This window comes from Python bivittatus, unplaced genomic scaffold (assembly GCF_059951505.1).
Source record: "Python bivittatus isolate LINGU-HERP-01145 unplaced genomic scaffold, Pbiv_v1 ctg000340_np1212, whole genome shotgun sequence".
In the NCBI taxonomy this organism is placed as follows: domain Eukaryota; kingdom Metazoa; phylum Chordata; class Lepidosauria; order Squamata; family Pythonidae; genus Python; species Python bivittatus.
This window is the reverse complement of record NW_028277056.1, coordinates 24,545-95,023: the sequence shown is the minus strand read 5'-3', so window position 1 is coordinate 95,023 and position 70,479 is coordinate 24,545. Positions and strand designations below refer to the sequence as shown.

The 70,479-nt window shown below is 53.0% G+C and overlaps 1 protein-coding gene across 2 annotated transcripts; it reads right to left on the bottom strand.

The window, feature by feature from the left end:
- Positions 1-17,193: 17,193 nt before the first annotated feature.
- LCMT2 (leucine carboxyl methyltransferase 2) lies at positions 17,194-41,424 on the bottom strand. Of its 2 annotated transcripts, XM_088140300.1 has the most exons (13): positions 41,182-41,423; positions 41,022-41,103; positions 40,726-40,906; positions 40,442-40,598; positions 38,629-38,818; positions 38,400-38,507; positions 37,895-37,985; positions 35,866-36,123; positions 35,551-35,781; positions 35,025-35,122; positions 32,409-32,596; positions 22,102-22,237; positions 17,194-21,017 (listed from the first exon to the last, which is right to left on the bottom strand). In XM_088140300.1, exons 1-13 carry the CDS (start codon positions 41,373-41,375, stop codon positions 20,847-20,849), a joined length of 2,085 nt encoding a protein of 694 aa, XP_087996426.1. In that variant the 5' UTR covers positions 41,376-41,423; the 3' UTR covers positions 17,194-20,846. The 2 variants fall into 2 exon arrangements, with proteins under 2 accessions (XP_087996426.1, XP_087996427.1); XM_088140301.1 differs by lacking the exon at positions 32,409-32,596 and having other exon boundaries at positions 20,878-21,017; positions 41,182-41,424.
- Between the last annotated feature and the right edge of the window lie 29,055 nt (positions 41,425-70,479).

Here is a 70,479-nt window from a genome sequence, read left to right as displayed (position 1 = left end):
CGGAGCAAATGGACCCTGCCAGATGGAGTCGGCCGGGCAGATACTATGGGACAGAGGCGGTCCCTCGAGTAGCCAGGCCCATGCCATGTAGGGCTTTATAGGTGGCGACCAGCAGCTCGAATCCCACCCAGAAGCAGACGGGCAACCAGTTCACCTTGTGAAGCAGAGGGACATACCAAGGCATCCCCATCACGCCCCAGGCCACTGCATGCTGGACCAGCCCACGTAGAGCGCACAGCAGTGCTTTCTGCTTCTTTCCTTGAGCCAAGACACTCTAAAACAGGTCCACCAAGGGACATGGGTGCACCCAAACCAAACTGATAATGCAAAATTAGTTATTTGCATACTTTTTTGTTTAAACATAGAATATCTAGTTTTTTTGCCAATTACGTATCACTTGCAAACATTCACTTTATTTTCCCTGTCAGACACAACTACCTTGGACTTCAATGCATTCATTTTCAGCTTCATACTCCTCACTGCATTCTACAATCTAAAATTTGCTGCAGATCAGTTGGGTTCTCAGCCAACAATAGAACAGCTTCAGTACTCATATATTCATGTCACCAGCCAATACAATCTTAACACCACAAGCACTCCTTATACATTTATGCATTAACAATCAACATATCCTTGGGGAGCTTCCGGGTAAGGAATGGTGAGCTAAGATGTCTCCGAATGAGTGGAGTTGACAACCGCAACTAAGACTGAAGGACTGGTGAGTAGACTGGTCCCACGGAACCTCTCCAGATAAGAGAGAGATTGCCCATGTGTGCTCTGGATGACTGCTCCTCGCGAGACAGCAGGACAGCAATTTCCTGTGGGTTTGAGCATCAGGAAATGAAGGAAACCATCATGTTCTCAACCATGGTAGAGCCTTTTAAAGGACATGGAGCTCACTAACTCACTTTCTAATCACTTTTGAAAATTACCTACTCAACTACTTTCAGGATATTAGAGATCTTCAAAACGACAAGTTTGAAAAGTCATCTGGTGAGTTTACCTTCATTCTTGAATTTAAAAAAATTAACTATAAGCTTAAGAACTTAAAGAATTAGAAATAAATGGCAAAAAGCTAAGTAAGAATCTGGTTCAAGGAAGTTATACATGAATTAAGGGATCAGACAAACTTGGAATAATGGAATATTAGGACTTTTGCAATAAGATTTTGGAAATAATTATATAAATAAACAGCACCTTTGTGGGAACCAATCTGCTTAGTCTATCCTAAGTCAAAACAGAAATCTGAGAATTATGATTTCAGAAATTGAACACTAGAGGGGACTAAAGATTCCAAGTAGAAACAGAAAAGGGAAAAAAAAGTGAAAAGCCTGTCTCTTGTCTTTGGTCAGCACTGGAACTTGCAAAATGACAGAAAACACTATGATATTTGAAATACTTCAAGAGATTTTTGAAGAATGGGGTAAAAAAATAGCAGCTCCAGTGTTAGCAATGATGCATGGTTCTATGAATAGATTATGTCCAAAAAAGATTAAAGAAGAAATTGCTGATGTGAAAGAGAACATCTTAGAAGATTTACAAGATAAATAAATGAAACAAATTTTGCCTGATGCAGAAATATCAGAACATAAAGAATTTTCAGAATTATTGGAAAATAAAAAATATATATTATGGACTATAAGAGAGAGAAAACAACTAAAGTGGAAATGCAAATGATAAGCTAAGAGATTGTCCTGGATAAGGACTTTTTACTGGCCTTACAAAAGAAGTTGGTTAAAGCCTTGAAGAAATCTTCAAAATGGGAAAAAGAAATTGAAGAGAGATCAAATCTTACGATAGCATCTGAATGAACTAAAGATTAAGATTGTTAGAAGCAAAGGAAGGAGTACAAAGTTGGTTTGTTTGATCAAGGTTAAAATAAGACATCTTTGTATAAATCTGGGATCCCTTTATGGACTTTTTGCTGACACTAGGATTGAAATGTTGATTTATGGATTTGTGTATGGATAAGGGATGGGTTATGGGAAGAAGAGATACTTGCATGTAACATTATGGGGTGATGAATTATTATTTTATTATTTTATTTATTTATTGGATTTTTCCACCGCCCGTCTCCCCCACAATAGGGGACTCTGGGCGGCTTACAAAGACATTAAAACTATAAATATATATAAAATGTATAATATATATAAAATTAAAACAATACTAAAAAAGAACAATCCAAGAAGATGGAACATCAGGCCGGGGACAGCCGGCCACTATGGGGCTAGCCATCTCCCTGCTTGAGATATTCCCTCCCCGCCCCAGGCCAAGTGACAGAGCCAGGCCTTCAAGGTCCTCCGAAGGCCAGGAGTGAGGGGGCCAATCGCACCTCCGGGGGCAGAATGTTCCAAAGAGCGGGGGCTACTGCAGAGAAGGCCTGCCTTCTGGACCCCACTAGATGGAGTTCTTTTACTGAGGGGGTTCGAAGCATGCCCTCTCTGTGTAAACAGGTGGGACGGGTTGAAGTCATAGTGGAGTGGCGGTCCCTTAGGTAGCCTGGCCCCATATCATGTAGGGCTTTAAAGGTAACCAACACCTTGAATTGGACCCGGAAGCAAACTGATACCCAATGCAGCTTGCGGAGCAACGGTGTTACGTGGGCCCTTCTCGGGGCTCCAAAATAGCCCGCACAGCTGCATTCCGGACCAGCTGTAGCTTCCGGATACTCTTCAAGGGTAGCCCCATGTAGAGCGCATTGCAGTAGTCTATCTGGGAGATAACAAGGGCATGAGTGACTGTTCGAAGGGCATCCCGATCCAGGAAAGGGCGTAACTGATGCACAACCCGAAGTTGTGCAAAGGCCCTTATTAAATTTGTTTGTACTTGTGATGAAGATTGGAAGATACTTTCAATATTTCTTTTTTCTTTCTCTTATTCTTTTCTTTTTTTCCTGTACACCTTTTATTCTCTTTTGCTTTCCTTTCCCCTCTTTCTGAGTTATTAAAACTTTCAATAAAAATTATTTTAAAAAAACCAATCAACATATCTTCGTCTTATTCTCTGCTCTGTGTTGAACCATGTCTTAAGGGCTCAGCTTATTCTCAAATTTTTGCAGACTCCAAGGTTTGCACAAAATATTCCATTATTCAAGAATATTTACAGTACTTTATTGTATGCTTTTCTTTTTATTTCTTTTTTACATTTAGAACAAAATTCTGGTCTGCACATCCCCCTGTCCAGCATAGAGTAAACTTCTCAAAATTTGCTCAGCCCTTTTTGATCAGAATTCTGCCAAACATCTCCCCTGACTAATTAACATATTCCCCCCCCCCGCCATGTTATGTCATCTGCAGATTTGCTGAGCATGCCTTCTGTCCCTTTGTCTAAGTCACTTATAAAAATATTGAAGAGCACTTGGCCCAGGGTAGATTGGTGAGGTGCCCCACTGCAGACCCCTCCCCATGTAGATGTAAATCCATGAAGGAACACACGTAGGGTATGGTTGTTCAGCCAGCTGCGAATCCACCTGGCAGTGGGACCACCCATCCCACGTTGTTCCATCTTATGCAGAAGGAGCCTATGGTCTACTTATCCCATCTACATCCGCGGCACTCCCTCGGTCTACTAATCTAGCAGCCAGGATGAAAAATGCTGTTATGCAAGCTTTGGCTGAATGCTAGAAAGAGTTCACCTTTCAGAGACCACCGTTTCCTGAAAGAGATTTCCCTCTGCCTCCATTATTCCTGGACACCTGGATATTCCTGGATTATTCCTGGATATCCCTCATCTCTCTGGGATTCCAGGCAATTAATCTGGAGGCTGCTGCGGAGGTAGAACGAGCTTGGTTCCTAGTGCCTGCCTTTGGTGTGAAAATTCAACCCCTTTTTCTATTGGGCGGAAAGGGAGGGGATGGCGGGTCACCCCCTGCTGAGGAGACCCCAAACTGTGCCTCATGGACTTGGATGTTGATTCAAACTGTGATGAGGCTGGCTGTTGGGGGGGGGGGGAGGCTGCCTGCCCGCCCCTTCAGTACAGTTCAGGATTACTTCTGCTTTTCACAAGTTTTGCTGCCTGAAGAACCGGCAAAATGAATAAAAGCCTTTATTTCCAACAACGCTCCCCAGTAAGAGAAGGGTTAGAGTTGGGTGCTGCCCTGAGAGAGGAAGGGAATCGATCCGGAGGACCAGACAGGGAGGGGGTGGGAGGGGGCTGGCTGGACAGGGAGGGAAGGAGAGCAGCCCGGCTTCTCGGGCACCGCTAGAAGGGCTGATCAGACCAGCACCTTTTCCAAGCAAATGTTCCCCAAATCTCTTGAAGCATTCCCCAAACTTCAGCGGCACTGCGTGCAACTTTTGCACGTGGCGAATGTGTGCACCAAGGGACTTTTTGTGGGGTAAATGTAGCGCTTTTCGAAAACATACTTTTTCAAACCACCTGAGCTATATATAATACATCTCACAAAGAAGAAAGCCCTTTGCATCTGAAAGCAGTGTTTCCCCCTGCCCCCTTCAAACGCTGAGGGGAAAAAAAACTTTCATCCATTCATTCAATTTCTAGGGCTGCCCGCTCGTAAACAATTGGGTGGCCTTTCTTCCCCCACTGATCCAAAGTCCTGGAGTGCAAACATCTGAGCTATTGAAGGCTGTACTCTTGCTGGTAGTTAAGGACAGCTGATACCTTTAAAGCGGCCCTACTAGTGTTAGAAACAGTCTCCTGTAAGTACAGTACTGGTGACTCACGGGCACATCCTGCTTTGCTGTTTCAATCCTTTATAACTCTTATAATGCTGGGAGAGGGGGGCAGTGTTAATTTCTTTATCCCTACAACTTTTTCTTGCTAATGCTTCCTGCAAATTATTTTTCTAAACTGTATTCAAACTGACAGGGCTAGAGAAAGGGAAGAAAGCAAGCAATAAACATTAGTTTTAAAATTACCTTTTTCCTCCTCATTAGGTTTTAAAGTAGAAAGTCCGCTTAGCTGGTGGTGGAGGCGCAAGAGGGAATGCAGAGATGTGATTTGCAGAGAAGAATTGATGGGTAAGTTTTAGCCTGCACTGTTTGCAGGCCCACCTCCCTCCCTCTCTCCTCCTGTTGTCTGATTCTCCTTTGGGAGACTCCCATGATTTCCCCTTCCCTGCATTCACAGTGTCTGAGCAAAGATGGGTTTATGGACAGAGGCCTTTTACCCAAATAACATCTGCTTTTCTGCAGCAGCATGGAGCTTTCAGAAAGAGGAAAAGGGGTGTGCCAGGGTTTCAGAGAAGTTCGTGACATTCATAGCAGCTCTGAAAAGAGTTTTAGTGTGCGTCATGGACTCCAAATGAAAGCAGATGCTGCAAACCTAAAATAGATGACTCTACACAAAACAGATGTCAAGCCAAACCAATATCTCCATTAGCAATCATGACAGAAATATATAGACTTGCAATGAAAAAATAACTGGAGATCTTGCAGCTCAAGGTGAGCTTTATTTAGTTCCAAACTGCCCAACCTTCTGCAGCCCCCAAATGTCAACCACTGACCCTTACATGTCCTTCTGAAAGCATCAACTCCTCTTTGCCAAAGAGCAAGAGCTGGGAGGGAGGCACCAAAGCATCTGGAATGGCCAAGATGCTGAAGGACTTTCTGGGGTATTGCGGGCATTGGTAGCAATGCCATCTCTGCGGCTCAGGAAGATCTTTCACCCACTTATCGCTTGGCTGGACCTGGCAGGATTTAGTGGTTAAGCTTGCTTGCAACACAGTTGGGGAATAAAATATATGGAGACAAATCCCAAACTGATTAATGACCTCACCCAGTGGATTTATGTAGATGTTAAATATGAGGGGAGAAAGAGCATCGAACCCTGAAGTACCCCACAAGTAAGGGGCCATTGGCACAATCTTTCTCCCCCTGTCAACACTGACTGAGACTGACCACAGAGTAAGGAGGTGAAATGCTGCAGCACAGTGACCCACGCTTCCAACCCCATAGCTGGCCCAGAGGAATATCGTGGTCAATGGTATCAAAAGCTGCTGAGAGATCAAGGAGCACAAGGGTGAATGTACCACCCCCACCCCACCTCTGCCAAGGGTCATCAACAAGGGTTACCAATGCTGTCTCCATACTGTAACCCAGTCTGAAAATAACCTAGATAATCTGCTTCCTCCAAGATCTTCTGCAACTGCCGTGCAACCACCTTCTCCACAATCTTCCCCAAAAAGGGAAGACTGGAAACCGGCTGATAGTTATCCAGAATGAAGGGGTCCAGCGATGGCCTCTTAAAGAGTGGGCACATCACTCCCTCCTTCAAGGGTGGTAGTACCACTGCCTCCCTCAAAGAGGCTGATACTACCACATGGATCCATCCCCTGGTCACTTCCCAGGCCGCCTTAACAACCCAAGAGGGACTGGGATCCAACAGGCAGGTGGCCAGATTGACAGATTGGAGGACTTTGTCCACATCCTCGGGAGTCACTATATGGGCAGCTCTCTTGGAACTGCATTGCATCATTGAACGTGTGCAACTGTTCCCTCCAGAGGGAACAAACCTCCCAAAGTAGCCCACCCACAGGTCCTCTGAGTGCTTCCAAGGTCTCAGGCAGAGATTTTCTAAAGCAGGTACATCGGCCATACTAGCCAGATAGGGGACTTTCATCAGGGTGGGATGGGGAATATCAGTCCCTGCCTCTTACTCCAGCCCTGCCCAACTCCCCACCAGGACAGGACCGGCAACAGGAGCAGGTCGGGCCAGTCAGGGTTAGGGAGAGGTGCCTCAGCACCTTTTCAGCCACTCTGGACCTCCGTCTTTTCTCCTGGGAGGACCGACCCAGGGTGTGGGCGAGTAGGGGCGGGAGTGGGTGGCTTGGACACTGCCCTGCAGTTAACTGAGGTTTTGTGGTTTATGTGGGGCGGACCCACAATTGCCCTGATAGCATTTTGAATTAAATCTGCTCCTGTACCAGCTGGGTTCATACAACATGCTGCCCCACCCCTGACATAGCGTGTGGTATGAAGGAGACCGTTCTTAAACGGGAGTCCATCCCCAAGGGGCCCTCATCTCCTGCTCAGCAGAGAGGATGCGAGAGCTGGCTAGCTTAGAGGCTGGGCTGTTGGTCTGAGCAGACCGCCCTGCCCTGCCGCCCAGAAGCCAAATGCTCCCCAGTGCCTTGCCCGAGAGGAAGGTAGCCGAGCCTTTCCGGCCTGCCCCGCTCCTTGCCTGGATGGGCGGTCTGGCTTCCTTTGACCCAAGCGCCCCAGGGCTTCCCTCCCTCTCGCCCCAGAGGGCTTCCTCCGCAACGGGTGCCCGTGGAAGCTGGTGCTGGGTTTCTAGCAAAAGGAGAAAAGACTCAGCCCCTCAGTCCTGACTGGGTGGCTGCCATGGGAGGTCCTGGTGGGGGCATTTTAAACTTTCCACTCCAGGTAGCTTCAGAGGCAGTGGGTGAACTCTGTGGGGGGATATGGGGCGGCATTCCGGTCAGAAGCCCCTTTGATGGGACGCAAGCGGGGTGGGGGTCGTGGAAGCTGCACGCCAAACGATGCAGGGGAGGGTCCTGCCTGGGAATCAGCTGCAGTTTGCAAACTGTACCCAGGAGATGTCCTCAAAGTGGAACATCTTTTGAAAGGAAGGAAAAGCTGGTGAGAGAAGGAGGCAGGACGAGGTCCTCCCCAGAAGGACTGCCCTCCCTGTGGGGGCTGCATTTGCACAGCATGCTGATCTGTGGTTGAGCGAACCATGGTTAGCTGGAAGTCCCAGCAGGACAGTCTAGGCTGGGAAGAGGTTGGCTGGATGGGGCCCAGTGGGTGGCTGACTGAGGCAGGAGTCTGCGGCTAAGCACACAACTCAGCACACTGGTGGCAAGAAGGGGACGCGATGAGCTGTTACGGGAGGCTGAAATTCAGCCCCTTCGGTTTTCCCCAGCCTGGAGAATCTTTTGGTTTTCAGATGAGAGGCGTCGCCATCTAGTGGCCATGGCATTTTTTTAAACAACAAAACCTTGCAGTTTAGCAGAAACTCTGCTCCTGCCAAGATGGATGCTGTCCTGCCTTTGGGCTCGTGGTGGGCGTTGCCTGTCATAAAAATAAGGATGGATGGAGAATAGGAGAAAGCCAGGCGGCTTCCCTGAATTCTAGTAGGAAGGGTTGGCGAGTGAAATGTTTTGGGTTGGCTTTGGTTCATGTTCTTAAGACTCCAACTTCATCCCAAATTGCTTTACAGAATGCTTTAGTAACTGATTCTGTCACTGCAGCTAAACCGATTCAAATATAACAAACTCTTGTATTGCCTGTGCTTCTATAAAATGCATAGAGTGTTAAATACTTAGCAGGAGGTAATTATAATGATTTAGGGTATAACCCTAAGGCTCAGGAGTGAACACAGAACGGCCTCTATGATAGAGATCTGCACCTGAATGGAAAACAGGCTTTGCTTTGCGCTGGGAACAAATCTGTGTTGCTCCCTCAAGTCCTGTCACTTTGTTCCAAGACAGTTCTGGAGTATCTGATAAAGCAAACCATTTGAAATGGCAGAGTTCTGGGAAGCCCCTTTTTTTTCTGGTGCCTTTGAGAGAGGGTTGACTTCTGGCGACTGCCTGGAACTAGGCCTTTCTTTTTCTTTGGCAAGATTTTTGGCAATGCTTTGCCATTGCCTTATCTGGGAAGCCACCAAAGAGCAGCAAAGAGATCCAGGGGGAATCTCCCCCCCCACCCCCAGACTGGTGATTCAGGGTAGAGTCAGATTCTTTAAGCAGTTACCTTTTGGGGTATCTCTGCCAAGCAACCAGAATTACAAGGATTACAAGGAGAAAGAAGAAAAAAAGGGAGAGGAGAGGAGAGGAGAGGAGAGGAGAGGAGAGGAGAGGAGAGGAGAGAAGGAAAGGAAAGGAAAGGAAAGGAAAGGAAAGGAAAGGAAAGGAAAGGAAAGGAAAGGAAGAGGGAGGGTATGCACAGACAAACAAATGAGCCCCCTCCCAGTTGCTTTACATGATTTATTAATTTCATTTATGTATTACTTGGCCATATATGCCACTCCAATGAGACTAGATTACAGATTCACCCCCAGTGCACTACTACTCTGACCACACACAATAACAGTTGTGGCCATGCACATGTCCTGCACAGCAAACAACTTTAACTTGTAAAGTGCTAAAGAAAAATTGCAGCAAGCCATCAAGTCAACAAGTCCAAACCTGCCTTGGTAGCAAAATGCAGCGACTGCATCGTGCTCCTTCTTAGACAGCTCTTCAGGGGGATTCCAGAAGAAGCCGTAACGTAGAGCTCTTCACTGTCTGAGACAGACCACACTCGTGGCTCTCTTTTGCCTCCCTTCACTCATCTCCAGAATCCTCCCTCTTCCCATCTGCTGAAATGTCTCAAGGGACTTCTTGTATTCTATGCTATAATGTGGATCACAGAATATTGGTTTTGGTTGGATCTTCAATCCAATCCAACCCCCTCCCCGGTGCAGGAATGCAAAAGAGCATCCCAAAAGCTGGCCATCCAGCCTCTGTTTAAACACGCCTAATCAACAGAATATAAAAGTGCATAGAGAGCGCAGTTCATGAACATGCATGATGTAACCTTAGCATGCTGACTGCAATACCCAACCATGTCTGTATTTTGAAAATGCATGCTCCAAGCCCATAAACAAAAAGGTATGAGAGAATGCAAAATGCCCAGAATGTAAGGATGAACAGTGACAGAACCACAGTTTCTCAAATGTGCCAGAAGAGCCAACTCTAGAGTGTACGTGCTGTTTGCTTTGTCCTTATGGAGCTTCTGAAGAAGACAGTCTCTGGCTGCTTGCAGAAAGCATTCTGAGTCACAACCCCAGCGGGAAGGAACTGAGAGCAAACTCAGCAGCAGAGAGAGCCAACTAATCCAAGGTATTGGCATTTATGTCACTTGAGTGTGTGCTTCAGTGTGGACACATGCACTATCACAGGCACGTTCATTACTACCTCCAGCATTCCACTTGTGAAGGCCACATGCATGAAGTTCAGCTACCACTAGAAAGTTTCACAAAAATCGACAGTAGCTTACCTTCTGCACAATCTGGCAAAGGCATGATGACTGAAGTGGGGGAAGAATAGTCTTCTTGTGGTGCCTGGCTGGCCAGAGTGTCACCTCCATGCTGCATGTGGGTCTCCTATGAACACAAGCATCCGTTGGGGCAAATGACAAAACTTGTGTTGCAAAATTGTGAATGGAATTTCACCCATTGTGTGCTGGTATAGAGCATCAAGATGCAAGTCCCAATAGACTTTGAATAAAAATAAAGATCAATTTGTGATTTTATCATTAGATGCTGAAAAAGCCTTTGACAAAATACATCAACAGTACATGTTTGCTGTACTAAATAGATCTGGATTTCCTTTGGAATTTATAAAATGGATTAAGATATTATATGAGTTGCCCACGTCTAAAGTAAAAGTTAATGGCATGTTTTCTCCTACTTTTCCACTATTTAGAGGAATTAGACAAGGATGTCCACTTTCACCCTTGCTTTTTAATATCTGCGTGGAAACCTTGGCTTGTGCTATTAGACAGGGAGATCTACGGAGTACTGCATAACTCAGTTGAACACAAATTGGTTTTATCTGCAGATGATATTCTTTTGTTTATTTCTAAACCTCATACTACTATTCCAGCGTTGATGCCAAAGATAGATGCCTTTAGTAAAGTAGCTGCTGTTGCTGTTTAGTCGTTAAGTCGTGTCCAACTCTTCGTGACCCCATGAACCATATTGCGCCAGGCCTTCCTGTCCTTCACTGCCTCCCTGAGTTTGCTCAGTTTCATGCTCATTGCTTCAGGGATGCTATCTAACCATCTCATCCTCTGCCGTCCTCTTCTCCTTTGGCCTTCGATCTTTCCCAGCATCAGGGTCTTCTCCAAAGAGATCTCTCTTCACATTAGGTGACCAAAGTATCTGAGCTTGAGCTTCATTATCGATCCTTCCAATGAGCAATCAGGGTTGATTTCCTTTAAGATTGACTGGTTTGACCTCCTAGCAGTCCAGGGGACTCTCAAGAGTCTTCTCCAGCACCACAGTTCAAAGGCATCAATTCTTCGGCGCTCAGCCTTCTTTATGGTCCAGCTCTCACAGCCATACCTTACTACTGGAAAAACCATAGCTTTGACTATGCGGATCTTTGTCGGCAAGGTGACGTCTCTGCTTTTTAATATGCTATCTAGGCTTGCCATAGCTTTCCTCCCAAGGAGCAAGCGTCTTTTAATTTCATGGCTGCAGTCTCCGTCTGCGGTGATCTTGGAGCCCAAATAAATGAAGTCTGTTACTGCTTCCATTTCTACCCCTTCTATTTGCCAGGAATTGATGGGTCCAGATGCCATGATCTTAGTTTTTTTAATGTTGAGTTTCAAGCCAGCTTTTGCACTCTCCTCTTTCACCCTCATCAAGAGGCTCTTTAGTTCTTCTTCACTTTCTGCCATTAAGGTGGTATCGTCCGCATATCTGAGGTTGTTGATGATTCTCCCTGCAATCTTAATTCCAGCTTGTGATTCTTCCAGCCTGGCATTTCTCATGATGTACTCTGCATATAGGTTAAATAAGCAGGGTGACAGTATACAGCCTTGTCGTACACCTTTCCCTATTTTGAACCAATCGGTTGTTCCGTGACCGGTTCTAACTGTTGCTTCTTGGCCCGCATACAGATTTCTCAGGAGACAGGTAAGGTGGTCTGGTACTCCCATCTCTTTAAGAATTTGCCACAGTTTGTTGTGATCCACACAATCAAAGGCTTTTGCATAGTCAATGAAACAGAAGTAGATATTTTTCTGGAACTCTCGTGCTTTCTCCATGATCCAGCGAATGTTGGCGATTTGATCTCTAGTTCCTCTGCCTCTTCGAAACCCAGCTTGTACATCCGGTAGTTCTCGGTTCATGTATTGCTGAAGCCTAGCTTGTAGGATTTTGAGCATAACCTTGCTAGCATGTGAAATGAGTGCAATTGTGCGATAGTTTGAGCATTCTTTGGCATTGCCCTTCTTTGGAATTGGAACATAAACTGACCTTTTCCAATCCCGTGGCCACTGTTGCGTTTTCCAAACTTGCTGGCATATTGAGTGCAGCACTTTAACACCATCATCTTTTAGTATTTTAAATAACTCAGCTGGAATACTGTCATCTCCACTAGCTTTGTTGTTAGCAATGTTTCCTAAGGCCCACTTGACTTCACTCTCTAGGATGTCTGGCTCAAGGTCAGTGATCACACCAGCGTGGACATCAGGGACATTAAGATCTTTCTTGTATAGTTCTTCTGTGTATTCTTGCCACCTCTTCTTAATCTCTTTTGCTTCTGTTAGGTCCCTGCCTTTTTTGTCCTTTATCATGCCCATCTTTGCACTAAACGTTCCTTTCATATCTCCAATTTTCTTGTAGAGATCTCTAGTCTTCCCCATTCTATTGTTTTCCTCGATTTCTTTGCATTGTTCATTTAAGAAGGCCTTCTTATCTCTCCTTGCTATTCTCTGGAAATCTGCATTCAGTTGCTTATATCTTTCCCTTTCACCCTTGCTTTTCGCATTCCTTCTTTCCACAGCTATTTGTAAAGCCTCATCAGACAGCCATTTTGCTTTCTTGCATTTCTTTTTCTTTGGGATGGTTTTAGTTGCTGCCTCCTGTACAATGTTATGGACCTCCGTCCATAGTTCTTCAGGCACTCTGTCTACCAAATCTAATCCTCTAAATCTATTCATCACCTTCACTGTGTACTCACAAGGAATATGATCTAAGTCATACCTGAGTGGTCTAGTGGTTTTCCCTATATTCTTCAATTTAAGCCTAAATTTTGCAGTAAGAAGCTCATGATCTGAGCCACAGTCAGCTCCTGGTCTTGTTTTTGCTGTCTGTATAGAGCTTCTCCATCTTTGGCTGCAAAGTATATAATCAATCTGGTTTCGGTATTGACCATCTGGTGATGTCCATGTGTAGAGTCGTCTCTTGTGTTGTTGGAAAAGAGTGTTTGCTATGACTAGCTTGTTCTCTTGACAGAACTCTATTAGCCTTTGCCCTGCTTCATTTTGTACTCCAAGGCCAAACTTGCCTGTTATTCCGATTACTCCTTGACTTCCTGCTTTAGCATTCCAATCCCCTATGATGAAAAGGACATCTTTTTTTGGTGCTAGTTCTAGAAGGTGTTGTAGGTCTTCATAGAAGTGGTCAGCTTCAGCTTCTTCAGCATCAGTGGTTGGGGCATAGACTTGGATGACTGTGATATTGAATGGTTTGCCTTAGATACGCACTGAGATCATTCTGTCGTTTTTGAGGTTGTACCCCATTATTGCCTTTCCCACTCTCTTATTGACTATGAGTGCAACTCCATTTCTTCTAAGGGTTTCTTGCCCACAGTAGTAGATATAATGGTCACCCGAATTAAATTCACCCATTCCTGTCCATTTCAGTTCGCTGATTCCCAAGATGTCGATGTTCAATCTTGTCATCTCATGTTTGACCACATCCAGCTTGCCTTGGTTCATAGATCTTACATTCCAGGTACCTATACAATATTGTTCTTTACAGCATCGGACCTTCTTTTCGCTTCCAGATACATCCACAGCTGAACGTCCTTTCGGCTTTGGCCCAGCCGCTTCACTCTTTCTGGAGCTACTTGGAATTGCCCTCCGCTCTTCCCCAGTAGCATATTGGACACCTTCCGACCTGAGGGGCTCATCTTCCAGCGTCATATCTTTTAGCCTTTTAACATTGTCCATGGGGTTTTCTTGGCAAGGATACTGGAGTGGGTTGCCATTTCCTTCTCCAGTGGACCACATTTTGTCAGAACTCTCTGTCATGACCTGTCCATCTTGGGTGGCCCTGCATGGTATAGTTCACGGCTTCACTGAGTTACGCAAGCCCCTTCACCACGACAAGGCAGTGATCCATGAAGGGGAGTAAAGTAGCAGGATACTCTATTAACTGGTCCAAATCAGAATTGATGCCAATAGGTGAAAATTTGGTTACCCATTCATTTAAGGAATATCAATTCTGTATTTGTACTGAATCCATTAAATATTTAGGTATGTGTATACCAAAGGATAAAACTCAGCAATATATAATATAAATAAAATATATAGAGAGGTTTCTTCAGATATCAATAACTGGGAGTCATTAAATCTCACTTTTTGGGGAAAGGTGAATGCTCTCAAAATGAATATTATTCCCAGATTAATTTATATTCTGTAAGGAATTCCAGTTTTTATATCTGGAAAATATTTACAGAAAATAAATTCTTTGTTTAGAACATTTCCATGGGGTTCTTCAGTTCCAAGAATATCTTTATAGAAAATGCAATTACCAATTAGTGAGGGAGGAGTCGGTTTTCTGAATCTGGAGCTCTATCATCATGCTTATCTATTGTCAAGTATTAAATACTGGAAGCCAACAAGTGGTGTTAATTTTCCAATTTGGGCAACTTTGGAATATACATATATAACACCTTTGGTTGGATGGAGAGTATTAGGATCTAAATATACTAAAACTCTAATATCTCTGGAAACAATTTTGTCAGAAAGCTATGTCTAATAAAAAAAAGATTTGACCCTATAACTGACTTTATAGGGAAACCCGACTTTAAAAATTAGGAAAAAGATGGTGATATGGAAAAATTGGATGGTAGCGGGGATATTGACTTTGCATCAACTGATAGATGATGAAGATTGTTAACACATTCTGTGCTAAGAAATAAATATCATTATCAGATGTAACCCAATGACAATATTTACAGTTACAATATTGGTTAACAACATTGTTTGGACCAGCAGCATTTTCAGCTTCTGAGATACCTGAGATATTAGAACTTGCTAAATCCTTTAAAACTAAAAAAACTATTAGTTTTTATAGATATTTGGTATCAATAAATCAATTCGATATGCAGATGTTAAGAAATGAGTGGAATAAAAAATTAGAGGTTCCTATATTGTCTAGACAATGGGAGAGTGTTTTAACTTCTGTAGCAAGTGTCAATGGACCTCAAATTATGACTTATACAACAAAAAATAATATTTAGAATGTATTGGACTCCATTACGTTTGTATAGAAAAGAATATTCAAAAACAGCATTTTGTTGGAGATGTAATAAGGATAATGCTTCTTTAAAACATATTTCTACAATGTACTATACTTACTAAGTTTTGGGAGAAAGTAATGGACTATATAGATATGATTGTGCGACAAAAGCTAAAATTTTCAGAGGATAATATTCTTTTGAACTACATACCTAGTACCTGGAATTTGACATCTGGATAATGTAAATGGATTCTCCATGCCCTTACTATGGCCAAAAGACTGATATTGCAGCATTGGAAAGACAAATGTATGGCCCCATTTATTCCATGGATTGAAGACCTGATTGCATTATGAGTGGATTGCCTATAGACGTAGATTTTGTATGGACAAGTATAATGAAATATGAGGCTCATTTATACAAAATACAGTAGATTAAATAAGAAGTAGTACAGTGACAATAAAGATTTCTATTCTATATAAATGTATTAGAAATATATATGTACTTGAATAATAGTAGAGTCCTTGGGGTTCTCTGAGATTGGTTGTTTTCTTGCAGACGTTTCATTACCTAAGTAACATCTTCAGTGGTAGAAGGGAGTGGGGTTTGCTCTCTGTTTATATATAGTAGCTTGCCCTGTCAGTATTGGTGGGATTTTTTTTTCTTGGTAGTTCCTTGATTAGGCTGTTGTTTACTGCTTGATTGTTTGTCTGAGTTGGTAGTTCCTTGATTAAGGTATTGTTTACTGCTTGTCTGGTGTTAATCCTGGTGTTAATCTCTGCTTATCTAGGTGTTGACTGCTGGAGCAGAGGTGTTCTGGTCTTTTTGTTTCCTTTTTATTGTTTCTTTTGAATAATGTATAAATGTTGTTTAACTCTATGTACCTGTTGATGGCTGACTTGTCTGAATACCAAGCTTCCAGGAATTTCCCCACATTATTTGCATTAGATAAGTATATATAGAATTGTAATTGTTTATTGTTATAATGACATATTATAATGGCAAAAGGATGTGCATCTGTCAGATGATCTGAGCCAGGGCCTCATCCCTGGATGACTTGTTCCAGTGAGCAAGTGGCTGGCTCAGAGTGTGGCCCAGAGGACTTGATATCTTAGGGATAGCCCTCATCCCTCATCATTACCCATATCTAGGCAGTGGGCAGGCTGCTGCCAAGGGTCTGGAGATTGAGGCAGCGGCCTTGCCCCCTTAGTGGCAAGATGGGGAAGTTCAGCAAGAGGAGGCTCTGCTAACTCAGCATACAAGTTTGAGTAGTAGGAAATCACTGTGTCACCTGCCCAGGAGACGGGTGCTGGTTGGTGGGCAAGAGATGTACCACAGATTATTTCTTGTGAATGCTGGCTAGATCTTGGCACTAACTGCTCAAACTGGAGCAGGTCTGTCACCTTCATCTGGCTTGGTCAGGTAGCATAGGACAGAACATTCCACACTTCTATCCAAGCCAAGAGATTGGCTCTCTTCTCCCTGGCAATGCATCAAGCAACCTACGCCATGCTGAAGATGGCGTGCTTGGGCCTGCTAATGAGAATCCTATGCCAGAACTGGGTCCCTGGTGGCTGCTACTGAAAGAGGAGAACTGTTGGATGGCCTTACCCCTCCTGGCTGGGATTTTGTCTTCTATCCACTACTTGGGCCACCTCTGGCACCAGGAGCTCTCCTCACCCCTTTTAACTTTGGGTCATGCAGTCTGGCAAGCACAAATGCCTGCTCAGAACTGAAGAGATCAACCAGGGTGAAGTCAGGTTACCAATCTCTTCCATCCTTCAAGCTCAGCTTCTAGAAAGGAAGGAATCAGGCAAAATCTGACTCTACCATGCACTCAAGTGTCTTTGTACTGCACAGGTTGCAGAGATCATGAAGAATGGCTCCAGGGCATAAACTGCCTCTCCCATGAATCTTCACTCCTGGGGATGGGGGTGGCAAGGAGACATCCAGCTGCCATATCATGTACAGCCACCTGCTGTACAAACAGCTGCTTGAGCAACATGGAGGTGGAGGTTCACCAGGTGGGACAATCTGAGGAATCAGGTGTTGGAGTAGGTGGAGCCCCATCTGGTGGTGGTTCAAGTATCCACACTCCCATGGAAATAACCACTGATCTTACAATATAAGACATTGCTGGGAACCTTGATGCCAGCTGGGATGATCCCGCTGCTGGCCCTCTGAAGACTGAAACCATCCCACTCAGATTCATTTCATCAGCAATACTGCTGGTGCCAACAAACTGCACCTGATCAGTTTTATTCATTTATTAGTTTTGCCTACTGACATAAATTGGAAGGACTCCTGGAGGTTAACTCTCCAGAAAATCTCTTAATTAATTTCTAGAAATCTTAAAAAGGGGGTGAACTCAACTTACTGAGCGGTCATCCCTGAAAACCATTTCTAGGTCCCAGCCCTCCTCATGTCCCCAAAGTGGGCATCACCTGGATACACATATCAGGTAGGTCCATACCAGTCGGAGAAGGAATCCTAAGACACCTAGGTGCTAAGCCATCAAAGGACATTAATGTTCAAATCAGCACCTCAAATTTACTTGTCACTACAAGACCTGGCAGTTTCTGCAGGAACCATTATAATTACCAATTTACATTTACCCCCAACAGAACAGTATGCCAGGTTAAAAAAAAAACAGACAGCAATAAACAATATTGATGTTACTTGTTAGTGGCAGCTCAAACTTGTCAACAAATGAGTTGCTGCTCTGTGCACTAAGTGCTGTGTTAGATTCCCATATAGGACACCATGTAGTAATCCAGGCCTGTGGGGATGAAGGTCCCACACGTCCTGACCACGAAGCCATGATTCAGCTTTGGCTGTCCAAAGCGAGCCCTCAACCGTGTACATGGCCCCACTTAGATTGTCACGTGAGCCACCCTCAGTGCTGTGCCAGGGACTTGCCCCATTGGACATAATGGAGCCTACAGCACCATCCCCCTCCACTGGTGGTGTTGGTGAGGATTAAGAAGCCTGTACACCACACTGACTGAGCCAAAGGTCTGAGCAAAGGGGACAAAGCTGTTTAAACTAAAGTGGGGCTATTTTAAAAGCAGGATAATGGGAAAGGGTGGGGAATTTTTTTCCCCCTCTCCAAGTAAAGCTAAATTCTGAATCAGCCATAGCTTCTGTAGTCTTCAAGGGCAGCCCTATAGAGTGTCTTGCAAGTCCAGATGCAAAGTGATTGAGGAAGAGGCAGGACTAAAACTTCAGACTGAGACTCTAATTGTCTGACACTGCTTTCAAGGACCACTACAAGCTTGCAGTTACTGCAGATACTGCCAGCACCTGTCAGATAAAATTTCTCAGATATGCCCCAGGCTGGACTCTGACTTTGAGGCAGGACCCATGGAGCTGATGGAGGCATGGTCACACTTTGTTATCTGGGCTGTGTGTGATTCTGTTAGTCCTGAAGAAGCAACTTGGCTACCAAGCAACTTGGCTACCTGTATCCATGTCCCTCCTGGTTAGCTAAGGCTTCTTGGGAGACAATGCATGGCTGGGCCTAGGAAGTGGTGAATTCCTTCTTGAGAGATGGAGTGGTCCCACCAACACTTACGGAAGCACTCTGCCCTCTCCTCAAATAGCCATCACTGGTCTCCACCACATGGGACAAATTTTGTTCCATCTTTCCCTTCTCAGGGAGGTGGTTGCGCTGCAGTTTCAGAGCGCCCTGGAGGAAACAGATTATCTGGGCCCCTCGCAGTCAGGTTTCAGGCCTGGGTAAGGGACCAAGACAGCACTGATTGTTCTTATGGATAACCTCTGGCAGGAAGGGGATGGGGGTGGGACATCCATCCTTGCCCTCCTCGATCTCTCAGTGGTTTTTGATACCATCAGTCACAATACCCTCCTGGACTGGCCGTGGCTCTCCTCCTTCCTCCAGGGCCAGTTCCAGTCAGGACCTGAGTGTGCCCATGCCATGCCTCTGCTCCACAAGCCGCCCTGGCTCCTAGTGTGCTTCTGGGTGCTATTCAAGCTGCTGGTCACATATAAAACCCTCCATGGTCAGGCCAGGTTATTTGTAGGGTTGCCTCTCCCTTTTCTACCCACCCCATTAGGTCAGACAGGAAAAGGGCATAGTTCAGGCCCCCTCAATTATCTATGGCTTTCTGTCTCAGTGCCTGCTCTCTGAAACACCCTGACCCCGAGGCTAGATGGGCTCTGGCCCTGCTGGCCCTTGATAAAGCACTGAAGGCCTGGATGTGGTCCAAGGCCTGTGGGTTAGGAGGTTAGATGCCTGCCGAGAGGTTTTAGTTGATTGTTTTGCACGGGTTTACCTTCAGCAACCATTATAGGATTTTACTCTTTTAAAATTATTTTTAACCTGTTGTTAGCTGCCCACATTTACAAGATGGATGGCCTTATACACTGATTAAATGTGCAAGCAAGGTTGTTCTCGGGCAGAAACACAAATGTGCCATGGGCACTGCAGAGCACAACTACAGATTCCCACCCATTTGCTTTTGTTACTTAAAGGTTTGCCACCACTAGGATTTTATTTGTTGTTTTCTTTTCTGGCCCAGCTGCAGCATATTGAACAAACCCAGTGAACTGATCTCAGGAAGAGCTGTCAGAGCAATTGAGAGCTGACCCTCTTAAGCCTAGGAGTATGCCACTCATCTTTGTGCTCAGGTTTGCCCAATTTCTCTGCTAGCAGTTTGTTGAATACTCACAAAAAGCTTCTCCATGAGAAAGGCTCAATTGCTAACATCTTCATAATCACCCTGTGAAAATGGAGGGGCAAGCAGGAAAAAAAGGTGTGTACTGGGGGAGTTTGAAAACTGTTTTTATAGCAATATTGGTATTTTAAGAGACACACTCCTCTCTGACTACTGAGATTCCAGGTGGAAGAAAATAAAGGTATCTATTTTGTTTTCTGCATCTCCAAGTGCAAAGAGAAAACTTTTCCTCATCTGGAGAAAAACAGATGCAGCCCTCTTGGTCTGTCCCATCAAAAGAACTCAAGAGGCACCCCAACACCACCCCTTGGAATCCAATGGAAGACTCCCAGGGTCCCAGCATAGGAAGACTAAGGTTACCTCTCTGCAGCATGGGGCAAAACCTTTTCCCCATGTCCTCTAGTCATCTGTTGGTGTTTTTTTATCCCTCCTTTTTAAAATATATTTTAGTCAACTCAAGGCAGCAATACTGTCTCCTCTTGTCCCCAAAACAACCCTGTGAAGTTGAGAAGAAGACTGAGAGGGAGGGGCTGGCCCAAAGTCACCCAGCTGGCTTTCATGCCTAAGGGAGGCCTAGAACTCACAGACCTCTGATTTTTAGCCAGCACCATAACCACATCACCACACTGGCTCTCTTGGAGGTTTGCAAGAGAGTAGCTAGGACTGCCCAAGGCCTAAATCCTTCAAGAGCAAACATATATTTGGATCCTCACCTATAATTTGCTTTTCCTTGAGAGCTGGTAGGGAAATGGCATATGGCAAGAGAAGCTATCTGTCAAGCCAGAATATAACCCAGAGCTAGCTGAAATCAGTAGAAAGTGCTGCACAAAAGATGGGCACAGGGGAAGGAGATGCAAGGGTTTACCAAGGAAATTGTAAAATTCCCCCTGGAAATCCATTGGAAATACAAAGGGGACTCTCTTACTGACAGTGCCTATCTGTCTGGGAGGTAGGAAAGAAGACAGGGGCTCCACGTCTGAGTAGTTTTAGTGTGTGACCCTCTGTGCTGGGCCACCTGGACTCCTTGTCCCAGCCAGGTGTCACCTACAGAATGTCTTCCTGAGGCAGGAATGCAGCTCTTCTTGGAGAGGCTGCCACTGTTTCTAAAGGAGGGGATGTTCTTGAATGAATGAATCCAGTCCACCAAATCATCCAGCCCTGCTTTGACCTTGTCCTCTCACAAACAAGTCCTCTTGACCTGTAAGATGTCAAGGCCCAGCCCTCCAGATGTTGCTCAGATCCAGGCGGACAGGAGACCAGTTCAGATGAGTCCCAAAGGAGAAGCAGTTGCCGCCCCCACCAGTAAGAATCACCTCCTCTCTGTCAGGCATGAAGACACTGCTGTGGTTGTGCAGCATCAGAGGCCACTCCAGAAATGTCTGAGATAGAAAGGAGCAAGAGGCAACTTTAGAAACCAGGGAGTTGAAAAACACAAAAGCAGCAACTGGGCAGATCTATCTACTCTACCCCACCCTTGCTAACTGATAAAACGTAGGTAAGCAGGCTTCTGGTTCTAAGTTATCACTGAGTTACAGGAAATGTGAAGTAGACTGGTACACTTCACCTTTGATAAAGAGCCCAAGATGATCCAGGTGCATCAAATCACAGAGAAGCACTTCTTGCGAAGTTTGTTTTGTGTGATCTGCTTTTGTTCCTCTTCTTCCCCAGCAGCCAGCAGTATCCCTTTCCTAAGAGGTTTCCAATCCTGGCCGTGTTTCTGTTCTCAAAGGGTCTCTTTCCTTTTTGGCATGGATGGCCTTGTATGTTTCTGTGCTCCTGCTCCCTTTCTCTCTGCAGCTCTGGATATTCTGGGATGCACTTTTGGGAGTATCTGAGCTACGCAAGTCTTGCCTCCTCCTGTTACTTAGATCCCATTTCTGGGCTCTCGGAGACAGAGGTAGTGGCTCCTGCTGTTCAGCTGTTCTTGGCCTGTCTGATACTTCAACCAGACCTGAAACCACAGCAGGCCCCCAATATTCTTTTCAGGTGTCTGTTCCCTGACATATGATTTATCAATTCAAAACTGCATCGGTAGTGAGGTGAAGGAAAAAAGACCATGAGAAAGTGGGAAAATGAGAGGTGAAAAGGCACTCAACTCCCCTTTTGGCTCAGTCTTAACAAGAGGGGAACTGTATTCCCTCCAGCAGTTGTGAAGAGCAGAATGAAAGTGCAGGATCAAACATGGCCTGGGAACACCTGCCTTCTTTGAATAAATGTAACTCTCTTGGGCCAGAAGAACTGCATCCAAGGGTACTTGCTGGATCCATCATCTTCTGCAAAAGACAACTGATCTAATGAACCCAGTAATTCAGTTACTGAGGAACAAACTACCAGAATCAATACCAAAAGAGCAGGTGCAGCCTCTCCTGACCGAGATGTTTAGCCTCAGTGCAAAGAAGGGTCAAGGGGAACCCCAAGTCTATCTTTTTTCTCCCTTCAAATTGTCTCAAAGCTTCAACTCACTGTATCAATACAATACTCCGTAAGAACTCTTGTCGCCAGGTCTATCACAGCAACGCCAGGCACTGAAGGAGCACTGAACCAGACCCCACCCACAAGCAACAGTTTCCCACGATGCACGTGAGCTGTGTGTGAATACCTGGATGGAAGACCAAAAAAAGATGGTGTTAGTCCTCTAGAGGTAGGTCAATTCCAGCTTCTCCAGGGCCCAACCCCCCCTTCAAACATTTCATTTGTTTGGGGGTTCTCTGCCACTTTGATGAAACCAGACTTTGCTCCTTGAAAAGCAAGAGATGTGAGGTTCTCATTTGTATTCTATGGAAAGAGCTGAGACCCAGCCAGACCTTTTCATTCAGGAGTAGCTAGGATTTGAGAGTAGGGGAGCTGGGGCCAGAAGGAGACATTTCTCAGCAATGTCCCTATATTACAGAACTGCCCTTCAGGAGAATCAAGATTAGCCATTGTTAAAATGGAACTTTTCTGGAGGGCTTTTAAAATTTTACTTTATTAAAGGAATGCCATATATGTTCCCTACTCCTCTAAAATACACACATTTTATTGCTCTTGCAACTATTGTATTTAATGACTGTGGCTATTTTGTTTATATATGTTGCTATTATCTTTGTACGCTGTCAAGAATCACTTGATTATGGCAGTTCAAAAATCCAGCAAGCAAGCAAATAACAGATGCAGTAGATCCTCAGCATGTTACTGCAGGGCAGTTCAGCCTGGCACCCCAGGACAGACTTCCAGGCTCATACCAGGCTCCTGCCACTCAATGTTCCTACAGAATGCAGGACCAATGGACCAGTGGGGGCTACTCAGAGCATCTACGGAAGAAGAGACTATTTCAACATCCAGGACTAGCGATCCATCCACTTTAATTTCATTTTATTATCTGGGGAGACATTGGGGGTGGGATGTTAGTTTGGGAGCTCTGGTATGGGTGTCAATGGCTTGTGCTTCTACTGAGCTTCAATGCAGTTTTAGTTGGTTCCTGCTTTAATGTAATTTGCTGTTTTTGTTTGTTTGCCACCCAGAGTTTTTGGATAGATGGGAGGTCGTATAAATCGGATTAATGAATAAATTTGAAATTATTTCCCCAAAGGCAGTAAAAATCAACAGTTGCTGCCTGGCAAGACTAAGGAATTCTTCCAATTCATGCAATGACAGACACCTTCAGCCTCGACTCTTATTGCATCTCCTCCCCCTTGCAACACAGAGCTTTACGCAGTGCCCCATCTGCCAGGCTGCTGCCGCCACCTGCCTCAGAAACTGTATGGAAAGCCTAGGGGGGGGGAGGAGGAATGCAGCCCCCTCACCATCCTAGCCTCAGGGCAGGAGCCATTTGGTCACTTTTCCTTGGTCCCGAAAACAATATCAGGAAAGCTGCGGTGCCTTTCTTCCTCTTTGATCACTTCAGGAAATAGCTGTAAGGCAGCACTGGAATCTGGGCTTTCTGCCCAAAAGAAATCTACTCTTTACCTCTCTTCCTGGTCAAGGAGTCTTTTCAAAAGAAATTCTTCTGAACCAGGACTAGGCAGGTTACCTTTTGTTGTGAGTAAACAGGAGCAAAGCCAACATGCGTAACAAAACCTCGTTACCTTTCCACTGAAAGGGACCAGGCGAGAGCAGGGGATAGCGCGCATCATCTCCTTTCCTTCTGTGCAAGAAAGCATGGAAGTGTGCTAGAGAGAAAGGGCCCTTCACTGGAGCACGCAGAGCTGCTCTTCAGCTCGGATCTTCCGTGAGTTCAGAGGTACCTGGACCTCCACAAGGCCCAGTGAGGGAGGACCTAACCTGAGAGGGCATCCACACATGAGCAGCTTTGTCAACAGATTCGGTGATCGGTAGCACATAACCAATGATCAGATGAATGAAAGAAGTTGTGATAAAATGCTGTCTGTTTGCAGACGTGATTAAGAAAAGAATCCAGCCAGAACCAACAGAAACAGTTTAGAAAATACTCCATTCCAGACCAGTGGTGCCGCAGCGAAGGTGGACAAAGAATGGCTGGGAAGGTGAAAGAAACGAGACCCAGCATTTAATAGCTAAACTGCTCATTCTGATGAAAGTACTTTGGACTGCCAGCATCTGAAGATGATGTGGGTGAGACCAGAAGAAAAGAGTTTGCCCCATGTCTCGCTTCCAAATAGGGAGTACAAGTGTAATAATGTCCAAATTTGGACATCAGAGCTCAGCCCATTGTTCTGCTGAGTACTCTAAGAGGAGAGGGGAAAAGAAGTTACTTTATTCAGCTCTCTCCAACGATGTTCTTGAGCTCCTGGCACCTTCTCATCAGCTTTCATTGTCACGGGTGGAGAGCTCTCCTTACATCTGAACTGAAGGGTAAATCTAGACCTAGCAGAGCGGGTATGTTGCGAGTTCTGTCGCCTTGGGAGCTACGTTTGGCAGGCCCTGGGTGGCGGGCCTTTCTGCTGTGGCACCTGCATTGTGGAACCTTCTCCCCCCAGAGATGAAATCGGCCTCATCATGCCTTAGTTTTCGAAGGTCCTTCAAGGCCTGTTTATGTCGGCAGGCCTGGGGACCCCAGGGGACAGGTGAACTAGTGAGGTGGCTCCAATGTTATTAACGTCCCTTCGCCTATTATTTTCCTTTTCTGTTTTAGTTTGTTCTTGTACTTTTTAATGTTTTTAATAATTACCATATTTGTTTTATTGGACTATTGTACATCACCCAGAGTCACTTTTTAGGCAGCCATATAAATTTGATTAATAAGTAAAAATAAAAATAAAATGTAAATCACCTTGTAGACCCTGGTATTTTAATTCTTCTTGAGTAGGAGCAACGAGACAGAAAATTCGTATTATGTCTCATTTTTCCTTACGCGTGTAACCTGTAACTCACCAATCGCTGCAAGCAATGTGGTTCAGGGCCGGGTTACTTATGGGTTACTGCCTCTCTGTGGCGGTTGCTACCCATCTTGTCTGGTTGGGAGGAGGGGTGCGCTCTGGGTCCCAACTGCTAAGCAGGGTCAGCTGGCAGGCCCAGGAGGAGAGCCTTTTCTGCTGTGGCATCCACCCTCTGGAACATCATCCCTCCAGAGAGTAGATGGCCCCCGTCCCTGTTGGCCTTTCGTAAGGCCTTGAAAGCTTGGCTCTGTGCTTGAGCCTGGGGCTCCAGTATGTGGCTGAGCCTGTCTCTTGGCTGTGCTGAATGACTGACTGAGGCTTTTGTGATTTTTCCTGGCTGTTGTGTGTTTTATGCTTTTTCTATAGATTTGATCTTTTCTAATATTGTTAACTGCCCTATTTGAGTTGGGTGGCCATATTAATCTAATAAAGTACCAATAGAAGCAAGTAGGGTTGAATTGTGGAGTCCTTGGGGTTCTCTGAGCTTGGTTGTTTTCTTGCAAACGTTTCATTAGCCAGCTAGGTAACATCTTCAGTGCTAGAATGGGATGGGGTTTGCTTTCTGTTTATATATTGTGGCATGCCCTGCCAGTGTTGGTGGGGGTGTGGGTTTGGTTTTGTTCTATTTTTTTCCTCTGGTAGTTTCTTGATTAAGGTATTGTTTACTGCTTGTATGCCTGGTGGTAATCTTGGTGTTAATCTCTGCTTATCTGGGTGATGACTGCCGGAGAGGAGATGTTCTGGTTTTTTGTTTCCTTGTTATTGTCTCTTTTGAATGGTGTGTAGATGTTGTTTATCTCTGTGTGCCTGTTCATGGCTGCCTTGTCTGAATGCCAAGTTTCCAAGAATTCCCTCGCATTTTTGGATTTAGCTTGGTCTAGGATATTCAGTTTCCCAGTCGAAACTATGGTTAAGTCTGTCCATGTGTTGTGAGATTAAGGAGTTTTCGTCATGTCTTCTGACTGCTAGTTGGTGTTCATGGATGCGCTCTGCCAGCCTTCTGCCTGTCTACACTAAGTAGGGGTTGTTACAGTCCTTACACTGTATGTTGTAGATGACTCCTGTTTTTTCTTCTTGGGCTACTGGGCCTTTTCACATCTTGAGCAAACCAAAAGGAAACAAAAGACCAGAACATCTCCTCACCAGCAATCACCCAGATAAGCAGAGATTAACACCAAGATTACCACCAGGCATACAAGCAGTAAACAATACCTTAATCAAGGAACTACCAGAGGAAAAAAATAGAACAAAACCAAACCCACACCCCCACCAACACTGGCAGGGCATGCCACAATATATAAACAGAAAGCAAACCCCATCCCATTCCAACACTGAAGATGTTACCTAGCTGGGTAATGAAATGTTTGCAAGAAAACAACCAAGCTCAGAGAACCCCAAGGACTCCACAATCTAATAAAGTGTTATGAGTTGTGTCTCGCTGGTGTGAGATGCATGTGATGCATGAGTGAGAGCTGAGGAGGGAAGACTGGATAACAGTCCACATAAAGGTGAATGAACCGAAGGTTTATATAAGAAATCCAGCACAAAGTGAGTACATTAAGATGGGCTGGAGGGGACAAAGACACGTTTTACATCAGAGGATCCATTGCTGTTCTCCTCAGTGGTGGCTTACCCGCTCTGGCTCTGTGGTGTGATGACTGTAGAGGAGCCCCTCTTGAGAGGCACAGACGCTCCCATTCGTCTTCCAGATCTTTTATCTGGAAACGTATGCTGTCTCTAAGGTGCCTGTATCCAAGACAAGACTGAAAGACTGACCAGGCTCGTGGACCTGCCAGTCAACTACCATACCACTCATCCACAGAATCCTAAGGTTGGAAGGGACCTTGGAGGTCTCCTAGGGCAATGCCCTACCCTGGACAGGAATCCTCATACCACCCCAGATAGCCAAGCAGGTACAACTGATGTTGTGAGACATGTTTTCCAGGGATTTAATGGCTCTGGAGAGAAGGGTGAAGGAACTTGGGGTCCAGGTGGCCCTAATAAGGGCAAAAGCCAAAGTTCTTGAGCAAACTTGAAATGGCTGGGATGTTGATGCAAGCAACAGAGATTTGGGTTTTTCGACAATGATAAAACTTCAGGGAGAAGGGGCTGTTTTGAAGAGATGGAAATCATCTCAACAAGGAGGGAAAGGACATATTGGGAGGTGAGCAAACCTAATTGAGGCAGGAGGGCTTTGAACCTGAATGTCCAGAGGCCTCTGGAGTGATGGTAACATCGATTATGAAAACACCTGGGTTAATATAAAAGAGCGAGCTAACAAGAGAGATACCTTGCCAGGAATCTGCTGCAGACTAAAAAGCCCATCAGAAGAGACAGATGAAGATTTATTAAAGCAGACAACTGGGAGCCTCAAGAAGCACAAAATGGTCATGAAAGGAGATTTTGGCTACCTACACACCTGTTGGAAGATCTCCCTAATTCAAGATGTCAGATACATGTCTTGGTGATAATTTTCTTTTTCAAAAAGTTGAGGAAGGCACTAGGAGAATTGCCGCCTTGGATTGGTCCTTACTAACAGAAAGTACTTGATTGAAGATATTAAAGTGGTGGGAATTTGATTGCAAGGGACCATGTGTTATTAGAGTTCTTGATTTTAACAAGCAGCTTGGTCAAAAGCAGTTGAACTCAGACTTCGTAGAAAGGCTGACTTTAATAAACTAACTGAAATGGTAAAGAAACTGCCATGAGAAAAAACCCTGAAAGGTAAAGGTGTTGGTGGCTGGAACTTCTTAAAAAGAGAACCGAGGATAATGTAGTCTCAAACAGCATGAAAAACAAAATTAGGAGACATCTAAAGGACCCAGTGTGGTTGAACAGGCAGGTTGTGAAGGAGCTCAGACCCAAGGATGGTTACTGAAAATGAAAGGAAGGGCTAATGGCTGAAGAAGCCTACAGAGCTTCAGTCCACAAATGTAGGAATGAGGTCAGGAGGGCAAAGATGGAAAATGAGCTAAAGCTAGCAAGAGAGGCAAAATCCAGCATGAAGCGTTTCTTCAAACATATAAAAAAGCAAGAGGAAGACAAAGGAGGCAGTGGGCTTACTGCTTACTCCAGGTGGATAAATTATGACAGATGATCCTCCCTAGTACTGTCCCTTCCACCAAAAAAGGAAGAAGGAAGAGGAATTCCTCTTTAGTTTCTGTCTTTACAGCCAGTGATTTCAGTAGCATAGATTGGAAACAGGCAGGGGAGGGCACAGGTCTGTAAAGATGAGGTAAACGATCTTTTAGCTGATTTGAATGCCTTCAAGTCCCCAAGACTCCTGATGAAATACACCCTAAAATACTGAAAGAACTACTGGAAGTGCTGTTGAGTCCTCTGTCAATTATCTCTGAGGAGTCTTGAAGAACTGGGGAGATGCCAGAAGACTGGAGAAGAGCCAATGTAGTCTCTTCTCAAGAAAGGAAAAAAAGAGGATCTCAGTAATTATTCACTAGAGATCCTCACATCAATCCCTGGAAATATGTTAAAGCAGGCCATTTGTAAGCAGCTTGAAGACAATGCTGTGATTGCCAAGAATCAGCATGTCTTTGTCCAAAATAGGTCATGGAAGACAAAACTTGTCTACTTCTTTAACAGGGTATCTTAGTGAACAAGGGGACTCCTCCAATGTGCTCATAGACAAGTTGTTAAAGTATGGTTGCGAGGCACTAGAGCGAGGTAGGTCTGGGATTAGGGTGTCTGTGGAGTTCTTGTTGAGTCTTTCTTGCATGTTGGGGAGTGTTGTTTTAGTCCAGGCAGTCAGGTGGTTTTTAATTGTGTTTTAAACCTATATACTGGACATACTGTAAGCCACTCAGAGTTTTCTTGGAGTTGGGTGGTCTTAACAAATCCAATAAACAAACAAACAAATGGGCACACATACAAGCAGTGGGTTTGTGAGCACTTGGAAAAGAACAAGGTGATTAGTAGAAGCCAGCATGGTTTGTTAATGCCAGGCAAATCTTACTGATCTTTTTGATGAAGTGACTGGATTAGTAGATCAAGGGAACATTTTGGATGTTGTGGGCCTAGATTTCAGTAAGGCATTTGATAAAGTAGACCATAGCCTGCTTCTTGATAAAATAGAACAAATTTAACATTTTCATAAATGACTTAGATGAGGAGTTCGAAGGGATGCACAGCAAATTTGCAGATAATACAAAATTGGGGGTAATTGCTAACACCTTAGAAGACAGACTCAAGGTTCAAAAGGATCTAGATAGATTTGAACACTGGGCCTTCTCCAACAAAATGCAGTTCAATGGTGAGAAATGTAGGGTTCTGCATTTAGATAGGCAAAATCAGATGCACAGGTACAAGATAGGTGGTTAGGGTTAGTTTCTTGGTTCAGCAGTACTTGAGAGAAAGATCTGGGTGTCCTGGTAGACCCAGCTGCCAGAAGAGCTAATGTAATCTTGGATTGAATCAACACAGGTACAGTATCAAGATCATGAGAAGTAATATTCTGCTCTGTGCTACACCAGTCAAACCATACCTGGAATAATGTGTCCAGTTCCAATCATCATAATACAAAAACATTGAGGAATTGGAAAGAGCGCAGAGATGAGAGACAAAGGAGGTGAGGGGCTTGGAGCCTAAACCCTATGAAGAGTAGTTAAAGGAACTTGCTATGTTTAGCCTAAAGAAAGGAAATCTGAAGGGAGACATGATAGAAGTTTTCAAATACTTGAAGAACTATCGCAACAAAGAGGGCTTACAAAACCTGGCTCACCTAAAGCAACCAAATCACTTTGAAGATACAATGTAGATTTATTAGCACGCAAATGACAGTGTACACTGAGTTCCCAGCAAAGCACTGGCAGATTGTTGAGTAGTCCTGAGTGAAAGCAGAACCATAGCTTATCTACCTTTGACCTACTACTTTACAAAGACAAGACAAAGAAACAGGCAGACATAGTGTAAATTACAGAATGACACTGGAATGTTTTTGATAAACACATCTGGGTGACCTTCTCATTATTTACCCCTTCCAATAGGTTGGCATGTGAGCAATACTATCTTTGAGAATATAGTCAGTAAATATAAACAATTTGGCTTAGTGGGCCACTAGTTCCTGACTGATTCTTCCTCCTGTCACCACTAAGGTCAACTGAGCTTGTGTGAATGTTTTAGTACAAGGGCAAATCATACATTTGGTTTACATGTGTATGGGGGGAGGGTTCCTTTTACCACCAGTTTGGCTTTATTCTCCAGAGCTCCTGAGAGTGGGACAAGAACCAATGTGTGGTTAGGGTTAGGGTGGGAGAAGAAAAGCAAAGATCCAGACAGAGGGATGTACTTCACCCAGAAAGAGAAAGTGGGGTGGGTGGGTTGGTAGCTAAGCAGTGGAGCAGGTGATTCCTAACAAATAGCCCTAAGAGGGAGGACCTGTCACTGTGATGCACCTGTCCTCCTTCCAGTGGGGAAAAATGGCAGGCCAATGCTCTCCAAAGCATGGAGAGCCACTGCAGCTGAGAACGCCAGCTGGGAGGCAAATTCCAAATTCCGGCCAGCGCAATCTTCCTGGATCAAAGAAAAATTGAGATATAAACCACGTGCACTCCGGATGGCGGTTCCTTCTGAGTTAACGGCAGAAACTGAAAAGTTTTTGCAGCTGGCTCAGGGGTTGAGCTGCAGGGAGATCTGGAATTCCATCGGTGGAGCCATATGGGTGTTACAGGCTTACTTCTCTCCACTTCTTAATCACCTTGGGAAATAATTAATTACAGACGAAGAGAGATTTCCTCTGCAGCAAAGATAAGATTCCTTGCAATGAGTTAAACCTTCTTTCAAGATTACCAAAAAAAAAAAGAGAGACTTTGATTTAAAGATTCAAAAACTACTTGCAAAAAGCTCAATTAAGAGAAGGTATAAGAAAGTTTTTAAAACAAGCAAGGGGACAGTCTTTTTTTCTGCCTATTTTTCTATTTTTATTACTTTTACTTTTGATGAAAGTGCTTTGCTGTAATTTTTTATTAAGCCAGCTAAAGAGATTAGCCAGTGGCGTGGGAATGTTGCTAGCTATCCTTAAAGAGTCTGTGTGAATGGTGGAATCTGCATAACAAAAGGCACAGGCTATGTCAGTTGCTGTGGAGACCTGAGGCTTATTGTGATGGAAGTAACTGAGAGCTACTAAAGTGAAAGTGTTTGAGAGAAAATAATATGGGAAAAAAATGGCAGAGGCTTGTCTTTTTATTCAGCTGCTTGGGACTTTTTTGCTTTTGGATTAAAAATGACTACTAGAAAAATGGCAAGAGAGGGCAGAAGAGGTTCGCTAGAGCAACCTACAGAAAAAATAATTACACAAGATATACTTCAGAAATTTTGTGAGCAAATGAGAAACAAACTGGATGCCTATGAAAAAAGAATGGATGAAAGATTTATGAAGTTAAGAGAAGAGATAAGAGAAGATGTTAAAAAGATGGAAAATTCTATAAAACAAATATCTAGAGAGGTAAGCCAAGTTAACGGAGTGGAAATTTTAAAGAGTAAGTCAGAGGGTCCATCCCCTGCTTTTTCCAGCACCAAGATTTGGATCTGGATGGAGAAATGTCTCAGAGACAGAAATGCCTGCTGATGGTCCTCCCTCAGCCGGAACTGAATCCAAACGAAAATCTCTCACTTACACTCCTGTCGTGCAACTCATCTCTAGATGAATGTGCCTGTCAGTCCTGAAGCCCAAGGGTCCACGGGAGAGAGCCCACCTCCCCTCCTCGGGGAATGAGTTGGTGCCCACTGCTGTCATTTGCTGTGTTTGTGGCCCTTCCATGGGCAGCCTATGGGCTGGGGGGAGCAGACTGGGTGGTCTAGGAGAGATTGTCTCTGTCAGTTTGAAACAATTGTCCTCCTTAAAGACACTGCGCCTCCCCCAGCTGTAACGAACCCACAGTCACTTTGTAACAGCAACGTAGTGTCTGGTTCACTTTTTAAATAACATACCACCACGTACAACTCATTCTCAAGTTTAACTGGCCTCAGCCCCGGACCGCTTCCTCTGAACTAACTCGGTTTAACTGCACATTGGCAGCACAGCGGCACCATTTTAAAACAAGTGGAAACGCTGTCTGGGCAGAAGAACAGCAGCAGGAAGACACTTGCCAGAAGAACATAGCGTCTTCTCAGACATTTTTTACTTTACTCCCTTTTGAGGAATTTCCTGTTTAAACACTGCAAACATTCATTTTTAACTTAATTCCATACCAGAATGCTATTGGGATTCTTTCTACAAAAGAGTTCTAGCTGTTGCACAGAACGTGCAAGACAGGCATCAGCTGATGAAGTCCTGGGGTCAAAGAATGAGTCGGAGCAGCCATTCGACACAGCACCTCTGCCAGCGTTCGGTCTGGAGGCTGGGTTATGTGCCAGAGAAGCTAAAAGCCCTGCAATTGTCCAATGTTTACTGTGCTAGTGGTGGGGCAGGTATTGCTTACTTACCTAGGCGTGAGTGGGGGGCAGGTCTCGACAGAATGCCACCAGAAGCCTCTTACTGTTGGCCTCAGAAACAGAATGCTGCCCAGTGGTTTCTCAGATGCCTCCAGGCCACCAGCGATGAGCACACCCCCTTCCCAACTACAGGCACTGTGTGAGTGACGGCCAGCCGGAATGGGACCCTCCACTGGAATCTGAGAAGGTGTAGCAGAAGGGAAGACGTGAGCTGGCAGCTTTTCTTGCCCAAATTAAAAAAGGGCGTCTCTTTCATACTTCCCTAGAAGAAGGAAGCACCTGGCCCAAAGTATCCATCTGCTCCAAGGACCGTCAAGAGAGATTCCTAATTCACAGGCAAACCCGGACCTTCTCTCAGAGCTTAGTTTTAAGTGCTGTACATGTATATGCATCATGCCATTTTCTTTCCAGTAAGCAATGTTATGAAATTGTCCCAACCTCCGCACCCCCAAGCAGCAGCCTGTGTTACCACAGTGCACGTACTTCTTAGCTGATGGTGACACACAACAGCGGGTTAGCTTGTGAGGCAGCCTCTAGATCAGAGATCTGAGCTCATACAAAACAGGGCAAGGACGCTTGGGGTGAAACTGGGCTTTAGGTGATAAATGTGCCAAACTGAAAAAGATTGCATGCACATGGATGTGGCTGACACCAATATTGTAGCTAACTGCTTCCTTTTCTTACCAAAAAGCACAACGTGAAAGATCTCATGCTGATACTCATAAATGCATCCATCGCTAAATGCTCCACCCTTCAAAAGGGTCTGATGGCTCAGCTAACACAGGATAGGCTGCAAGAGCCACCTTTAAACTACCTTTGGAGTGAATGGGAGAGCATCCAGCTAATAAGTCATAGTCTGGCAAAGTCATATCACGCTTGTTAAAAAGAAGAGGATTTCAGCCTCCCAAGAGTCCAAGTCAACCCCTGAGCCAGTGGTTTAGAAAACCAGACTTGGTTTTTGAGAAGTGCCAGAAAACTGGAGAAGAGCTAATGTTGTCCCAGTCTTTAAAAATGCCAAAAAGTGGACCCAGTAAGCTACAGAACAATCAGCTTCACACTAATACCTGCAAATCTTCTAAAAAAGATAATCAAGCAGTATGTTTACAAAAACTTTGAAAATAATAAGATGATTACTAGAAGCCAGCATGGGTTAAAAATAGGTGGTATCAGGCAAATCTTTTGGCTCTTTTGGACAATGTGACTAGATTAGTCAGCCAAGAGAATGCAACGGATGTTGTGGACCTAGACTTCAGTGAGGCATTTGACTGCTGACCACAGCCTCCTTCTTGACAAAATGGACCATCCTATGTGCAATGGATGGTACCAAATGGTTTGACAGCTGGTTTAACAGCCACACACAATGTACAGTCCTTAATGGACACAGAGAAAGGTACGCAGTGGGGCACATCAAGGTTCTGTTCTGGCCCCAGTGTTCTTTAACATTTTCATAAATGACTTAAAAGGATAGAAGGGATGTTCAGCAATGATACAAAGCTGGGGACTGCTAACACCTCAGAACAGAAGTTCAGGGATCAAAAGAATTATTATAAACTTGAATATTAGCCCCTTTCCAACAAAATGATGTTCAGTGGTGAGAAATGTAAAGTTCTGCACTTAGATAAAAAAGAATAGATGGCTATGGTACTTGTCTTGAGGATTAATACGTGAGAAGGATCTGGGTGTGCTGGTAGACCACAGATTAAGCATGAGCCAGCAGTGAGCTGCAGCTGCCAAATAAGCTAATGCAATATGGGCTGTCTCAACAGAGGCATAGTGACAAGATAGTTCCACTCTACGCTGCACTGGTCAGGCCTCACCTAGAATACCGTGTCCACTTTTGGTCACCTCAATATAAGAAGGATGCTGAGAAACTGGAAAGAGCACACAGAAGAGCAGCAAAGATGAACGGGCTTGGAGCCTAAATCCTATGAAAAACTGTTAAAAGAACCATTTAGCCTAAAAAAAGAGAAGGTTGAGGGAGATGTGAAACCAGTTTTCCAATACTTGAAGGGCTTCCCAGGGAAGACACTGTGGATTTATTTAGGTTAGAACAAGAACCAACCAGGTAGAAGCCTTATAGAGAAAGATCCAAACCTGGAGTAAGGAAACATTTCCTCACCACAAGAGCTATTGAGTAGTGGAGTAGCCTGCCCCCTGGATTTGCGCAGGCTCCCTCGCTGGAGGTTTTTAAACCAAAGTTGGACAGCCATTTGTCTGGGACAGTCTAAGGATTTCTGCTTTGGGCAGGGGGCTGGACTAGAGGTCCCTCAAGGTCTTTTCCAACTCTAGGATTCTATGAGATTAAGCCTCTTAAGGTGCTTTACTTAGCTAGATTTTAAGTGACTTAGTTACTGTTTCTGACGAGGAATAAAAGAAGTCAGGAAAGGCCTCCTTTGGAGTCCTAAGTTCTTTGGAGGAGCTCTTCATGCCGTTTTGTTTTTACAAGTGATGAAACTCAGGCTAACTTTCAAATTCAGGCAAAACTCATCTCCCAGGACTATTCATCCAGTCACCACTAGCCAATGAAGAAATATTCTAAAGGGCTCTTGAACTTAAATGGATGACGGGCTCCTAAACTGGCCAAAAGAGGCTTTTATCCATCCGCACCTGCTGGCAGTAGAGTTCCTCCAAATGCAGAAAGCACCAATCAGCTTGCACAGACTGCCCAGAACTGCAACCTCCATAAACGAAGAGGTAAGCTTGTCCTAGAAAGAGAGCAGAACACGTTAGATCCTATTTCTAGAGCCCCCAGTTCCTCTCCCCCTACTCCTAAGTCACCCAAAGCAGCTCAGGTCTATTAGGGGAGAACTCCTTCCATAAAGCCAAAGACTGCTTGGGCGCAAGAACTGCTTGCCTCATTTTGGGGGAGAATCTGCAGCATTTGCACACCAGGTCACATGCCTACCAACTCTTTGAAAAGTTGGCAAAAAAATGTTATTGCCCGAATGTCAGATAAACCAGAGGCACTAAGCACAACTCACAGGAAAAAAGAGCAATGTGGAGATTCCCAGAAGTCCCCAACCAGCATCATAAAAAGCATCTAGGTTTCACCAGTGGTCATTCCCTGGCTCAGTTCCTTCTCTCCTCCCTCCCTCCCAGCCTCATTTACAGAGAGCGACCTTTCCTTTTATACCTTCATACGTGACTTCTGTGGCGGTGTGTCTCCAGCGGGGCAAGGAGAGGCCCTTGACAGGTGGCAACTGAGTAAGCTCAATGACAGGATTGCTGGGGCTCGAAGAATCAGCATCCCCCAGTCCTCTTAAGTGAAGGACTTCCAGAGCAGGGTTCACTGGGGACTTGCGCCCACCCAGTACCATAGCCCAGCCTGAGCGTAGAAGGGTTACTGTGTGGAAAAGCCGCCCATCTGCAGAAGGAGGGGAGAATGCTCACGTGGGTGGGCAGGGCTTGCTTGCCTGTACCAGTGGATTCCCCCGTTCCCATAGCTTACCCCAAGCCATTCCTGGCTCAGCCAGTCTGACCTCGTCACTTCTCCAACCATCCTTGTTCTTGATCAGAATGTGCAGCTCAGTCAAGCGGCAATGGCGCCCACCGTGGTCACCAAAACCTCCAGTGGTCAGAATTACATCAGGGGCAAGGAGCACTGAGCAATGACCATACCGCTTCAGGCCGGCAACTGCCCCACCTGCTGCGCAGAGAGATGCAGCCACAGTCCCAGCAAAGCAAGGAACACGGTGAGTCAGGAAGGCTGCAAGCAGAGAAGAAACAGCAGGGTCACTCCAGCAGCAAAGGCGCTGCCGCTCCAGTTGGCAAGGAAAGCAACAGAGGAACTCCCCTTCTAGCTGCAGGTCCCTTAGGAAAAATTAATCCAGCTCCCATAGCCGGCAGGAAGATTCCCCCACAGCTAACTCTTGCTCCTACAGTGAAGCCCACAAAAGCCACTTACAGGCTATTTCCTTCTTGAATTCAACAAAGGTAAGAAACGCCCTGCTGGATAAGGTCAGGCCCATCTTTGCTGGGCATTCTGTGGCCAACCAGATGTCCCTGGAGAGCTCTCAAGCTGGATTTGGAGGGACAACCTTCTCTCTCCACTGTTTGCTTGCAACCTCAGTTTGGAGGCCCACTGCTCCCACCCTGGAGCTAACACAGTGTCTTCAAGACTAATAACCTTCTATGAATTTATCGATATCTTGGTAAAGCAATCCAGTTTAGCCATTGCCAGCCCTGGAGGAATGAGTACCACAGATTAATTATGCATGGGTGAAGAAGAGCTTCCTTTTTTTCTATTGGAAATCTCCTTCACTAGATGAAACAATTCCATGAATTCCCCAAACCCCTTAAAAGGTAAAGTACGTAAAATATAAAAAACAAAAAAACACAAACCCACAGAAATAGGGCAGCCCAACAAACAGCTGCTTATGCCTCCAATGCTTGGTGAACAAAACTGTCATTGCTGAAGATGCAATGGGATCATCCTGGCCTCAGGAGGCAAGCTGGTCCAACAAACAGGCTTGCCTCTGGGTCCCCAGCCCTCTACCCTCTATTCCTTTCCCCCAAAGTATTCCCTTGAATGTCGACACGCAAGGTGGGCTGAGCCAAAGGTAACAGGAGCTGAGCTGTTCAAGGCTTCCTAAAAATGGTCAAAGAAACTGGGAACATTTAGCCGAAAGAAAAGCAGGCCGAGGGAGACGTGGGAGCAGTCTTCCAATACAGGAAGGGAACTCATGGGCAGAGATGTGGATTTATTCTCTATAACACCGGAGGTTAAGACAAGAATCAGCCGCTGAAAGCTTAATAGAAAGAGATCCAAACTTGAAATGAGGAGGAATTTTGTGACTGTGAGAGCTGCGAAGCAGTGGAACAGAATGCCTCCTGGTCCGTGGATCTCTTTCACTGGAGATTTTCAAGGGATGACTGGATAGCCATTTGTCTGGGATGGTATGGAGATGCCTGGACTGGGTAGGGAGTCCCTTCCAACCCTAGGATTCTATTAATCTCAGAGCAAGCAGCGCTGTTGGCAAACTGCCACCTAAAAGAGACACCTTTGTAAAGTCTGCTTAAAACCACACTGTTGGTTCTGCATATAAATTAAGTAGAAAGTAATCCGTGGCAGGGCATCACTGCTGAGAAGGAACCGTTTTGGGGGCATCAACTTAATTACTTTCTAAGCGAAGGGATTCTCAAAAGAAGATCTAACAAATGAACAGAGCTGCGTAGGTGAGGATAGCCCACCTAGCACAGCCTCCTATATCACTCAATGGCCAGCCGGATGTCTTCAGGAAATGTGTGTGGATAAGCGGACAAAAGCCAAACATCCTTTAAGGCTAACACCACTTTTCTGAATGCGGCTGGAAACACTCTAGAAGCTAGCACAGTTGATGCAAAATTCATACTATGTGTTTAGATCTGCAGGCCTCCATCAGTGCTTGTGCAACTGCCTTGGTCAGGGAGGTGGGACTGGGCAAAAACATCTCACTGAGTCATCACTAGCGCCCCGGGCAGAGGAAATGTGCTTTTACCTTCCATCCCAGAAAACACAGGAGTTGCACACAAGGCTTCTCCCTTTGATGCGACAAGGATGAAATAATGAGAGCACTTCAGGTGCCATTCCTGGAAGAGGAGCAAGAGAGAGAGGTCACTCATGGCCATATAATCTCAGTCATAAGAAACACCTCCATTGCATACTGGGACATTCCTAGAATACAAAGAAGCAAACTGGCAGCTGGCTTCCATAGTCAAAACAAACTTTATAAGTACCTTACACACTTCTATGATAAGCTAAAAGTAGTATTGCTGCATGCTCAAATGCAATCGCTTTATTACTACAAGTAGGAGTTATATTTATTCCCTACTTTAAAATGTTATCAACCTATCTCACTGCGCGAGATGAAAACACACACACTTTTCTGCCATCCCACTGCATTTACATACTGGCCACAGGGAAAGAACCTCCTGTCCTCTATAGCCCGCTGCGGGCCATCTCCTCTCTCCCTCCCCCTTCTGCCTGCACTGTAGCAGACCAACCTCGAATTCATCAAAGGGCTCCAGAGCTTGAATCCTCCTCCGCTCCTCTACAGGGAGAAAGCAGCCATAGAATTCATTCATATCTATGGTGTGGCATTCTGCCCAGCCCTAAAGAGAAAGTCATAGCATTAAGGCTGAGGCACGGTCACTGGCTTTGGCAGCCCTGCAAAGCTTAGGCCATCTTCTTTGCTCCCGTGGCCCCCTCCACCAGTCCAAGTCTCACACCCACCCTCTGGAGGAAGCGCATCCGCTGGGCCTTGCAGTCTGGGTATGAGGTTAGGGAGTGGAGCGGGGACTGCAGGCGGCTGAAGTGGTTTTGCATGACACGGCCAAAAGGGTCACTGGGATGAATCTGCTCATACAGAATGAACCACGCCGTCAGGAAGTGCCCAGCTGCCCACTGAATCAGAGCATCTGACCTGGAGTGAACCAGAAAGAGGGTAAAGTACACCAAGGAAGAGCAGCCCAGGCCACCTAACCAGAGGCCAAGGAACCATCTGACCCCCAAACTAGTCCAGGTCTTCAGAAGCCACAGGACCACTCACGTTTGCCAAGTTCAAAAATGGAGGTGAGCCTAAGACTAAGACCCCGACAGAAGATCCCACCTGTCTTTCTACCTGGCAACGTTTGGAAAAATGCACATTCTGAATATCCCCCAAGGGGACGCAGTGGGACTAAGCAGGAAGCAGAAGGATCCATGGATCCAAAGCTCCTCCAGCCTGCCACGATGGGAAACTTTTTTCTTTTTTTTAAAGGACAGTTGCAGTCTATCTTATTTTGATCTCGTGAGGCAGCAACCAGTGAAACAGTTGGGCTTCCAGCCTGCTCCTATTCAATCTTAGGTTTGCTACACCTGAATTTTCAGCAATTCTTTACAGAAGGAACAGACTTCCAATGGCCTCTTTGTGAGCATGGGAATTAACGTCTTGGCCTCAAGCTCAAAATATCTTGGATAGGAGGCTCAGGTTTGAAAATCTGGCCTGGAAGTCTGTCTGGCTTTACCCTACGGCTCCAAACAAAAATTGCTTGGTAATCTGTAATTCTGTCCGTTGCACCAACAGAACGAAATGCAAGAACTCAACAAAGAAATGAACAGGGCATGGCAAAACGGACACGCTACTTCTTACAACAGGCGTAGTTAAATCTAGGATGGGAAACACGACACAAGAGCTAATCTTGTACAGCCAGGCTTCTGGAGGTCAGAATTTGCTGAAATCCAACCGCATTTCTGACGCAAGACACGGGTTCGGTTGTCCAGTAGACAGAAGTTTTTATTGGGCACGTTTGCAAAGGTGGGTCCCTCCTGCAGCAATGGAGGAACCCCGAAGCAAGGTCTGACAGGTTTTTTATACCCCCTATCTGTCCTCCCCCTCCTACGAGGGCTTGGCTCACAATCTCACCTTTTTTACTGCCCCGGAGTGCCGCTAATTAACCGCAAAACCGCAGACATTCCACTTTCCGAATCCAACCAGCGCAATACACATTCCAATCCCCACTTGACCCGACAGCCGCCCCCTGCCGTTTCTCTTCACTCTGGTGCGAACGTGCCTTTTGCCCATCCTCCCTCCTGCCGCCCCTCTCCACTCCTAGACTACCCATTAGATCCCTTCCCAGCAAGTTCACTCCTGCCTGTGGGATCAGTAACACATCTGCAGTTACCTCCTTCCCATTCCACTCCAGCCTCACTCCCTCCAGTACGTCTGCCTTGACCGGAGAGCCTCCCACCCCCATCACCGATACTGACGCGCCCCGGGATTTCGCAATCCCTGGGATCGGTTGGCACAACGATGTTCGAGAGGCTCTGGTATCCACGAGGAACTGCCGTTCCTCGCCGGTGGGACCCACCGTGATGTTTACCAAGGGTTCCCCGTGGGTCCCGGTTGGGGAACCATGACCCCCCTAGTCGTACAGGGGGAAACTCCTCTCACCCGTGGGGCGATCCACCTGCCCGGGTGTGATTCGTAACCGGCGCCCGTCTCCTCCTTTAGGCCCTCTGGGTGCGGCAGGCATTATCGGACTGCTCAGCCGCCCGAAGCACGCACCTGCCAACCTCCATGTAGGGGAGCACCACTTCTGCGATCATCAGGGTGGGCGCGGCGGGGTTCAGGCCGGCGCGACGCAGGGCGCCCTCCAGCAGGGGCAGGTCGCCGAGATCCACGCCCAGCAGCTTGTAATCTTCTCCGGAAAACCTGACGCTTCCTGCAACAGCGGCAAAGTGCTCGGGGCGCCGGGCCAGACGGCGCCGGCGGCCGCGTCCAGGCGCGCACGGGCGAGCGGGCAGGCGGGGGGCGCCGGCCCGCTCCCCCTCCCCTCCCCGCGTACCCACCGAGAGCAGCGGGAACGCCGCTTCCCGCCAAGCCGCTCAGCTCCGCCGACCCGCCGACCAGGGCCGCTTTGCGGGAGGCCACCTCCGGCAGGTCCACCTCGAAGAAGTCCAGGCCGCGCGAGAGCCCCGCGCCCTTGAGGCAGAAGTAGAGCGAGTCCAAGCCGGCGCCCAGGGACACCACCTGCGCGAAGGGAAGGGAAGCGAAGGGAAGCGAAGGGAAGGCAGGGCCGCGCGCGTCAGGCCTGCTCCGGGCGGGCGGGCGGGCGGGCGGCGGGGGGGGCACTCCGGACACTTGCCTGCCTGCGCGGGCGGCCCTCCGTGGCCAGCAGGAACGCCCGGACGCACGACTCCACCGCTCGGGCCCGGACGTAGTAGCCCCTGCGGGGGAGAAAAGCGTGAGTCCCCGCCGCCCACGAGGAAAGAGCCGCGGCTGAGGCGCACCCCGCAGGCCCTCACCGGTGGACAGCGGGGGCGCGGCGCGGGCCGCCCTGGGGCAGCAGCCGCAGCACGAAGCGGTCCGACGTGTAGCCCAGCGCGGCGGCGGACCTCTTGCTGGCGGCGCTGTTGTCCCCGGTGTCGCGCACCCGCGGGGACGGGCGGGGGCAGGGGGGCAGCGCGCCCCCGCCCTGCCGCCGCCGCCGCCGCCCCATGCGCGCCGCCGCCGAAGCGCCGGCGCAACCCGCCCCGCCCACGTGCCCGGTCCGGCCTGGCCTATCACGGCCCGGCTCGTCGGCGCGGCGCCATAGAGGCGGGCGCGCCCAGAGCGCCCCTCCCAGGCTTCGCTTCCCAGAGAGGCCGCTGCGGAGGCCTCCCCTTTCCGCTCCGCTCCCCGCGAGCCGGCGGGGGGAGCTTCCGGGACGCTGCTCCCGGGGCAGGGGGCCGAGGAGAACCGCGGAGGCGGGAGCGGGGAGCCCCGGCGTCGCCGAATACTTCTCAGTCACGGGCCGTAGGATCGGTGGGGCCTCCGCCAGTCCTCAAGTTCACGGCGGAGCGGGCCGGTCGGCCTGACGTTAGCAGGGCCATCTCTCTCCCCCTTCTTAACGGCCGGAACCCCGGTGGCCAGGCCCGGTCCTCGGGGACGCCTCCGGTGGCCTCGGGAGAGGCGAAGAGCAGAGCCAGGGTCGGCGCCCACCGCCCCGCGTTGCTCTTCGGCCGCTCTGGGTGAGGAACGAGGTCAGCTCCGGGGCGCTCCCCTCCTGAGCGAGGGACAGGCCCCGACGCAGCCGCCGGGGCCGCTCGTCCCTCTCTTGCTTCGGGGGCTCGGCGGGGGATCTTCGCACCGCCGCTGAAAGCGCGCTTCCCGGGCTTCGGAAGGCGCGCGAGGATCCGGCGGGGTAGACGTCTCCGCCAGGGTCGCTGCCGTCGGCTGGCGGTCGGGGTCTGTGCCGTGCCTGGTGCCTGAGGCTACTTTTTCTTTGTAATATTTTTTTTATTGAAGTTTATATAAAAGCTAATGCAAAACTAGAATACCTGCAGACTAAAGGAAAAAAAGAAAGGAAAGAGAAAGGTATATAAAAGATGGCTTCTCCCTCCCCCGTCCCTCCCTCCAAACAACAGTAACTTAACACCTTCTCTAATACTACAGAAAAAAGTCCTCTTCATCCTTCTTCTCATCCCTAAACAATAACCAAATCATAAAAAATATTCAACAATCAATCTAATCAGCAAAAGCAGTAAGAGTGCCAATGATAATAAACTATATATTTTAAGCTTAAACAAATAGGTTTATTTCGCATTTTAACTTCTACTTTTTTCTAAAAAATAAAACATAAAAGATCTCTCCCCTTAAGCATGTGAAAGACCAATAATAATAACACATGTATTTTAAACTAAACCAAATAAATCACTTTTACAGGTATCGTCTTACAGTCCTGGTCAGAAAAAGAAAATTCAATATTAATTCAAGATCAAAACTTGTACAAGTTAACCCTGATCTGATAAATCCACTTTGAATTCCTCTCTCTTCTTTTTGAAAGGCTCAGTCTTCAATCTCTTCTCCAGATAAAGTTCCTGATAGTAATATCTCATCATTTCTATTTTCAGAAAAGGTCTATTTTCAGAAAAGGTTTCAGAGATTGGTGTTTTCCTTCTGGGGATCCAAACTCTCAAAGTCACTCTTTTGATCCATTACAGTTTCTTTCTCCATATCATTCTCATAATCAAGCAACTTGAGTCCATCTTCAGATCCATAGCATCTTTTTCCATATCTTCCATGTAACCTCGCATTTCTTTAAAGTCCATTTTAAAGTCTTCATTCAAGATGTCCTCAACTTCTGTTTTATCCAATGAAATCTTTTCTTCTACAACCTCTGTTAGTCCCAATTTTAGAAATAGTTCCTGGACACACTGATTCCAAACACCTAAAAATTCTTTGAAAGAAGGATATTCCTCCATTGTGTTAAAAGATTTCTTTTCCTTTAATTGCTCTCTGGTTCCCTCTGGTTAACCTTCAACCAGCTCAGTCTTATCTGGTGTTTATTTTCAGAAGCAAAACTTTCCCAGGATAGATTATTTTGCAGTTAAATCCAAACTCACTGTATTTAAAACAATCCTTTAAAAAGCTGTTTCAAATCCATCTAACCTCTTAACTGTCCCCAATCAGCATTCTTAATTCCCTTTTGCTGTTTCCAAAAGTTAAAATATTTCTTTTTGATCTTTCAGGAGGTTTTTAATTTCCAAGTAAATCATGAATAGGCAGTTTCCAATGTTAATTAAATGAGGAAGTGAAAGCAAATCTAGTGTCCTTTTGAAAGCTCTGCACCATGACTTGGGCTTGATGTTTCCTGATTTCTTCACAGGGAAAGAAAGTAAGGAGTGCCTGTGGGTGCTCCTTTCATCTCTTTCACCTGGAGATGTTTCCAAAGAGCTGATACAGTTATCAGCTCCTCTAATTAACGCGGGTGTCAGTTGCACAAAAACAGAGCGGTATTCAATCCGCCATTTCTCCCACAGAAGTGCTGCAAAGCTACATTAAGGCCATCCAGCCAGGTTAGATAATTTCCCTTGGCCACAGGAACCCGATCGCTCTCCCATGAGTCCACCAGGAGTACTGCCACCTCAGAACTCGCTGCCACCCAGTAGTTGTACACATAACGAAAGACGTAACTCAGACTCCCCTCATCCAGCCACCGGGGCCACACCACACTTTGGCTGTCGAGAGATCAGCAGCTGTTCTACCAAGGCCAAAGTCAAAGAGTGCATGTGGGCTCTGCGTTCCAACTCTGTGCTCTGGCAAAGACCATTCACCAAGATTGTCAAGATGGTATCCGCCTCCTTGAGGAGGTCCCAGACTTCCTATGGCCAAATTTGTTTAACTAAATAACTGCTACATTAGGGAAAGGGAAGTGGCACGCCAAACAACCCCATAGCTTCAGTAGGTGGATGATCTCCTTACCCAGCGAATCCACAAAGGCTCCCTGCATGGCTGACAAGAGTGTCTCATGCTCCCTGAACCAAGCAGCTCAAATGGCTGACTCATGAGTGTTTGTACTATGTGAGACCAACTCACCGGCCTGCAACTGTCTGTGAAGCATGTGACCACTCTCCTCCCACCCCTTGTAACAGGGACCAACCCTGCAAAGGGGAATGATCTTGGACACGCTCTGCACTGACCATGTCTGGGCAGTGACTGCTCAGAAGGCTGCCCAACCATCGCCCACCTAGCCTAGCCTGCTTCAATCCAGCCTGGATGTCCCTCCTCCCAACCTCCTCCACCTGGCCCATCATCCCATCCTGTGAACCCAAGCAAAGAGAGTCACTCGAGGCACCCCATCCCACAGCCCAAACCCAGGAAGGTAAGGGACCAGGCATTCCCATCACCCAGACCTCCTCTGGGAAACACCACCACTGCTGCTGGGGATCCACCACTGAGACCCCTGCAATGGAGTAACATGTAGAGGAAGGCACCTGCTCCAGAGCAGGATTCCCCCCCATCCCTGCTCCTGGCTGGACCTGTGGGCTATCTTCTCCCTCTCCAACCTCTGTTCCAGCAGACAAAAGCTAGAAGCCTGCATGAGCCACTGCAATGGTCACCAAGTCAGACCCTGACAAAGACACAGGCAAAGCCTGATTATGAATAGTTGGGTCTGGAGAAAGAAGCACAGCTGCAGCAATCAGAGGCACCTGACTGCTGCCAGCAGCAAGCAAAGCCTGCAAAGCCGGAGCAGGCTCTGAATCTCCTTTCTTGTGAGTAACCAAACCACACAGCCCTCTGGAGGGGAGAATGAAGGCATCCCCCCTTGCCCCAAATTCACTGCTACCTCCCTATTAGCCACTCCACCCCTCCTCCCTTCCAAAAGGCAGATACCATGCTCCTGCAAAACAACCCTGGAAACAGAAGAGAAACAAGGAGAAGCCATAACGAACAAAACAAAGGAAAGAAGGGGTGGCGAACAAAGGCAAGACACCAAACATAGCCAAAAAAGAAAGAAGGGAAGGTGGGACACTCCCTAGAAAAAGCCGCCTCGGAACCCCACCAAGAGAAAAGGCAAAACACTGAAAAACACAAGAAGAAAACTTGAAAAAGCAAACACGAAGGTGCACACACAACCTGCTCAGAGAGGTTAGGATTAGGTAACCACATCTTTTTTTTTTAATTAAAGAAAGAACCCTTCGTTGTTGTTCAGTCGTTAAGTCGTGTCCGACTCTTCGTGACCCCATGAACCATATTGCGCCAGGCCTTCCTGTCCTTCACTGCCTCCCTGAGTTTGCTCAGTTTCATGCTCATTGCTTCAGTGATGCTATCTAACCATCTCATCCTCTGCCGTCCTCTTCTCCTTTTGCCTTCAATCTTTCCCAGCATCAGGGTCTTTTCCAAAGACTCCTCTCTTCGCATTAGGTGACCAAAGTATCTGAGCTTGAGCTTCATTATCAGTCCTTCCAATGAGCAATCAGGGTTGATTTCCTTTAAGATTGACTGGTTTGACCTCCTAGCAGTCCAGGGGACTCTCAAGAGTCTTCTCCAGCACCACAGTTCAAAGGCATCAATTCTTCGGCGCTCAGCCTTCTTTATGGTCCAGCTCTCACAGCCATACATTACTACTGGAAAAACCATAGCTTTGACTATGCGGATCTTTGTCGGCAAGGTGACATCTCTGCTTTTTAATATGCTATGTAACCCTTCTACATAAACCCTAACCTCCCCTAACTGGAAGGGTGGGCAACAGCAAACTATAAAGCAAATGAATACAAAAGGGCAAACTAGAAAGCAAGATAAAAAGAACTCCAACCCCTCCACCCACACATCCCCTCAACCTCCCCAGAAAAACAACCCACATTCCTTACCTTGAAACACCCCAGAAATGCTGTCAAAGCAGCCCAAACCGAAACCAATCAAACCCTAACCCTAACTCTCAGAAGGCAGGCAGCTCCCCAACAAAAAATCCAAAGAAGCAGCCCACAGAAGCTGCCTGCAGGTCTGAAAAGGCAGGTAGGTCTTCTGCTCCCACTCCTCTGGTATACCAGAAGCCCCAGGAAATGAACCCAAGGCTCCAAGAAGCTCCAGGAAGCCATCCTCCAAGGAGACAATCCAGTGAAGAGACTCTCAGCTTGAAAAAAGCAGGCACACCTTCAGCCAGTGGCACCTTAAAAAACAGACCAAAAAAAAAAAAAAAAAAGACCCCAAAAAGGAAGTGGCAGCCCTGAAACAACAGGCTTGTGATGAGGCCTATAGGAATGGGGACAGGATTATGTATAATTGGTCCAGAAATGTACTTACGAGAGAGATTAAGGCAGCAAAGAGAAAATACTCAGAAAAGCTGAAAAATCAGTTTTGGCAAATGATCCTGCAACTGTGTGGAAAAGCCTGAAGAATGCCATCGGCTACAACAACCCACCTCTCTTGACTGAAGAGAGTTGTCAATTGGCAGACCTCAATATGTTTTACTGCAGGTTTGAGAAGAAACAACTGCTATCTGCTGCTAGCAATTGTATTTCAGATACATCATTAGCATCAAACTTCTCTACATCTATTCCCAATTCCCTAGGACCCTTACCTCTGGTGATCCTAGAAAAAGAAGTGCGAGGTCTATTTAAAAAACAAAAGGTTGGTAAAGCTCCAGGCCCAGATGATGTGATCACCTCTTGTCTGAAAGTTTGTGCAGAACGACACCCCCGTTTTCACATGTATTTTTAATAAATCTCTGGAGATGTGTTATGTCCCTTCTTGGTTTAAAAGTTCTACAATTATTCCAGTTCCTAAGAAATCCTCCATCAGTGAGCTGAACAACTACAGACCTGTTGCACTGACATCTGTAGTTATGAAGACCTTTGAGAGGTTAGTGCTGGCTCACCTGAGAGCCATCACGGATCCTGTTAGATCCATTGCAATTTGCTTATCGAGGAAATAGGTCAGTAGATGATGCTGTTAACATGGCCTTACATTTGCAACACCTTGAATCTCTAGAGTCTTATGCACGAGTTCTTTTTGTGGACTTCAGCTCAGCATTTAACGCTATTATTCTAGAAATCCATTACAACAAGCTGATCCAGCTTACTGTGCCTGACCATACCTGTAGGTGGATAATCAGCTTTCTAACAGATAGGAAACAACACGTGAGGTTAGGCAAAACTATATCCAGTACCCAGTTGATTAGTACAGGTGCCCCTCAGGGATGCGTGCTCTCTCTCTTGCTTTTCTCCCTCTACACCAATGACTGCACCTCAAAAGACTCTTCTGTTAAAGTTCTGAAATTCGCAGATGATACAACTGTCCTTGGTCTCATTCGAAATGGTGACGAGCCAGCATATAGATGGGAGATTCAACAACTGGTTTTGTGGTGTGGTCATAACAACTTGAAACTGAATACACTCAAAACTGTGGAGATGATTGTGGATTTTAGGAAGAACCCATCTAATTCCCCTCTCCTTACTATACTCAACAGCCCAGTATCAGTAGTAGAGTCCTTCAAGTTCTTGGGTTCTATAATCTCCCAAACCTGAAATGGACACTTAATATCAGAACTATCATCAAAAAGGCACAACAAACGATATTTTTCCTGCATCAACTTAGGAAGTTTAAATTACCTCAGGAGCTTTTGGTACAGTTTTATAGAGGAACCATTGAGTCTGTTATCTGTTTCTCTATAACTGCCTGGTTTGACTCTGCAACCAAACAGAATAGATGCAGACTCCAATGGATAGTTAAGTCTGCAGAAAGAATAATTGCAACCTGCCTGCTTTCTGTAGAATATCTATGTACTGTGAGGGTTAAAAGGAGGGTGGAGAAGATACCTGCAGATCCCTCTCATCCTGGACATAAATTGTTTCAACTTCTTCCCTCAGGATGGTGCTACAGAGCACTGTAAAAACATCTAGACACCAGAACAGTTTTTCTCCTCGTCTCATTGCTTTGCTGAACATCTAATTAATGCAGTATGACATACTGATTGACACTGCATGACAAGATATGACTGCTAAGATGTGACTGATAATGTTCTGTTAAATGTGAATATATGTTGGATGATAGTTTCTCCTTTTAAAAATGAATACATGTTAGTCAATAGCCGCAGTATTATTCTTCCTCCAATTCTCCTCTTCTGACTGCATAGTTTTAGTATATAATGTTATTACTTTTTTATTATTCTTTATTTCCTGATGCTATGCAAATACACCGAGAGCTCTTTGCACCGAAGTCAAATTCCTTGTATGTCTAATCATACTTGGCCAATAAAGTATCCCATCCCATCCCATCCCATCCCATCCCATATCTGCAACTCTCTTGAATACAAAAGCCCCCAAGAAACAACTCCAGAGGTCCAAAAAGCCCCCAAACAGAAGCTGCAAAAAGACAAGCCTCTTCCATAGAACAAATAGCAGCTTGCCCCCTCCACTTGTTAGAAAGAAATCGCCCCATAAAATGAAGGGCAAGTGCCCCAATGGGCCCAAAGGCCATAGGGATTATTCCCCAACATAGGGGAACAGCATCCCTCAAAAGAAAATTGAGGGGTCAACAGAAGCCAAAGTTCTGGCCAAAAAAACCTGAGAGCCTGGAGAACTGATAAAATATGTCTGCTCTCCTTCAGGTTCCATGACAGGGTTAGGGTTAGGGTTAGGACAACACAATTTTTTTTAGGGCAACACAATTTTTTATTAAATAAATTAAAACCTTACTACAGTGTCAACTGGCCACCCCTAAAATGGGAAGTTGCGCTCATGACAAACACAAAGACAAAAACGAAAAAGAAAGAACCCAATACAACTGCCACCCAAAAATGAGCCCCCAGTGTTCATAGCAGCAGGACAAAACCATTCCATAGCAAAATAGTCCATGCTGCAGCAGCCAATGCAGAATTCTGTCCTCCTGACGGAACATCAAAATCATGTGATCAGGGGATCAGCCAAGGTGGCCTTCCATGGCCAAAACTGCTCATTTGCACTGAGTCCAGTGCGCTTGCTCTGCCCCGCATAGAGTCTCTAGTCTGGCAAGGACCCCGTTTGCAACATGGCTCACTGACCACAAAACAGAAAGCACTAATAAGGAAAAAAACTAAAGTCCAACCCCCACCTGCCAAGCTCCCTGCTGGCACCCATCCACAAAGTCCAGAGACCAGAGTCCAGGCTCCGATGAGCCCTCCACAGAATGCCAACTGTCTAATGGCTGCCCTTATGTAATTGGTACTGGAGGCGGTGCCCTGTCTCTCCACAGCCACAGCCGGTGCCATCTGTTGACCCCTCAATTTTCTTTTGAGGGACATAATGATAAAACCTCGGGGCATTTTGGATTTATAAAAACCTTACACCTATTGCGTAGACAATTTTGGTGGCCAACCATGAGAAAGGACATTTCTGACTATGTTTCTACATGTCCTGTATGTGCAATGTCAAAGAAAAGAGGGGGAAAACCTCTGGGCCTTCTTCAATCTGTGGCATCTCCAAAAAAACCTTGGGAAGAAGTTTCTATGGACTTTATTGTGGATTTACCTCCAAGCAATCACAACACAGTAATTTGGGTTGTCGTTGATCTGCTTTCTAAACAGGTGCATTTTGTTCCATGTTCATCAATTCCAAATGCTAAAAAATTAGCTAAATTGTTCATTGCACACGTCTACCGCCTCCATGGTGCCCCCAAGAGGGTGATTTCAGATCGCGGGCCACAGTTCACCTCCAAATTTTGGAGGGAATTTCTTACATTAATTGGATCTACTCAAGCTTTGAGTTCCAGTTTTCATCCGGAAACGGACGGATCTACGGAGAAAATTAATTCCTTGTTGGAACAATATTTAAGATGCTTCACTAATCATCAACAGGATGATTGGCCTGAACTTCTTCCTTTTGCTGAAGTGGCTTATAACAACACAGTGCATCAAAGCACTGGATTTACACCATACAAAATAGCCTCTGGCCAAGATTTCCCGCCTTTTCCAGAATTACCACTTAAAAACCTCCCTGAACTCTCAGTGGACCAATGGATAAATAACATTACAAGTCTGTGGCCACTAATTGTGAAATCTCTAGAAAAAGCAAAAAGCCAGCATAAAAAATTCACCGATAGAAAACGCACTGCAAACCCCCCTTGGAAGGTAGGCGACCTAGTCTGGCTTTCTACAAAAAATTTAAAATCTTCCCAACCATCTAAAAAACTTGCTCCAAAATATGTGGGCCCTTTCCCAATTGAGAAGGTTATAAATCCTGTGGCATTTAAATTATTGTTACCAAAACATTATAGAAACATTCATCCTGTTTTCCATGCGAATTTACTAAAAGCATTCAAGCAATCTGAGACTTGGCATCCAGAAACAACTCCACCAACACCCATCATGATTGAGGGACAAAGCCATTTCGAAGTAAAAGACATTTTGGACTCTAGAAAATATAAAGGCAAACTCCAGTACTTGATTCAATGGAAACATTTCCCCAAAACCCATCACAAATGGGTGGACAGTATTAATGTTAAAGCCCCTAAACTACTTGCTCGCTTTCACTCAAAATACCCGGACAAACCTAAGTAACCATATTAATGATCATTGTAATATCTCTATCTTCTTTTCCAGATTTTCTTCCGAATGTAGGAACATTCGTTCCGTTGGAGGGTGGCATGTCAGGATCTACGCAAACCAGAACCTTCAATTGTTTTTATTTTTCTTTTATTGCTAACCATAGATCAATAGTGAAATACTGGGAATGTTATTCTAACCGTTTGCTTGACCTGCCATAAAAGGAGGGAAGAGGAGGCCAGGTGGCGTTATCTCTATCTTGAAACAGACATCCAAGGCCAGGAGGTGTGAGAACCTGGGCAAGGCACGAAGAGCTGCAAGCGGGAATAGAAACCTAGAAGGGGGGGAAGTTGGGCTTAAAAGGACAAGGCTTTGCTATGAAGAATTAGACACAACAAACTATGATGCTGTATGCTTCTCCTGAATAAATAAATCTCTGATGGAACTTTTGGTCTCCAGAGGATTTACTGAATTTTGGGATTGAGTGTGTAGACTCTGACACTCTGGCAACTGCCTCCCATGTGGGGCCGTTGAAGTGTCTGGTGGATGTTGAGGCCTCTCTGCCCCCTGCGCTATCTGGTACCCAGAGCCAGGAAATGGTGAATTCACATCTAGGGCATCGTCAGGATCTGAACCACCACCACTGGTGTCCTCCTCCAAGGGTGATGTTTCTGGAGAAGCCCTGTACCTCCTTGCTGCACCTGCAAGAAGAGGGAGGGGGGAAGAGAAAACTTCAGGTGACTCCAGCCCCGAGACTATGCACAGCCAAGGCTGGTTGGCAAGCTCTGGCCACCTAAACCGTTGTGCCACTACCGCCCAGAGTGCCTTCGCCACCGGGCATCCCATGACAAAATGGCAGATGTCACCTTCTGACGTGGTGGTGCCCCTCTGTGCCATCTCCTGGAGGCACACTGCCCATGGGCAGAGGCACACTGCCCCTTGCGCCCACGGCTACGTGGACGGCTCCTTTGGAACTAAGTGGTAAAATCGCCAGCAGACCTCCCAGTAGAGGTACGGGAGCTGCCGGTCAGTGAAGGGCTCCAGTGGGCCTGCTGGCCATGCCAGATAGCCCGATAGTTGGCTGCCTGCCAGTGCTGTGCCTCTTGCCATGGCCCCACGATGGTGTGCTCTGTCACCTCCTCTGCCAGCTCCTGCTGCATTGTGCAGCGGCGCACAGCTACCTCACGGCCCTTGCCAGCCCACCCTCCTCCTGATAGGAAGGGAAGAAGTGCATGGCTGGGATGGTGTAGTGACACAAGGTGGCCAACATCTCTGTGAGGAATGAGGGCAGGCAGCCATGGTCCAGCCCTGAGATGCGAAAGACACAGGAGCCATCGCGCCACCAGCGTGTCTCACCCCAGTCTGACCCCCACCAGTGCTCCAGGAAGAGCGCCGCCCAGAGTGGGGGCCCAGGCACTGACTCCCCTGGACCATGGGCCACTGACAGCCACGGTGGCGGGATCAGAGGGGAATCCCTGGATGCCTGGGGCCCTGTCGAGACACCCGCGCCTGGCGGCGGAAGCAGGAGGGATGCACCACCCATGTTGTGCACCAGGAAGCGTGCCCACAAGGTGATGTTCAAGGTTAGGGTTAGGGTTAGGGTTAGGAAACCAGACTTTTTTTTAGGAAACCAGACATTTTTTATTAAAATGATATCCCTACTACACCAACCCCGGGAGCTCTATTGTCTGCACGTCCCCCTCCATGATGGAGGAGACGCAGAAACATACAAGCAGCTCAGGCTGTAGCTGCGTCAGTTTGTGGCACTCCCAAGTGGAGAGCGTGAACACTGCAAAGGAGAGGCAGCAGACATCCACCTCCTTCGAGTCAGGTGGTTGAATGATAGCTGCCAACAGCTGCACGTCGAAGGGCGGACTGGATAACAAACTGGACAAGATGTCCCCGAGGCTGGAAACCTGCCTCCTCTCCCACATAGATAAAGTGTAACATGTACTGCTCCCGCATTGGGACGTGTGGTGAGGAGTGGTCCCCCCGTTCCCCATGGACATCAGCAGGCAGCCCCCAGGCAGACTCCGGGTCAATGCCCATGGAATGTAGAATCCCCTCAAGATCTTGGAGGGCCAAACCTGCATCTTGGCCACCGGCTCCAGCCCACGGACCTGTCCCCCGAGAGGCACTTGGGCCCTGTGAGCCCCCCGCCATTGTGTATGAAGGGCCCCCAGGAGCAGGGTCAGCATAGGGCCCACCACCCGCTGAAGCAGCTGATGGCCCTGGGCAGGTCCCCCCTACAGGGGTGGGCTGCCTCCCATCCCTGGAGGCCCACCCATGTGACCCATCACAGTCCATCCCCTCATCCCCACGAGCAGTCCGTCGGTCCCATGAGGGGGAAACCATGCCCACTCCTGGTAATCCAGATAAAGGTGGCTCCACCCCCTCGGTGATGCCCCCCTGAAGGGACCAATGCAAACTCTGTCATCTCCTGAGTTGGGACCCCCATAATCAAATGAGGCTGGGAGGGTGAGTGCTGAGGTAACCCCTTGGGGGCCCTGGAATGCAAGGCCCCTGTTGCATCAGCCTGAGCTCCAGCTGGGCCTTCAGGGGCGTCCTCATCTCCCATCTCCAGCTGCAAGGCTAGGTGTCGCTCATTGAAATGGTTGGGGCGAGAGACCTGTCGATGGCACCCATCCAAAGGTGTGTCAGAAGAGTCCACAGCCTCTACTGTGACCTGTGGCAAGTGGGCCGCAGTTGAAGACTGGCATGCCGTGGAACGGCGAGCTGCAGCCCCATGCCTCCATCTCTGCCTCTGAGGGAGCAAGGAGTCCCCGACCGTAGGTGGCGGGAGCAGCGCGGATGCGCCCCCCACGTTCTGCGTGAGGAAGCGCGCCCAGAGCGAGTGCTCCAGCGCTGGGAGGCCCAGGCCGCCGTCCCTCACCGGCAGGTGGGCCACCGCCCGCGCCAGTGGGAAGAAGGCCGTGCCCCACAGGAAGCCGAACCACCCCCGGGACGCACGCCGCAGGAAGGCCTCCGGCGGCGGGTAGACCACCGCCAGGAGCGCCACCTGTGAGAGGAGGTACGTCCGGAGGTAGATGGCCCGCCGGTACAGGCACAGGCCCCTCCGCCGCCAGCGCGCCCACCGCGCCTCCCAGCATACCACGCACCGCTCCCAGTTCTCCCAGGCGTCATGCTGGAGCCCGAAGCAGATGCCCAGGACGCGGATGGTGCGCGGCGGGCGGAGCTCCGTGAGGAGCGCTGCCCCGGCCCCCGCTGCTCCCGCGCCACCGCCGTCACCCGTCCGGGCCCGCGGGCCCCGCGGCTCGCGCGTGCCCGCCGCCCCCGCCCTGCTCTCCCCTGCCTCCAGGCTCGCCCACCACTCCGCCACCGCCCAGCGGCGCAGCCTGCCGCGGCCGCGGCTGCCACCCACCTCCTCCGCCGCCCCGAGCGCCACGACCCAGCTCTTGCGGTCGTTGACCTGGGCGCCCGAGGTGGCCTCATATGCGCGGAGCACCTCCCGCGCTGTGTGCGCCTCCCCCCGCGAGCGCAGCAGGAGGGAGACGTCGTCTGCATGCACGACGAACTTCACGACGCGGCTGGCCGGGTGCAGCCTGCCCCAGCGCAGCAACAGCGGGCAGGCGAAACCGCCAAGGCCGCTGTCCCGCTCCAGCGCCCAGAGCGCCACGTCCAGCGCCAGGACGTAGAGCAGGGGGCTCATGGGGCATCCCTGCCGCACGCCTGAGCGCACCGGGATGGCCACCCCCCGGGCGTTGTTGACCTGGGGGACGACCGTGGCCCGGGCGTAGAGCAGCTGGACCAGCCGCACGAAGTCCCGCGGGACCCCGTGCCACGCCAGAAACTTGTGTCGTACAAGGCAGCCCACGACGAGGTGGCGGACGTCGTCCTCCGGCGGCGCGGCGCCATCGCCCGCCACCGCCGCCGTGCGCAGGCAGGCCGCGCGCGGGCAGAGCCGCTCGGCGCCCTGCGCCCACGGCTGCGCCGAGGCCTCCCGCGGCACCTGATGGTAGAGGCGTCAGCGGGCCTCCCAGTAGAGGTAGGGCAGCCGCCGGTCCGTGAAGGGCTCCAGCGGGCCCTCGGGCCGTGCCAGGTAGCCCGGCAGCCGCCCCTCGGCCACGCGCCGGCGCTGCGCCGCGCGCCACGGGCCCAGGATGGCTCGCTCCACCGCCTCGGCCGCCAGCTCCGCATGCATGGTGCGGCGCCGGGCCGCCCGCTCGTGCCCGCCCACGCCCGCTCCTTCGCCGCCCGCCTCCCGGTAGGGGTGGAAGTGGGCCGCCGGGATGGCGTAGCGCCGTAGCACCACCGGCAGCCCCGCCGGCAGCCCCGCCAGGAACGGCGGCAGGCAGCCGCGGTCCGGCCCCGAGACCCGGAAGGCAGCCACGCCGCACCGCCACCAGCGCTCCTCGCCCCACTCACTGCCCCACCAGTGGGCGAGGAAGAGTGCCGCCCATAGCGGCGGCAGCTGCGGCGCCGGCGTGGCCGTCAGCCGACACGGCCCCTCCGCCCGCCCCGCGACCGCGGGCTCACCCCCCGCCATCAGAGCGGGCGCCGGCCCCGTGCCTGGTGGTGGCAGCAGCACGGACGCGCCCCCGATGTTCTGTGCCAGGAAGCGCGCCCAGAGCGCTAGGTCGAGCACGGGCAGGCCCAGGCTGCCCTTGCGCACCGGCAGGTAGGCTGCCGCGCGCGCCAGTGGGAAGAAGGGCGTCCCCCAGAGGAAGGCAAACCAGCCACGCGTGACGCGCCGCAGGAACGCCTCCGGCGGCGGGTAGACGGCTGCCAGGTGCGCCGCCTGCGGGAGCAGGTAGGCCCGCAGGTAGATGGCTCGCTGGTACACCGACAGCCGCCAGCGCCGCCAGCGCCGCCAGCGCGCCTCCCAGCGCGCTGCCTGGCGCTCCCAGCCCTCCTCCCAGGCGTCTGGGCGCAGGCCAAAACGCACGCCCAGGACGCGCACCGTGCGCTGGGGTGCCATCTCGGCCACGAGGGCCGCACCCGCGCGACGGGCCGCGGCCTGGCCAGGGGTTAGGGTTAGGGTTAGGGTTAGGGTTAGGGCGACTTAGGGTTAGGGTTAGGGTTAGGGTTAGGGATGACAAACCAAGTTTTAGGAATGACAAACCAAGTTTTATTGGAAAAAAAACCCTACTACAGAAACACCCAGCTCACCTCTCAATCCAGGGAGCTGGGTGTGCACAGATAAAAACTATACAAAAAAAAACACTACTCCATACCGGAGAAACAAGAAGAAAGAGAGAGAAAAAAAAAAAAAAAATCCAAACGGTCCTTGGAGACATGTCCATGGGTCGCCCCCACTGAAAAAAACTGCAGGCAGCACTGCAGATGCGCCCGTCCCATTCCCACTGGCACTGTGGCAGCCAGCCTCAGGTGATGGGACCCGGCGCCGGCTCCCGCTCCGTCCAGGGCCACAGCCGCCGCCACCGGTCCTCCGGGAGCCGCTCCCGCTCAGCCGCCCGGACCCAGGCCACCTGGTCGACGACGTGCTCGGCCGCCGCCTCGGCCCAGTCCTCCGGGAGCTCCCCGCCGCTCCGCTCCAGCCGGAGGTGCCGTACCCGAAGGACACACAGGAGGTGGAGGACGACCGTGTTGATCAAGTGCTGGGTGGACCACGGCAGCGGGGGCAAGCGTCGCCGCCGCGCCACCCGGCCGGCCCCCAGCGCTCCCGCCGTCAAGACTGCCGCCGCCGCCGCCGATCCCGGCCCTGGATCCACCTCGCCGTCACCGTCACTGGCGCCGCCTGTGTCTCCATCACCGCCGCTGCCCCCGTTGCCGTCGCCCACAGTGTTGTCCGCCATCCCCGAAGCCTCCATCCCCGCCACTCCGCCGGGCCGCCCGGGCACTCCTACAGAGGAAGGGGAAGGGGAAAGAAGAGGAGGGGCGGGGGGAGCGGGGAGGGGAGAGAGAGCGCCCGGCGCCTCCAGGCCGGAGACGAGGGAGAGCCAGGGCTGGCCGGCAAGCTCGGGCCGCTCGAAGCGTCTCGCCACTGCTGCCCAAAGGGTTAGGGTTAGGGTTAGGGTTAGGGTACGACACAAGTTTTTTTTTTAGGAAACGACACAAGTTTTTTTTTTTATTGATAAAATGCCCTCCTACAGTAGCCACCGGCTCCCCTCTAGAAACTGGGCGACTGCTCCGTGGCCACGTCCGCCGTCGCCGCCAAGGTCGCCGTCACCATCGTCGCCTCCGGCCACGTCCTCGCCGCTTGCACCTGAGGCGCCGCGGCCGTCGCCGCCGCCACCGTCATCCGCGCCGCCACCATCGCCGCCGCCACCGGCTCCCGCGACGGGGGACGCGCCTGGCTGGCGCCTGCCCCTCCCCGTGGCACCTGCGGAAGGGAGGGGGGAAGGGGAAGGGCGGGGCCGCCGCCGCCAGCAGGGGTCGGTCCGGGTGCGCCGGGGGAGGAGCCGGAGAGGCCGGGGAGAAGCGAGGCGGGAGGGGCGGGAAGGGCAGGAGGGGCGGGAGGAGGAGGAGGAGGAGGAGGAGGGGAGGGGCCAACCTCCGGAGCCGGGTTAGGGTTAGGGTTAGGGTTAGGGTTAGTCGGGTTAGGGTTAGGGTTAGGGTTAGGGTTAGGGTTAGGAAACAGACATATTTTTAGGAAACAGACATATTTTTATTAAAAGAAAACCCTCCTACAGTGTCCTCCGGCCCGCCCCTAAAAACGGGCGGCCGGGCTCATAAAATTACAATAAAACGTAAAAAACAACAACAAACCAAAGACAACAAAAAGCACTCCCACCGGAGACACACAAAAGGAAAATAAAGGCCAACTGGCCCCCTCCCCCCGGCTGCCCCAAGCCGAACAGTCCGGGCCCTAATGTCCAAAGGACAGGACCTTTCCCCCACGGTCAGGTGACGGGCGCCGGTGAAGGAGGCCGCTCCCGCCACGGCCAGAGCCGCCGCCACCTGTCCTCCGGCAGGCGCTCCCGCTCCGCCTCCCAGTCACAGGCCACTCGGTCCATGACGTCCGACGCCGCCCTTTCGGTCCAGTCCAGCGGGAGCGCGCCACCGCCCCGCTCGACACGAAGGTGGCGGGTCCGCAGGAGGGTTAGGGTTAGGGTTAGGGTTAGGGTTAGGGTTAGGGTTAGGGTTAGGGTTAGGGTTAGGGTTAGGGTTAGGGTTAGGACAACACAATTTTTTTTTTAGGACAACACAATTTTTTTATTTAGAAAAAGAGGACCCTACTACAATGTCAACCGGCTCCCCCTAAAACAGGGTTAGGGTTAGGGTTAGGGTTAGGGTTAGGGTTAGGGTTAGGGAACGACACAAGTTTTTTTAGGAAACGACACAAGTTTTTTTTTATTGAGAAAATGCCCTCCTACAGTAGCCACCGGCTCCCCTCTAGAAACTGGGGGCCGGGCTCAGAAAGAAACAATAAAAGGCAAAAAAACCCCAAACCAGAAATAGACAAAAAAGAAACCTCCATGTGGAGGAAACAAAAACGCGATGGTCACCGCACCGCCACTGGTGTCTGATACTCTCCCCCGCCCGGGGAGCAAGACAAAAAAAATGTCCTCCAATGTCCGCCGTTACGTAATAGGCGCCGGCGAGGGTTAGGGTTAGGGTTAGGGTTAGGGTTAGGGTTAGGGTTAGGGTTAGGGTTAGGGTTAGGGTTAGGGTTAGGGTTAGGGTTAGGGTTAGGGTGAACGACAAGTATTTTTTTTTAGGAAGAACGACAAGTATTTTTTATTTAAAATGCCCTCCTACATAAAACCACGGCCCGCCCCTAAAAACGGGCGGCCGGGCTCAACAAAAGAAACAACGAAAACACAGAAAAGAGAAAACAAAAAGACCCCAAACTGGAGAAGGGCCAACGCCCTCCCTCCCTGCAAAAAGAAAGAGACCGGCCGCTCCGGCCCTCAAGTCCCTGGGCCCCAGGCCCGTGCCATGTCCACAGTCGCGGCCTCAAAGGACCGCCCCCAAAGTCAGCTGAGCTGCTCAGGCCGTTGCTGCCGAGCACCGTCGGCAGGCCTCTCCCGCCAGGGCCACAGCCGCCTCCACCGCTCCGCCGGCAGCCGCCTCCTCTCCGACTCGCGGATCCACGCGAGGCGGTCGACAACGCCCTCCGCCTCCCTCTCGGCCCAGTCCGGCGGCACCGTCCCGCCGCTCCGCTCGACGCGGAGGTGCCGAGGCCGCAGGAGGCAGAGGACGTGGAGGACGACATAGTTGAGCAGGCGACGCGTCGCCCACGGCAACGGGGGCAGGCGCCGCCGCCGCCGCGCCGCCCGGCCCGCCACCGCCACCGCCGCTGCCGCTGCTGCCGCCGAAGCCGCCCCGTCGCCGCCGCCGTCGTCGTCGCCGTCGCCTCCGGCACCACCGCAGTCACCGCCGCCGCCACCGTCGCCGTCGCCACCACGGCCGCCGCCGTCACCACCTCGGAGGCCTCGATCGCCGCCGCTGCTGGCGCCGACCTCACGCCCGCACTCGCCGCCGCCGCCGCCGAGCCACTCCGTACCTACAAAGGAAGGGGGGGAGGGGGAAGGAGGACGGGGGAGGCCCGGAAAGGCAGAGGAGGAGGAGGAGGAGGAGGAGGAGGAGGAGCGGGCGGGGCCGGAGGCGCGGGCCGCCAGGCGCCGCTCCTCCGAGCCGGCCGCGTGCTCCTCCAGGCCCGAGACGAGGGCGAGCCACGGCTGACCGGCCAGCTCCGGCCGCCCGAAGCGGCGCGCCACCGCGGCCCAAAGCTCTCGCGCCGCCGGACAGCCGACGACGAAATGGCGCACGTCGTCCTCCGGCGGCGCCGCACCACGCGCGGCCACCGCCCGCACGCAGCCCGCCTGGGGGCACTGGCGCCCCGTCCCCCGAACCCACGGCTGCGCCGAGACCTCCCGCGGCACGAGGTGGTACATGCGCCAGCGAGTGTCCCAGTACAAATAAGGGAGGCGGCGGTCCGTGAACGGCTCCAGCGGGCCCTCGGGCCGCGCCAGGTAGCCCGGCAGGCGCCCCTCGGCCGCGCGGCGGCACTGCGCCGCGCGCCATGGCCCCACGATGGGTTAGGGTTAGGGTTAGGGTTAGGGTTAGGGTTAGGGTTAGGGTTAGGGTTAGGGTTAGGGTTAGGGTTAGGGTTAGGGTTAGGGTTAGGGTTAGGGTTAGGAAACAGACATATTTTAGGAAACAGACATATTTTAATAAAGTAAAACCCTTCTACAGTGTCCTCCGGACCGCCCCTAAAAACGGGCGGCCGGGCTCATAAAATTACAATAAAACGTAAAAAAAACAACAACAAACCAGACAACAAAAAGCACTCCGACCGGAAACACACAGAAGGAAAATAAAGGCCAACTCGCCCCCTCCCCCCGGCTGCCCCAAGCCGAACAGTCCGGGCCCGAATGTCCAAAGGACAGGACCTACCCCCCACGGTCAGGTGACGGGCGCCGGTGAAGGAGGCCGCTCCCGCCATGGCCAAAGCCGCCGCCACCTATCCTCCGGCAGGCGCTCTCGCTCCGCCTCCCGGACACAGGCCACTCGGTCCACGACGTCCGACGCCGCCCTTTCGGACCAGTCCAGCGGGAGCGCGCCGCCGCCCCTCTCGACACGAAGGTGACGGGTCCGCAGGAGGCAGAGGACGTGCAGGACGACGGTGTTGATGAGACGGCGCGTAGTCCACGGGAGGGCCGGCAGCCCCTGCCGCCGCTGCCGCCCCCACCGCCGTCGTCTGTCGCCCGCCGCCTGCGTCGCCGCCGCCGACCCGCCGTCCGCGGGTTAGGGTTAGGGTTAGGGTTAGGGTTAGGGTTAGGGTTAGGGTTAGGGTTAGGGTTAGGGTTAGGGTTAGGGTTAGGGTTAGGGTTAGGGTTAGGACGAAAGCAAATTTAGGACGAAAGCAAATTTTTTATTTTGAAAAACCCTCCTACAAAAAACCCTGGCCCGCCCCTAAAAACGGGCGGCCGGGCTCAAGAAAATAAATACATAGATACAAACAAAAACAAAAACAAAAGATACTCCAAACCGGAGAAGGGCCAACGCCCTCCCTCCCCCCGACAAGAGTCCGGCCGCCACGGCCCCAAGTCCCTGAGGACCAGGCCGAGGCCCAGGCCACAGTCCGAGCCCCAGCGGGCCGCCCTCAAAGTCACTGGTGGGACCCCGGCCGCTGTCCCCCAGCACCGTCCTCGTCCCGGTCCCGCCAGGGCCACAGGCGCCGCCACCGCTCCTCGGGCATGCGTCCCCTCTCCGCCTCGCGGATCCAAGCGTGGCGCTCGACGACGCCCTCCGCCGCCTGCGCGGCCCAGTCCGGCGGGAGCGTCCCGCCGCTGCGCTCCAGGCGCAGGTGCCGCGTCCGGAGCAGGCAGAGGACGTGGAGGACGACGCAGTTGATCAGGCGGCGCGTCGTCCACGGCAACAGGGGCAGGCGCCGCCGCCGCCGCCGCCGCGCCGCCCGCCCGACGTCTCCTCCGCCGCCTCCGCCGCCGGCGCCGCCGCCGCCCCGCCCGCCGGAGCCTCCACGCCGCCGTCGTCGTCGCCGCCGTCGTCGTCGTCGTCGTCGCAGCCGCCGCCGCCGCCGTCGCTGCCGCCGCTGCCGCCACTACCATCCGTGTCCCCCGGGGCTCGCCAGAGGCCACCGACGCCACCGTCTCCGCAGCCGCCGCCGCCGCCGCCGCCGCCGTCCGCCGCACCACCGCCGCCGCCGACCGCAGGCTCCGGCCCGACTGCCCCGGCGCCATCCCCGGCGCCCCGGAGCGCCGCACCTGCAAAGGAAGGGGGGGAAGGGAGGGACAGAAGGACGACGGGGGCAGGGGAAGGCGAAGGAGGAGGAGGAGGGGGAGCAGGAGCAGGGGGAGCAGGACGAGGGGCGGGGGGGGCGGAGGAGGAGGGCGCCCCCGGGCAAGACCCCGCGAGCAGGACTCGGGCTCCTCCAGCCCCGAGACGAGGGCGAGCCACGGCTGGCCGGCCAGCTCCGGGCGCCCGAAGCGGCATGCCACCGCCGCCCAGAGCTCGCGCGCCACAGGGCAGCCCGCGACGAGGTGGCGGACGTCGTCCTCCGGCGGCGCGGCGCCGGCGCCCGCCGCAACCGCCGCGCGCAGGCAGGCCGCGCGCGGGCAGAGCCGCTCGGCGCCCTGCGCCCACGGCTGCGCCGAGGCCTCCCGCGGCACCTGGTGGTAAAGGCGCCAGCGGGCCTCCCAGTAGAGGTAGGGCAGCCGCCGGTCCGTGAAGGGCTCCAGCGGGCCCTCGGGCCGCGCCAGGTAGCCCGGCAGCCGCCCCTCGGCCACGCGCCGGCGCCGCGCCGCGCGCCACGGGCCCAGGATGGCCCTCTCCGCCGCCTCGGCCGCCAGCTCCGCACGCATGGCGCGGCGCCGCGCCGCCCGCTCGCGCCCGCCCGCGCCCCCGCCGCCACCGCCCGCCTCCCAGTAGGAGGGGTGGAAGTGGGCCGCCGGGATGGCGTAGCGGCGCAGCACCGCCGGCAGCCCCGCCAGGAACGGCGGCAGGCAGCCGCGGTCCGGCCCCGAGACCCGGAAGGTAGGGTTAGGGTTAGGGTTAGGGTTAGGGTTAGGGTTAGGGTTAGGGTTAGGGTTAGGGTTAGGGTTAGGGTTAGGGTTAGGGTTAGGGTTAGGGTTAGGGTTAGGGTTAGGACGAAAGCAAATTTTTAGGACGAAAGCAAATTTTTTATTTTGAAAAACCCTCCTACAAAAAACCCTGGCCCGCCCCTAAAAACGGGCGGCCGGGCTCAAGAAAATAAATACATAGATACAAACAAAAACAAAAACAAAAGATACTCCAAACCGGAGAAGGGCCAACGCCCTCCCTCCCCCCGACAAGAGTCCGGCCGCCACGGCCCCAAGTCCCTGAGGACCAGGCCGAGGCCCAGGCCACAGTCCGAGCCCCAGTGGGCCGCCCTCAAAGTCACTGGTGGGACCCCGGCCGCTGTCCCCCAGCACCGTCCTCGTCCCGGTCCCGCCAGGGCCACAGGCGCCGCCACCGCTCCTCGGGCATGCGTCCCCTCTCCGCCTCGCGGATCCAAGCGAGGCGGTCGACGACGCCCTCCGCCGCCTGCGCGGCCCAGTCCGGCGGGAGCGTCCCGCCGCTGCGCTCCAGGCGCAGGTGCCGCGTCCGGAGCAGGCAGAGGACGTGGAGGACGACGCAGTTGATCAGGCGGCGCGTCGTCCACGGCAACAGGGGCAGGCGCCGCCGCCGCCGCCGCCGCGCCGCCCCGCCCGACGTCTCCTCCGCCGCCTCCGCCGCCGTCGCCGCCGCCGCCCCGCCCGCCGGAGCCTCCACGCCGCCGTCGTCGTCGCCGCCGTCGTCGTCGTCGTCGTCGCAGCCGCCGCCGCCGCCGTCGCAGCCCCCGCCGCTGCCGCCACTACCATCCGTGTCCCCCGGGGCTCGCCAGAGGCCACCGACGCCACCGTCTCCGCAGCCGCCGCCGCCGCCGCCGCCGCCGTCCGCCGCACCACCGCCGTCGCCAACCGCAGGCTCCGGCCCGACTGCCCCGGCGCCATCCCCGGCGCCCCGGAGCGCCGCACCTGCAAAGGAAGGGGGGGAAGGGAGGGACAGAAGGACGACGGGGGCAGGGGAAGGCGAAGGAGGAGGAGGAGGGGGAGCAGGAGCAGGGGGAGCAGGACGAGGGGCGGGGGGGGCGGAGGAGGAGGGCGCCCCGGGCAAGACCCCGCGAGCAGGACTCGGGCTCCTCCAGCCCCGAGACGAGGGCGAGCCACGGCTGGCCGGCCAGCTCCGGGCGCCCGAAGCGGCATGCCACCGCCGCCCAGAGCTCGCGCGCCACAGGGCAGCCCGCGACGAGGTGGCGGACGTCGTCCTCCGGCGGCGCGGCGCCGGCGCCCGCCGCAACCGCCGCGCGCAGGCAGGCCGCGCGCGGGCAGAGCCGCTCGGCGCCCTGCGCCCACGGCTGCGCCGAGGCCTCCCGCGGCACCTGGTGGTAAAGGCGCCAGCGGGCCTCCCAGTAGAGGTAGGGCAGCCGCCGGTCCGTGAAGGGCTCCAGCGGGCCCTCGGGCCGCGCCAGGTAGCCCGGCAGCCGCCCCTCGGCCACGCGCCGGCGCCGCGCCGCGCGCCACGGGCCCAGGATGGCCCTCTCCGCCGCCTCGGCCGCCAGCTCCGCACGCATGGCGCGGCGCCGCGCCGCCCGCTCGCGCCCGCCCGCGCCCCCGCCGCCACCGCCCGCCTCCCAGTAGGAGGGGTGGAAGTGGGCCGCCGGGATGGCGTAGCGGCGCAGCACCGCCGGCAGCCCCGCCAGGAACGGCGGCAGGCAGCCGCGGTCCGGCCCCGAGACCCGGAAGGTAGCCGCGCCGCGCCGCCACCAGCGCTCCTCGCCCCACTCACTGCCCCACCAGTGGGCGAGGAAGAGCGCCGCCCACAGCGGCGGCAGCTGTGGCGCCGGTGCGGCCGCCGGCCGACACGGCCCCTCCGCCCGCCCCGCGGCCGCGGGCTCGCCCCCCGCCATCAGAGCGGGCTCCGGCCCCGTGCCCGGCGGCGGCAGCAGCACGGACGCGCCCCCGACGTTCTGCGCTAGGAAGCGCGCCCAGAGCGCCAGGTCGAGCACGGGCAGGCCCAGGCCGCCCTCGCGCACCGGCAAGTAGGCCGCCGCGCGCGCCAGTGGGAAGAAGGGCGTCCCCCAGAGGAAGGCGAACCAGCCGCGCGTGACGCGCCGCAGGAATGCCTCCGGCGGCGGGTAGACGGCTGCCAGGTGCGCCGCCTGCGGGAGCAGGTACGCCCGCAGGTAGATGGCTCGCTGGTACACCGACAGCCGCCAGCGCCGCCAGCGCCGCCAGCGCGCCTCCCAGTGCGCCGCCAGGCGCTCCCAGCCCTCCTCCCAGGCGTCCGGGCGCAGGCCGAAACGCACGCCCAGGACGCGCACCGTGCGCTGCGGTGCCATCTCGGCCACGAGGGCCGCCCCCGCGCGACGGGCCGCGGCCTGGCCAGGGGCCGCGCCGCCCCCCGCGCCTCCCGCCGCCGCCGCCGTCGCGGCCGCGCCCCACCACTCCTCCACCGGCCAGCGGTGCAGCGCGCCCGCCTCGCCGCCGCCGCCCCCGCCCCCGCCCACCTCCTACCCCTCCAAGGCCACCACCCAGCTCTTGCGGTCATTCACCAGGGCCCCCGAGACCGCCTCGAAGCCCCGGAGCACCTCGCGCGCACGCCGGCCCTCCTCGCGCGAGGCCACGAGGAGGGAGATGTCGTCGGCGTGCGCGAGGAACCGCACGCCGCGGACCGCCGCGCCACACCGGTGCCGCCGCCGCCGCTGCCGCAGCGCCACCGGGCACGGGAAGCCCGTCAGGCCGCCGTCCCGCTCCAGCCCCCACAGGGCCACGTCCAGGGCGAGCACATAGAGCAGGGGGCTCGCGGGGCACCCCTGGCGCACGCCCGAGCGCACCGGGATGGCCGCCCCGCGCGCATTGTTCACCTGCGGGACGACCGTGGCCCGGGCGTACAGCAGCCGGACCAGCGCCACGAACCCCCGCGGGACGCCGTGCCACGCCAGCGCCCTCCACAGGAATCCGTGGTGCACGCGGTCGAATGCGCGCGACTGGTCCAGCTGCACCAAATAGCCCCGCCACTCCCCGCGGCCCGCCCTGTGGAAGACCTCCCGCAGCAGGCAGAGCGAGTCGGCGATGCTGCGGCCCGGCAACGCGCTGGTCTGCGTCGGCACGACGCGCGGCTCCACCGCGACGGCCAGGCGGTCCGACACCACCCGCGCCAGCGCCCGATAGTCCACGTTGGTCAGGACGATCGGGCGCCAGCTCGCGGGCAGCGTGCGGTCCAGGCCCCCGGGCTTCGTGAAGAAGCACAGGAGGCCCTGGTACAAGGAGCTGGGTAGCAGCCCTGCGCCCTCCCCCTCCCTCCCCTCCCCCGCCGTCTCCCCCCCCTCACCACGTGCGGCCGCCGCGCAGGCCTCGTAGAGGGCGGCGAGCGGGCCCGCGAGCTGGGCGGCGAAGGCCCGGTAGAAGGCCCAGGGCAGCCCGTCCGGGCCCGGCGCCGAGCGCCGCCGGCCGCCGCAGAGCACCGCGCGCACCTCCTCGGGCTCGATGGGGCAGCCCAGGGCCGCGAGGCGGCCCGCCGCCGCCGCCGCCCCCCCAGCCTCCGCCGCCATGGCCGCCCCACCGTCACCGTCGGCGCTGCCGCCCGCGGGCGGGGGGGGGAGGGCCGCGAAGTAGCGCTCCACGGCCTCCTCCCCGATGTCGTCCCGCCCCGCGAACAGCGCCCGGTAGAAGCGGTCCATGACGGCGAGCATGCCCGCCTCATCGGTGCGCAGCGGGTCGGCGGGCCCGTCACGGAGGGCCTCGATGAACGTGGCCGTGCCCGCCGAAGGCACGTCCTCGCCCTCCGCCGCCTCGGCCGCCGGCGCGTCCCGGCCCCGCCCCTCCCAGTCGTCCGCGCCCACCGGTCCGCCCGCCGCCCGCGCGTAGTGGCGGAAGAAGCGGACGCGCCGCCGCTCGGCATGGAAGGCGGCGATGGCGGCGCGAGCCCGCTCCAGCCGGCCCGCGTCCACGGGCGCGCCCTCCTGCACGCGCGCGTGGCAGCCCACGAAAACCCGCACCGCCGCCTGGTAGCGTCCCAGGGCGCGGCGCGCCCTGCGCCCCTCCCACCCCTGGCAGAAAAGGCGGACGTCCCGCTTCAGCCGCCCCCACCACTCGCGGAGGCGGGAGGGGCCGTAGACGTCCCTGAGCGAGAGGCGCTCCTCCACCAGGCGTGCGAGGGCCGTCCTGAGCCCCTCGTCCCCGTCGAGTCGCGCCGCCGTCAGCCGCCAGAGCGGCCGGCGCGCCACCGGGCGACCGGGCAGCCGCAGCGCCACCCGCACCACCGCGTGCGTCGACCACGGGGTCACCAGCACGCGGCAGGAATCGACGGGGCAGTCGCGCGGCGCCCACACGCGGTCGAGGCGGCTCGCGGCGCGGGCCCCGTAGCTGGTGCAGAAGGGCGGCAGGCGCGGCGACGGCCCCACCGCGGCCCCGTCGGCCGGCGCGCCCGACCCCGGCCCGCTCTCCCGCCCCTCCCGCGGCCCCCCCGGCGGCTCGGGGAAGAACCCCAGCGCGTTGGGCACCGCGAGCGCCGCGTCCACCAAGCCCGCCGCCTCCCGGATGCCCTCCGCGAAACGCTCTTCCGCGTTGAGCGGCGGGCCGCAGGCGGGCGCGGCGCGAGGAAGCGGCGGCGGCGGCGGCGGCGGCGGCCCCACCAGCCGCCCTCCATCCCCGCCCCGCCCTCCACCCGGGCGCCCGGCCACCTGCAGCGGGACGCGGTCCTGCGGGACCGCGCGGTTATTAAAATCCCCCGCCACCAGCACCGAGCGCCAGGTCGCGCAGGCCGCGCGCAGCCGCACCCAGAGCTCCCGCCGCGCCGCCGTCGAGGACGCCGGCGCGTAGAGCGCGCACAGGCGGAAGGCGCGGCGGCCCTCGCGTCCCGGCGCCCGCCCAGCCACTCCCCACGCAGGAGCAGCAGCAGCAGCAGCAGCAGCAGCAGCAGCAGCCGTGTTCGCGGCGCTGGCCCCGGCAGGCCCGGCCGCCGGCGGCCCTACCGCCGCCAGCTCGAAATCGAGCACCGCCAGCCGGCCCGGCACCTCCTCCACATAGCGCTGGAGGCGCAGACCCGGGCCGCTGCGCACCAGCACGCCCAGCCCCGCCCGGCCCTCGGCCCCGTAACTCCAGAAAGAGGGGCCGAGGCGCCAGAGGCGCTGGGCCGCCGCGCGGTGCCGCTCCGACGCGAAGTGCGTCTCCTGGAGGACCACGAAGTCTGCGGGGAGACTCCGCAGCGCCTCCAGCAGCTCCTCGCGCCGGACCGCCTGCCGCAGGCCGCCGCAGTTCCACGTGGCGACGGCCAAACCGGCGCGGCCGCCCGCGACCCGGGCCACCCCAGGAGGCACGAGCCGGGCCCGGCGTCCCGAGGGAGCCGAGCGAAACCCGCCCGAGGACGGGGCCGACGCCCCCAGCCAAAGTGCCTCGTCCGGCCCCCCCAGGCGACGGCAAGGCGACGCGACGTGCCTCCGCCACTGCGCTGACTCCGTCGCCATCATCATGACGGGCAAAAGGACGGACCAGCGCCACCCGCCGCGCGAGCGTCCGGGGCGAGCCGCGACGGAGAAGACTCCGACCCCGACACGCCCAGTGCGTCCGGAGGCCCGACAGGTCCGCCCGGCTCACTCCCCGCACCCTCGCCCCGCAAAGCCGGAACGCCGTCCCCAGAAAGCGCCCCGCGACCCGGGGTGGAACACGGGGACTCCCCCGAGGACGGCGGAACGCTGTCGGCGTCCGACGAGAGGAGGAGGCGGAACGACGAGGCCGCGGAGGAAGGCTCCCCCGTCGAGCGCCCGTCCGACTCGCCCCCCTCAGCTGCGCCCCCCCCACCGCCCGTCCCCGAGACCCCGCCGCCGCCGCCGCCGCGGCCCAGCAGAGACTCCGGCAAGCCGCGGGAGACGGGCCCCACCGCGCCCTCCGCGTCCGCAAAACTGGGCGCCGCGGCGGAAGCGGGCGCCCCCTCCTGCTCACGAGGCCCTCCCGAGGCCTCCCCTACTGGCGGCGGACCCCCAGCACTCGGCCCGACCCCGGAGCTCACGGGACCAACGTCCCCGCCGTCCCCGAGCGCGAGTACCGCCGCCGTCGCGGGACACAAGACGGCCAGCACCGGGGGAAGGAGGTGCGCCCCGTCATCCCACACGAGGGCCGCTCCTGCCCCCGAGGCCGCCCCCCCGCCCGGCCCCTCTGAGCCCTGCGACCCGCCGCCCTCCTGCACACCCGCCACCAGCTCCCGCGTCCGTGCGAGGAGCGAGTCCCCTACTGCAGCCGCACGGCCAGCGTCTGCGAGGGGCGCCGCCCCCGACCCGTCCGGAGCGTCCCCGTCGCCCAAGCCAAGGACCGCGAAGCGGTTCCCCGACCCCCAGGCGGACTCGTCCTGGCCGCGCGAGGGAGCTCCAGCGGCCCGGGGCGAGAGCCGAGAGCGCTTGGAGCCGCTCTCCCCGCCACTACCCTTACGGCGCCGGACGGCGCGGAACTCCCCTCCGTCGGCGCCGGCGGCGGCCGTCTCCATGGGTTCCGGCGGTACAGGCGACGTGCCAAGAGTTCCCGGCGCGGCCTCCCGCCGCTCCATACGACGCCGTCCAGGCCCCTCCTGCGCATCCCCACAGCCCTCCAGGCCGGGCCCTGCCGCACCGTCCGCCGCACCCTGCCGAGACGGGCCCTCCGCAACAACCGGCCGAGACTCGGAGCCCGCCGACGGACCCGCCCTCCCCCGGCCCGCCCGTGTCCGAAGCTCCCGATTGGCCGCCGCCTGCGGGCAGCCGGCGTAAACATGGCCCACCGCCCCGCAGAGATTGCAGCGCACCGGCTGCTGGCACCCCGCCGCCACGTGTCCCCTGGTTCCGCAGCGCGCGCAAAGGGGCGTGACGCAGGCGCGGCGCTGATGGCCATACGCGCCACAGGAGAAGCAAGCCGGGGGCTGCCCCGCATAGCGCGTCACCCCGCGCTCCGCCCCCAAATAGAAGAACCGCGGGAGGCGGCGCGCCCCCCCCGGGGGGAACCGCAGGACAGCCCGCACCTCCCCGGTCCAGATGCCCGCCTCGTCCCGCACCTTGGCCGGCACGGCGAGCAGCGCCCCGAACCGGCCCAGCCAGGTGGCCACGTCCTGCGGCGGGACGAGGTGGGACCGGAAGAACACGAAGACCGTCCGCACATCCCCCTCCACCAGCGAGGTGACGCGGAAGCCCTCCAGCAGGTCCAGCCGGCGACGCGCCAGATCGTAGCACCCGACTACGAAGAGGGTGAACGCGGCGAAGGAGTCGAAGCACACGTCCACCTCCTTCGAGTCGGGCGGCTGAATGACGGCGGCGAGCAGGCCGACGTCGAAGGCCAGGCCCGCCCGTATCACCGCCTGAACCAGATGATGCCTGGGTTGGAAAGCAGGATCAGCCCCCACATAGCGGAAACGCAGCACATAGCGCTCTTGCGCCCGCGGCCCTCCCGCAAACGCGGCCGCCCCTCTTGCAGCAGCAGCAGCAGCAGCAGCCCCGGGCGGCACCCACGCCGTCCCCGGGTCAACCCCCACCGAACCCATCACCGCCGCGAGGTCGCGGAGGACGACCCCCGGGCCGCGGTCCTCGGCGGCCGGGCGCTGGCGCTCCCCACCGGAGCCGGCCGCCCGTCGCGGGCCTCCCGCCACTGACGCGTACGAGGGGCCCGGGCGGGGGCCACCCTCCCGTGCCTCCTGCACACCCCTAGACTGCCGGCCCGTCACCGGCCCCTCCCCTGCCGCCCCGGGGGCGGAAGACCGCCTCACTCGCTCGGAGCTCCCTCGCTGCCCGTCCGCACCGCGCTCCGCCTCCAACGCCGGGAGCGACGCACCCCCAGACGGGGCAAGCGGCGGAGCAGGCAAGGGAGCCGCCCCGCCCGCCGCCGAAACCAACGCAGACCGCCCCGAGTCCAGCCGCCGCCTCTCATCCCGCGCGAGCTCCGGGTCGTCAAACTCGCCCGGCGGGGCCCCCGCGAGCAGCCGAGGCGACCCACGCGCCGCGCACGACGACTGGTCCGAGAGCGCCGCCGCTCGCTCCTGGTCGACGCCAGGCCCCGAAACCCACGCCCCACTCGAGGCCGGCCGCCGCTCCCCGTAGCCGTCCTGGCACAAAACGGTCCCGTGCCGCCCCTCCCCATCGCTCGCCGCCAGGACGCCCCCTCCGCCCTCCCCAGCAGCAGCAGCAGGAGCAGGAGCAACCGCCGCCCGGGCCTCCGCGGACGCCCGGCGCGCTGCGTCGCGCCCAGACGAGCCGCGCCCCTTCCGCCGCCGGCGTTGCGGCCGCGGCGAAGCGCCTCCGCCCTGAGCCGGCACAGCCCCGAACCCCCTCCCCGAAGCATCCCCCGCGTCCCCGTCCGAACCGCGGAGCCAGCGGTCCCGACTCTGCAGCGCGACGATGACTTCGTCGAGCCAG

Bases quoted from the DNA above. Each gene is read 5' to 3' on its own strand.
- LCMT2 (XM_088140300.1), bottom strand. From the start codon at position 41,375: ATGGGGCGGCGGCGGCGGCGGCAGGGCGGGGGCGCGCTGCCCCCCTGC. The intron at 38,508-38,628 runs GTGGGTGTGAGA...CTTTCTCTTTAG, and splicing joins GGATGCGCTTCCTCCAGAGG to GGCTGGGCAGAATGCCACAC. The intron at 32,597-35,024 runs GTGCGGATGGAT...ACACCTTCTCAG, and splicing joins AGGAACTCTACTGCCAGCAG to ATTCCAGTGGAGGGTCCCAT.